Raw genomic sequence first — 71732 nt, forward strand, 5'->3', positions numbered from 1 at the left:
GATGCAGCTGAGGTGAGCAATGGACCAAGAAATGGGGCTGGAGCCAAGAGTGAGGTGTAGGGCTGCGCTGCTGCATGGTGAGGGGCCAAGCACAGGCTTTCAGAGCCCGTGTAGACAAATCCTATAAAGGTCTCAATATTAATAACCAGTCATTCCATAATTAACATTAAATATGATCATTTCCAGGACCAGTCCTGTGGAAACCTGGCAGCATATGAAAGAAAAGTGCAAAGAAGTGAGCTAAAATTTCTGCATGCTGCAAGCAATATGCTTTCTGTAGGCTTATGGAAGGGAGTGAGAGCTGGACTGAAATGATTGATCATGCTCTCCAACAGGCATGATGGAGTAGCTTACACTGGCATAGCCATCAGTTTAGTTACCAGTATAATGGCCAAGGAAATAATATATGTATAGAGTCAACCCTGACTCATGAATTTGTGGGCAGAAAAATCTAGAAGCAAGAGTGGCGAAACATCAAAGATGGTAAAAGGAGGGAGAGAGGATTAAACAAAGTAAGGAAAGGGACCTGGAGAATGAAGGGGGAAATTTTTCAGTTCCAGGGGAAATCAGACATTTTGATAGGCTTGAATGAAATGGTGTAGAGAGGTAAAACACTAAGACAAGGCTCTGTGGGAATACGGAGACAGATGTGTGCAAGAGACCTTCAGCTGAAGGAGGGGATGGGGCAGACCTGCAAGAGAAGGAATTAGTGGGTGGAGGAAGCAGGCAGGAGGCTTAGATATGGAATAGGTAAGGAAAAAAATTGTTTTAATTAAATTACTATTCTCTGCTTTTTCTTATAGGCAAAATTTGTTCAAAATGTATCTGCCTTCCTTAAAATGGTTGGCTTGGGTTGTGCTCCAGCTGCCTATCACCTTCTCAGACCAGGCTGCACCTTCCCAGTCCCAGTGGCCCAGAGGACATTTCCAAATACAACCTTAGAACCTAATCAACCCCCTCCAAATGCACACAGGTACTTTCTGTGTTTTGCACAAACCCAAAGGTTTTCCTTCCCCATCCCTGACTACAGGCACCTCTCCCTGGGCTGAGCTATTTGATATTGAGTCCAGTCCCTTGCAGTCTCCCTCGGAGGGCACGAGGCAGGGGCAGAAACTGCAGGCAGGTCACCGAGAGGTCTCTCTCCATTGCAGAGAGCAAGGAGACCCAAAGTGCAGAAGGGAGTGAGAAGAGAGGGTTCAGCAATGACATGTGGAAATGCATTTATCTGAGGAGAACTGAGCTGAAGATCTTTCACTAAAAGGTTTAACTTATCTGGATTTTTTTTTTTGCCATCTAAATCCCTGTGATGATTACTGCCCTGCTTTCCCCCAGTCTGAATGTGCAGCTGCTCACAGCAGATTGCAAAGGGCACTTAATTCTTGAACGCTACAGGAAAACTAGGTTTTAGAGAGATTGGAAGTCACAATCTCTGGTGGGTACCACTGTGTGACCATGGTGACTTCGGGACTGGTGAAGTGATCCCTGGAAACCCTGTCCCCTGGCTGTAAACCAGTGACTGTGATTGATAGGTGTGCTTTGGAGAGAAGACATTTTGGGAGACTATTGCAAAAGGTCACTGACACCTTGAGAGTGTCTAATAGGGGTGGCTTCTTGGAGGGATCATGCAGGCTGGCAGTCTGCGGTGCTGCCCCCACCTTGTCCCCAGCGGCTCGCTGCCTCAGCCCCTTCCGCATAGTCACAGCCACAGAGGGAGGAATGGGGGGGATTGGGATGGTGCCACAACATCCCAAAAGAGCCCCGCATGGAATGTGGCTCAGGCAGTCCTCTTCATCACTAAAGCTTTTCACTCACCCTTTAAGCAGGGTTTGCAGCAGGGGGTAGTCTCAACCTGTGTAAAGACAAGTGTAGATGTTCTGTGAGTCCCAGTACAAGTTGGGTAGGAACAGAATATCCTCTAATTTCACCTTGGAAACCCTAGTAAAGCTGCCTCTGACCCACATACCTGGAGCAGATGCCAGGATTAGGAGACAGAGGCACCTTTTTCAGTCCTTGGGAGCACCCGACAGGGTAAGTGACAACTAGCTGGGTCACTGCCAGTTTGTCGGGCCAAAGGCTCAAGCCCCACAGTCCTCTGAAAGGTACATCTACTTTTAAGGGTTCTGTTTATAAAATGGTGTGTGTTGGCCTCGGTAAACAACTTAGCAAAGCTGAGCTATGCAACACTTGATGTGCTGCCTGAGGTCTCAGGAATAATAGCTTAATGCTGCCCATGGCTCGTCAAAATGCTCCTTTAAGGCAAATGAAGGAAAAACATCATCTGGCACTGTACTGCCAGAATTTGGCCCAGCTAGTGAACTGTTCAAGGTTTTTCTATGATAGGACGATTCCTCCAAGTAATTTTTGCCTATATTGCACAGTGTATAATGAAACAAGGAGATCTGAGGGTTTAGACAGACTAAAGGAAGGCAGTGATCTCATGGAGCTGCCCATCTTTTTTGATGAACACAAACTTCTGTCACTTTGAGTTGGATCTGAGCTGTGCCTTAGATTTCAGCAGGCTCCTACCATAATTTCTGAAAGCTCAGCTTTTGTAGATTCACTTAAACATGAGAAGTTCTTGAAAAGTGCCATAATGAGCAATTTTACAGCAAAGCAGTTGGTTGCAACAGGTATTAATGTAATTAAGGGGGAGGAACACGTGCAGGAGCTGAAGATACACAATATAAATACTCAGGAACTGTAGATATGACAAGAAGAATGGACAGGCAGGAACAGGTTCATCACCTGGATTTCAGAGCCTGTCTTTCTGCTGGTTGAAGAAGCTAGTTGCTTTTTCAAATAGAAATCAAAAGGTTCTGCCTCTCACCGTTGTGAGATTCTGATCATCAAATGTCTCAACAACATGCAATCAAGTCATGCAACGCACAAGTAACCTTGTCCAACTGCTCTTGGAGCATCATGGAAAGAGATCTCAGCCTCCTCTTCTACAAGACCAAATGCCTCATGTGCATCTCGCAGTGTGAGTGTCCTTGCTGCCTCATTCTAAGTGGCTGTGGTTTTATTGTCATGGAAGGGTATAAAATGATTACTCATAGAAGTCTCGCATGATGTGCAGAGGCAGCGGGTAGGTACCTGTATTGCTGTGGAAGGGCTGCTGCAGTGGAAGAGCCTGCACCCTCCTCAGGATAGCCGTGGGAGATAGCCTAAGGGATTAGCCTCCAGGATAGTTTATGGGATAGCCTACAACATAGCCTAGGGAATAGCCTACAACATAGCCTACGGAATAGCCTACAGGATGGCTTAGAGATAGCCTAGGGGACAGCCTACAGGGTAGCTCTACAGTGGGAAGGGATCTCTCCTGGAAGACCTCACACGCATGCTCCAAGCTGGTAGGGGAAGGATGTGAAGCCAAGTCTTGCAGCTCTCGACAGAGTCACCTTGCTGCAGGCTCCAAGGGTATTGGGTGTAGTGTTGGCTTTGGTCCAAAAAGGCCAGCCTGGTTTCAGCTCCTGGATCGGCTCTAGGACCCACTCAGCCGAGTCAGCTCTTACAAATGCCCTTCACGCAGTGAATGAGCACTGCCTGCATGGAGCAGGGGGCAGCTGAGGCTGCACATCAGGCTGTAGCCCCGTGTGACCACATTTGCCTCCTCTGTGGGTCAGTTGTGTCTGACTCAAGTTGCAGCAAGGGGCTGGGGGTGGGCAAGGAAGGCAGCACCAACCCTGCCGCCACAATTAACGCTCTCAGACTGCAGCACTAAAAAGGCCAGGAAATATTTTTGCAGCTCCTCCTTCAGAAGCCTCAGAAAACACTGAGAAGTAACGCTCACAGAACGAACTGTTTCCAACCTCTGTGCAGGCTTGCAGCCCATCAGACAGCCTCTGCCCCTTGACAGCAGAGGAGATGCTGCCTCCAGAGCTCTCTCCCTTCCGTGACCAACCTACCACTGCTGCTTCAGCTCCCCACAAGCACCGCAGCACAGCACAGACACACAGCAGATGGCATGTGGCATCCACTCAGAGAACCAACCAACAGATGCTTTGCTCCCTCCTGGTGTTTGGCTGCGCCTTCCTATGGGAGATGCCTTTGCCAGGATGCTTCACATTCCCTTAAATAAATTCCTTCGCTCCGGGGGTGGCACAGAGGACTCTGGGTGAGAACATGGGCTTTACACTTTCTTCATGCTTCTGGAGGTTACAGGGGAAAAAAAAATGTTTCTGTGTTTTATTTCTGTTCTTATAACAAGAGGGAGGTGGAAATTTAGATACTGAGTTTGGACTGAGATGGTCTGAGCTCCAGTTGTGGTGGGTGTCAGAGAGGGCAATTCCAGCACACAGCACAGCTGGGAGCCTGTCACACCACTTGCAGGGTGTGGGAAACTTACAGGAAGGGTTGGCCCTAAATAATAATTACAGACTTATTTCACCTCTCACCACCCTGACAAAAGAAATTTCCCCCCCCCTCCCAGCCCCTCTGGGGTATAGGTGCAACTTGTTCTTGTGTGTAACAGCAGCTTGTCAGCCTCAGGGTCAGCTCTACAATGTGGATGCCCAGCAGCTCTCAGCCCTAAAGCCAAGAGGGGTTGTTGCTATGGGAATTGAGAGGGCACTTGCAGACAGCATCTGGAGGCTGTGTCTTTCCCTGTCTGAGGCAGCTGGATTAGGAGGGAAGTAAAACTAAAAGGAGGTGGCAGAGAGAGACAGAGGCACAGTAAAATGCATGCATGTTAGAGGAGGGACCTTCCCAGAATGAGAGTACAGTGGGATACAGAAGAGCGGGGACACCAAACTGTCAGGCAGCGGTGGCTCAGCTTGGTAGGATAAGCCTTATTTTCTGCTCTGTTTGACACTGGAAAAAAGGTCCAGTGAAAGCCCAACTATAGCAAGATGGGATCTGCCTCCTCAACTTACCGGCCCAAGTGTATTTATTTGGATATTGATGGACGAATTCAAAAGGTACTTTTGCTGTTTTTCGCAAAGTAGTGTCTCTGGACACAGCAGCGGCTGCGGGCTGTGTTTGCTGCGCGACCTATTTGTGTAACGTGAGTTTGACGTGTTTGCATTCAGTGCCATTACGGGCTTCAAATCTCTTTTTAAGGGGAGGGGGGGAGATTTTGAGTGGCTTCTGCTTTGTACATGGGTGTTTATTTAAAGGGAAAGGGGAGGCTGGCAGCGAGGGAGGGCTGGGCGCTGCTTGTGTGGGGATCGTAGGCTTAGCAGCCATGCAGCCTTCCTCTCCAGGAATAACGCTGCAATGTGTTTGCAAAGTTTTGCCTGTGGAGAGGTTTTCACCCAAGCAGCGGGAGCCAGAAAGCACCGGCGTGCCAAGTTATTGGGAGATTGCCTGCTGGGAGATTTTAGCCATGGGCATTTTCCTACCACCAAGCTGAATGGCAGGCAGGTGCCCGGCTGTCGAGCGATGGGCTGTGCCGCTGCATCGCCAGGACGCCGCGGGGTCCCCGTCACCTATGCCAAGTTGTTCATAAATGGCGATAAACATTAATTAAAACTTTCGCTTCCATTAGCTTGCCTCATCTGCTTAACCACGGTTCACAGCACAGGGAAAACTGCGGGGGAAATGTATTCTGGTTAAAAGGGAGAGCTCACACGCTGTCGAGCTGACAACCCACTGCTTTTAAACAGAAACAATGCTGCCACATTTTTATAAGTCATCTTTTTCTTCTTTTTGTCAGCAATTCTTTGGCCACAATCCAAGTGCCTATTTTGCAATGGAGTGAAAGCAGCCACAAGGCTCAAAAGCAAGTAAACTCTAATTTGCAAAATGCAAATCTCTCCCTCTAGTCTTGTTGCTCTAAATTTTTATTTCATCCAGCCTTGCCTTTTGTTCCTCTTTTAAAAAGAAACAGCAAATATGCCCTTTTCCTTCCCTCCCCTTTTCTGTATGAGTGACCACAGAAACAACAAAGGGAGGGTTAATACTCACAGTGCTGTCCCACCATGCCTGCCTCTGTTGCCCTGAGTCCCCTCTGCCACTGCCCTGGAGACCCACTGGGACTGTCAGAGTCCTGTCCTCAGGGCCAAGACCTTGGAGAATCCAAATGGGAGCAAACCCTGCAGCAGGTTAGTCCTCTTCATCCATCTCAGGGCTTAGACATGATGGTCCCTTTGCCACTGCAGGCTCCTCTGTACCAGCGGGCAGGAGAGTGTTGTCTCCGCTGAGCTGAAGGCACCACTTCTCTTTTGCCAGGGCTAACGAGCTGGTCGCCTGACAGCCCCCAGAAATGAGGGTTGACTGGAGCTCCCTGGCATCTTTACAGTTCAGTATGAAAATGTTTCAGTATTTTGAAAGGGTGGTGTTTCCATAGACGATGGTAAAGCACATCGTCTGTCGTCTACTGTTTTTTTTTAAAAATAGCATTTCTCATAACCAGTCTCTGAAGAGTAATTTTGACACTGAAAATGAAGAAGAGGCACAATCACATGAGCAAGCAAATGAATCTCAGGCAGAAATAAGGTGTTTTTTGCTCGATAAATGTTACGTTTCTTTTGTCAGATGTGAAATTCCATCTGTGCAATGTTTGGAAGGATGCCTGCAGTAAAAATGCCATGTAAATGGGGTTCACCCAGGGGTAAGCAGGGCATATCTCACATTCTCGTGCCTCCTCAGTAACAACATCATTAGAAGGAGGGGGGAAAAAAAAAAAAAGCAACCCTTAATCTTCCAAGGAATGCGGTATTGGATGCTTTCTAAAAAGAGCTCATTAAATCAATGCTAAGCTTCTCGTCAACCCAGTAATGAGGTATGAGCTTCATTATAACAGCGCTTGTTGAGTTTGAAAGGGCTTAGCTCCAGCTTGTGGCTGGCTTGCTGGACACTGCAGAATCAAGCAATAGATCTGGGCATCTCGCAATATTGCTAGCTGTGGTGGCAGTTATTCACAGGTAATTCCCTGTTTCTGTGGCTGCATACTGAAGTTCCACTGGTGCAGCCAAACAGCATGTGGGAGAAGTTGTTTCGCTTCAGCACTAGGGTAAATGAAGGGACACACCAGGCTCAGAAGGTCACATGCTGAATCTGTGACCTTCTGTGCAGTGCAGATAAGCGTTTGAAAGTGTTCTGCAACAGGAGTGCTAAGTTAAGCTAAGTAGGTTTGTGTGTCACCTGGTCCAGAGGGGCACAGTGGTGAGAGCAAAGGGACATTGAGATTGTTGGAGGAGGGGTTGCTGGCTTTAAAACCCTTCTCGGTAGCTGTTGAACTGAAAGAGGTACCACCAGCAGGGGCTGGACACAGGACTATTCTTGAGGCCAGCCTGTCCCAAAGGAAGGGCTGAGGTCTGTACCTCCCAGTGTCATGAACACCTGGGAGTCTAGTAGCTTCCTGCAGGAGGGTGGTGGGACATTGAGAGCACAGAGGAGCCCAGCCCGATGCTGCTGTGCATCACTGCAACATCACTCTGGGGAAGCCTAGCCCATTCCTCAGTAGTTTCCTTGGCCCCATCCTGCCTGCACCAACAAAGGCTCCCAGTCATGTCACAGGTTGATCAACTGACCTTTCAGAGGTGTAAGCAGGCAGAGAATAGTCTTCACCAAAGCTGATTGTAGGGACAGACTCCTCTCCAGTGGATAGAGTTGACTGAGCATCTCCTTACACTGGAACAACAAGGGCTTTTCTTTAGGAAGGACGTGAGATGACCCACTTCAGCCCAGCAGACACCAACCATGGGACCCCCTACACTACTCCAAGTTCCCCACAGGGTTGGCTTTTGTACCTATCAGGGAAAGGCTTTGGCCTGCTGGTAGCTGTGTCCTGGCCAAGACACGGGGTATGGAGATATCCTGCCGGCAGGGGAGTGACCTGTTGAGCTGGTGGAGGTACAGCACAAGGTGGAGGGGACAGCCATGCTAAGGCTTCCGTAGAAGGAAAATCAAAGACTTTGCAGCATTACAGACATGTGCTGAACCAGGGCTCTGTGCAAAGTGATTTCAAAGAGGTCACTTGTTTTTGGAGCTGATTGAAAAATGAAGTTACAGTGTAATGTGCTTCCTATCCAGTGCTTATGTAAAGTGGATACACGCCTGGGGGAAACAAGTGCTGCTTGGTTTATTTATTTTTAAAGATCCTCTCACTCAGAGACACCCAGCAGTTCATTACCCGCTTGCCTGGACACACACCTCCCTCTGCGCTTTGCCTGTGGGCTGAGGACATAGCACATGCGTGAAACACGCCTGTGTCCTACCCCTGCCACAGTCTTGTCTAATGCCAGGCAAAGGAAAATGTGGCTGGATTGGGGGGACCCATGGCCGTGTTCCACATACGATAAGGTGATCTTGCAGTACCACCATGGACAGGGATTTCTCCTTGTTCCTGGAATGCCATCAGATGGGGTCAAGCACCCAAACCCCCAACCTGCCAGCAGAGAAGGGAGTTTTGCTTTACCAGACTTCAGCCAGATCTGGAGCCTTAGTCTCCTTCATAATGCTATTAACCCTTCGGCTGCATTTTTAAGGAAAATTCCTATTGAGTCTGTTTCAAATTAAAAATCCACAAGCAAGAAAATGTTCCCTAGCCCATGCCCAATTTTTTATTTTCCATGAAGAAACTATGGGGGAACATTTTCTTTTGACCTTTGAGATTTAAATGGTAGCACAGCCCAAACAGCCAGTGGCTGCCACCCACATGGGAGGCTTCATAGCTCTCACTTTCAAATGTCACAGGTAGCAGTTTTGCTTACGGAGTTGTAAGGAGTTCCTCCAAGAAAAATGCTTAATTCAAGAGGATTTCTGTTTCCAGTGTCCTAATCAGCATCACATTTATAACAAGGATGGAAAGTCAGAGGGGCACAGAGCCTGAACTAACTGGAAAAAAAAAAAAAAAAGAACTGCTGCCTTTGTCAAGGATTCAAGGAAATCACTCATGGTGGTATTTTCTTCCTCTTCAAAAAGCAAGAAAAGAATTCTGGAGCCATTTTGCTGGTTGACTGAGTCATTCTGGATGCCAGACAGAGAAAAGCCTTTTTTTTTTCCCCATTGAAGAAATGTATTCAGTTCAGCCTTTCTGGGTGTCTACTGTACTGACCTGTGGAGCAGGACACTGACCCATCCACAGTTCCTCTTGGTCCAAGGTCCACAACAAATGGAACAATGCTAAGACTGCATTTTGGTGCTGTGGTTATCGCATTGAAATGTCAGCGCATAGGAATCATTTTTGTCATGCGAGCTGTTCTTTTTAATTAGAGCAGCAGCAACTGTGGTAGAAACGCCTAGACTCTAGCAAACCAAACAGATTTTTTCCAAAGCTTGCAGTGCTATTTTTAACATGCCAAACTAGATTCAGATTAAAAACAAAGTACAATAGAATAATAATGGTGTGATGATCAGTTCAAGGTGATAAAGTATTTTTGTATCCCCTTGACTCTCTTGGCACAGCAGGGCAAGCATGCTCTGCAGTGCCCATGGACCAAATTCCCTGACTGTTTGGACCAGAGGTTTAGGGCAATATCCTTTCAGCTGCTCACTGTTGAAGGGGTGCGCAGAGCAGGAGTTCACAGGTAGTTGCGACATGGACACATCCAGGGACCACTCTGCCTGGCCAGTGTTTACAGGTTCCTCCTGCACAAGGACAAGCCGATGCCAAAACCTTTTTTAGCATTGTGAGGCATAAGTATATTTTTGTGAGATCAAGGCCATTTTCTCAGTGCTGGCAGATGTCTGTGGGCCACGGAAGGTGCAATGTAGCACAGACTGAGTCTGGCCGGTCATCTTGGCTCACGTCAGCTGTCTGATTTTGCTCGCCTTGGAGAATTCAAGGTGGCTGCTGGATGTTTTTTTTTTAAAGCAAAAGAAATGAACAATGGGTTCCTAAAACTCCATCACACTACAGCACATCAACTATTTAAAGAATAAAAATGGCTTTAAAATAGGCTTTCAAAAAAGTAAGAGAAAATGTCATACCTGAGACCTCTCTCCCCCTTCTCTTTCCTCCCCAGCAAGGGCTCCTCAGAGCAATTAGAGATCCAAACTATAATCATAGCATAGCTCCATAATTCCAGCATAGCTCCATAATTCTTCTGTACCCATCACTCCGAAAGGCTTGTTTACTGCTGTTTATCTTTCTGAAGCCACATGCAGTCTATTATAGTTCATGCTCACATTAGCCAAGACAAAGTGTTGTTTTAATACTCTTCTGCCACACTTACCTATGGATTCACACAAGTCAAACACAGCAGCTTATGTTACTCACATACAAACTCTTTTGGTTTAATACAAATAAGACAAAACTATTTTGTTCTGTCACCTTTCCAGTGAACATCTATAGCTACAAACTGGCTTTTCACTGGCCTGTAACCATACCTTCTTTTCCTTATTCCATTAACTAACATTACCTTTCTGATAGATGTATATTATCAAGTGCATTGTAATGTCAGATGTTAGTCATGTGAGAAGTTTTGAAACCAGCAGCCTAGCTTCACTCACATTTAGTGAGGACATTTGGTGCTAAAGCATTCTGATTACCCAGTTTATAAAACATTTCAAGCCTAATGTGTTAATGTGCTACAGGGTTAATTGCACTTAGTATTCCATTAGCAGTAAATGTGTGCCCATTTTATGATAAGAACAAACAGGGTATAGGCACTTGTGTTATTTGTCAAAGGTTGAAATACTTTTACGTTTGCTGCAGAAAATAAGAAACTTTCAGCTCAGCCTCTCACAATCAGCCCTGTTGGTTCCTGGTTATATTATGCCATTAATCATTAATACTGAAAGACTGAGTGTTAGCAATATGTCCCTTAGTATTGCCAGTAGGTTGCATAAGGCTCTCTTTAATGTAATCTCGCCCCAATGACTCTAAGAAGTAGTAGTAATTCCCTGATGATAGTGACAGAGCCAACACCTGCTGTCCCTCTCAGTGAGAGAGATCCGAGACATTCAAGATTGCCCTGGGAGTCACACATCTGACTGCATTGTAGTAATTCCCTCTTTCCTGAAAAGAGAAAAATCTTTTTTTCCCATAGCTCTCTGTTCAGGGATGTTGTAGGAGTGGGAATTGTGACTTACCATATAGCCACGTGTCTCAGGATCCTGAAACATCGGCTTTGTCTGGTGGTTCCTTTTTCTTATTTTAGGGTAATGTATAAAATTAGGGATCTAACAGGATTCACCTCACCTAACCATTAACTGCAGCCATCCAAAAGTTAGTGATGACTGCTCCAAGATAGTCATGCATGTTCCCCCGTAGTCACTGGGGAGGCAGGTGGTACATCCAGAGGATGATTCATCCCATCTCAAACTGGATTTCGGAGACGATGTAGGCTGATTTACACTTTGGGAGTTGTCCTCCTTCTCTGCTGGAAAGGCAGGGATTCTAGCAGAGCAACATGCATGAGATGCCAAACTTGTAGATGATTAAAGTTACGTCAGACAAATCCCACCCATGCGTTTCACTTAGGTGTCATGTTGAAATGAATGTTGTCAAGCTGTGTCACTGCTTGAAGATAAGTGTGAATCAGCAGGACTGCAGAGCTCCAGCTGTTGGAAGTAAATCATATACCATGGTCCTCATCCTCTAACAGAAGCAGTGTTTGAAGAGCTCGGGGGAGATTTCATTTTTGCTCCATCTCCCAGCTGAGGGCTCTCATGTTTTCTTCCCCACACATGTACATGCACACACACATATTTTCTGTTCTCTTGGAGAGACTCCTACTGCATCAAACAGATGGCAAATCTGGCACACTATTTTTAATACTGCCTAACATTTGAAGCCCAGTTAAATGAAGTGGTTTTCTGAATATCAACTGTTAATTAGTACGAGAAATAAAAGATAGGCAGATAGTTTGGTTATAATTGGGCTCATGCTATGCTTGTGTATGAATTCAAAGAATGAGAAACCTTGAAGATGTTTAGATATGGGATTTTAGGTAAGGTTTCTACTGGATATTGGGAACTATGACTGATAGGTCATTTATCACTATTTTTTGAGGAAGACCTATTTGCCTACACGTTTAGAAATATGACATCCTTCCAATGATTCTGCAGAGTGATATCTAAAAGTTCTGGATCCTGTTTAATTTTCATAAGGACAACAACGACCACTAGAGAGATGGGGAGACTTGAAACAATAAAAAATTTCACATCAGCTTTCTGCCTTAGCAATTCAGAAATCCTCTGTGAAAGCTGCTCTTACAAAAGCAGCAAAATTTTTCACGGTCCCTGCAAGATATATAACTGAGTTTTATCAGACACTTTTATGACACACTCTCCTCCAATCTTATTAGTGAAAGATTATCAATTTGGATTGTTTCAACCCCACGCTTTCAGCCCAGACTCTGAACATTCCTTAGTGAGCTGCATGGAAGGAATCACCAAGTGCTGAAAGTCTTGAACACAGCAGGGTGAGACCAGCTAAGAGAAGTAGGACTGGAAACTGAGGGCACACTGGCTTAAAAAAATTAAAAAGTATTTCTGCATTATTTATTTAGGAATTTTACTGGAGTAAAAAAAAAAGAAAAAACAAGAAAAAAAAGCCAAACACAAATTGAATTCTTGGAAGAAAACCCAGTTTACAGTAAATCAGAACAGGATAACATTCTGGACAGGGTTTGCAGTTTACAGAGAGGATTAGCTGTTCTGAGGATCAAATATAGAACAGAAATTGGATTTGTAAGCTGTGTTTTTACCCATCCTCTCTGAAAACAAAATATAATGTGATTAGTTGTAAACTAGTAGGCTGCAGAGTGTGCGCACGATGGTCCCTTAACAGTGTTTCCAACACAGTCCTTAATATTCAACTGCTCCTCTGAGCGGAAAAGCCAGCCAGAGTACCAGGGCTCTTAATCCCTACTCTTTCTGAGAGGGATTTTAAAATCCTTGTCCTAGACCAAAGATGGATACTATGGATTAAGAGACAATGGCCTCTTATTTCAGCGAAAGATGTTTCAGAAAACACAGACTGTCTCCAAGACAGAAAGCAGTCCCACAGAAGTGAGCTCTGGCCAGGAACCGGGCATCCCCATCGAGTCGTGCTGTCCTACTTCACAGTCGCTGTGTGCTTCATCAAAATATTATTTCCACTCCAAAAAGCCTCAGCTATTATTCATTCTGCTTTTCTCCCCTTTGCTTCATGTTACTTTCCAAGGCAGGTAGACAGTGTTCCCCACTTAAATCAAATGGCTACTTCTTGCTCTTTGTGGAGAACTACTGAAATGACCAAGATGAGCATTCAAGGAAGACCACCACCCCTGCTATTTTTTTTCTACAAGTGTAGAAGTTTTGCTTACAGTAACAGGGACAGAAATATGAAGCAATGTTAACTCTCAAATAGGGGAAATTTACTATTTGCAGATGCTGTGTCATTTTTGAGGAATACAGTCTTTTTTCTCCTGGTGCAAATCTAAGGGAGATGCAATTAACAGGGTTTATACGTGGCTGACTTTCTATGTGGCATTTAATCATCAATCAGCAGGCTGAAGCAGAGGCCTGTTTCCCTTTCCCATGTAATATATTGCCTCTGTGACTGCTTACATGATTTCGGCTTGGTCTTTCCTTTCAGAAATGACCCTGGCAAATGAGTGTCTTGTGTGTTCCAGTCTTGCAGGAAACTGTCACGCTGCCAGGCAATACCGGAGTTCCTGTGTCCACTCGTTCTCAGAGGAGGTGTGTCAGGAGCTGTATCTAGCCATGACTGGCTTTTTTTGGCTGCTTACCTGCACGACTATGCACTTCCTTGAACCATGTTATGGGCAAACCTGTCTGTATATGCTCCATATATACATGATCTTAACCCACTTAACCACAGCTGTAGAAACTGCTGTGATCTCCTGCCCTAGCCCTCTGTTATGTTCCATAGCAAGGTCTCAGCTCTACTCTAAGGAGTGAATTCCATCCCTGGTCATTAATGCAGAGAGCGAGATGCTGTGAGGCACGTCACAGCAGTGGGCTGCTGATCAGAGATAGGAGCAGGGACCTCAGCAAGACCATGACTGAGGGTCAGAGCCAGCTGAGACAGGTCTAAGGGAGATGAAATCCTTCCCTGTTTACTGTGAGTCTGAAGTAGATGCACAAACAGTGCCAGTAAAGTATAATATCATCGTAGAGGCCTGGGCTGAATGGCTTCAGGACATTTTCACAGGGCTGGGTGAGATACTCATCTCTCCACTAAGTGCCAACAGGGCTGCCTGTCCTCAAAGCTGCGGGTCAATTATCTTCCCTGATCATGGGAGAAACCATGTGTCTCATCTGGCTGAAGTGTAGCTGCAAGCCAAATGTCACCGTATTGCCTTCATTTTGCTAATGCCCCTGCAATTGTAAAGGACTTCAGGCAGATAGAACTTCTATATTGTGCTGGAGCCATCAATAGTATGCAGTACTGTCCTCCTGCCTTTCCAAAATACATTCCAAATGTATTCCATCAGCACAACAGGCATCGACTTTGCTGGGAGCATAAACCAACAGGCAAGAACAGGAGCAACTGCATATTCCTGGGAAATGCCTGAATCTGGCCACTTTGTTTTAGATCAGAAGGAAGTTGGTCAGAAAAACTCAGCAGTTGGCAACAGAAGTAGAATTGAGTAGCATATGCTTTCTAGTTAAAAAAAATACAGCCAGCTGAGGACAACCATCCTGAGAAAAGTATCAGAGTGCAATGTATGATTCACAAATACACTTTTAGCAAATTTAAGCAGAAGATGCCAAGTATAGAAGGTTAAAAAGCCTGTATGTATGGCAATCGTTCATAATCTAGAAAATAGCATCGACAGTCATTGTTTGCTTCACAGTCTTTCACTATTACTTGGAGTAAAGAAAGCATTAAAATCCATCCTCAATGCATTGAAAGCTCCTGCTGCCTTCTTTGAGTCAGGCTGGCTTTCTTACCTTTAATGACCCTTAATAGTTTTTTTTTAATCTTTTCCTCTCTTATCTGTCCCTATCAGTAATAATCAATTTCCAGAATAAGAAATCTTGTTCCTGAAATAGCACTCCTGGCACATCACAAGCCTTTACCCTCTGTTCAGCCATAATTAACATCATTTCCTCAAATACGTGTACCAGTTGTTGTACCCTCTGATACTCTGTCAGCCAACTTTAGTAGCTGTCATGCCAGCAAGACGCTCTGTTCTGCTAGGAACAAGGTTCCAGCCCTCTCTAACTCAATTGACTATGTTTTATTGCTTTTATTGCTGTTGTATTTTAATAACCAAGGGTCAATCATGGGGCAAAATAGGCTTTTAAAGCGCACCCGGGAATTAATTCCATGGCAGGAATCAAGTGCCTTGATATTTTATACAGTAAAGATAATGCCCAGGGTAATCTCATCCATGTCAGAAAAAAAGGAAGGTGGGTGTGATATTTTGGTCGCAGCCAGCTCTTTGGGTGAGCGGTATCATTCTTTCCTCTGCCACAGAACTCCTGCCACTTTGCTCAGGAGTGGCAAGTCTCCTCACCACCAGTGAAAAATGAAGAATGAAGCTTGGCTTTAGCATCGACTTGAGTGTCAGTGCATAGCACCCATTGCACCCCAGGCACAACAGGGCTCAATGAGGCTGGCCAGATCTTGCGGTGCGGTCCCAGCTCTCCTGATCCTTCAGGCTCGTGATGTCCCAGGCTGTGAGCAGGCATTAGCAGCTCCTCATTGGCAGACCGTCCCATGGACTCTCCCATGGCTTCTTTATTACTATCAGCAGAGGTCTGGGTTGGCATCCTGTGACACCTCTGGGTAAGGGATTTCCCTTGGTGTCTGAAAGGCACCTTAGAAAAGGCAAATGGGAATCGTGTCCCTGAAATACTATTATGATTTTGAAATTAAAGCACCTAAAGGCCAAGGCTGATGAGTGAGGTTGCAGGCTTAATTAACTCCTGGCACCTACACCTTTTGGAATCTTTAATTAGATGATGACGTTATTTTTCCAGCATCATCCTCTTTTCACTGAACACGTGGAGCCTATTTGATGGGGGGAGGGCAGCAGTAGCTCCAGTGCCTGCAGCCGCTGCTGCCTGCATCCCCTAACTTCTCCTAGCATCACGAGGCAAGGCAGTGAAAACAAACCATTGGAAAGCCAAACCAGGAAACACGTTCCTCATTTTCTGGGTCACCAGCCTCAAGGCAGATCTGTGGCCATGCACACTGTCACTGCCAGTGGTGCACAGCAATAGAAACTGTGACCGTGAAGATGAGATGCTACGGATGGATTTTAAGGATAGGAAATAGTATTTCCAGCAAGGCACTCACAAGGACAGGAGATTTCCAACCTTGATCTCCCTGTGCCTAAGACCTCATCTGCAAAATATCACTTTATTTCTCCTCCTGAGTTTTGCCAGTAGACCTCCACAAGTCCCTTTGAGCTTCTCCACCCTGAATCCAGAGGTTCTGTGGCTGCTTTTTCTTGTGGGGGGTGCAAGGGAGGTGTGCTCCAGCACTGGCCAGGAAAGCCACTTGTCCCCACAGCACTGCCTCCCCTCACTCCCTGCAGGAAACTGAGCCCCAGCAGCCCTACTGCTCACTGTTGTTCCTGGCCTTGAGAAGATGAGCTGGATCTGACTGCAATGGGGCATTTGACTTCCATAGCAGATTCAAAGCTGAGTCAATCAAAAGGACACAGAGAGACTTTCTGCCCCCTTACTCCAGCTGCAGAATAGCTTCTCAGCAAGGGCGCACCATCACCCAGATGTCTTAATAGATGCAGGAGTCTTGGAGAAAATTGTGGCATGGAATTGTGCCATTGAAGGATGTATCACAATGGGATCAAGGGGATGTTGTGCTCCTAGATGTGCTGCTCAGTCTTCTCCACATAGGGTCTGCCTGGCATCTGTGGAATGGCAAGGGGATGAAGAGTTATTTGGGGACATGGGAAGGAAGCAGTGGCAAATTTTGTAATTCAAGACCTGAGCTCCAACCTAAGAGCAGGAATAATATACAGTCTGAGAGTCAGCTAGAAATTTGGTGCAACCCAGGGTGGGGAAACTATGTTCAGTTTAAAACTAGCTTAAGCTGGTGTAGTTTGTAGTCCAAAAAGCAATGCCCTTTTGTATTATCCAAGGACTTCCCCAGATCTGGGCTTGTTTCTTCCTATATCTGGGCCCTCATATCCTTAAATTTACAGTTCTTATCATCCTGCAGCAGTACTGCATTACAAAAATCCTTTCACTCTCAGTTCACATGTGTAGTGCTCTACTTCTGAACAAAGCAATTAGGTCTCCAGAGCTTGCTTGCTTTATCAAAAAAGACAGATATTAAGCAGGAGTAGAGAAATATTCCAGCTCACAAGTCAAATCAGATAATTGAAATGGTAGGATAAGCCTTAAAATAAGCCCAGCTCAGGCATGAATAGAGTTTGTAACTCCATGGGAACTGACTGTCCTTTTTCTTTTCTGTCTTCATCTTTTTCCCCCTGCTGCTGTTTGATTTGGAAGGTGATCTTTAGTAAATACTGCAACTCTAAAGATATCATGGACCTCTTCTGCATTGCAACAGGGTTACCAAGGTAGGTCTCTCTTCTCGTTTGTGACGTTCATTTCACTTTTGTTCCTTTACCTCTGGAGATAAGTTAAAGACAGGCCTCCAGTGACTCATTTACCTGCTATTCAGGCTTTTCTCTTGTTCCAGTCCACTGAAAGGAGAAAATGGGGCAATCCAGAGAGCACTAGCTGGAAAAGTGCATGAAGATCTGGCAGGTATTGAGCCACCTCAGCACCGTTTGTGCCTGAGGAACAGAATGGAATAGAGTAGAACAGAATAGAGTAGAACAGAAGAGATATAGTCTAGAAAAATAAAAGCAAGTGCAGAAGCTCAGCCCTCAGTGCACACGGGTTATGTGCACTTACCGGTTATACCTAAACAATACATTTTTGCCCATATCAAGGGCAATACAACCACGTATTTAAAACTTGGTTTTAGGGAAAAACTTAGGGCCAATGAGAAGCATTACCACTAGGTGATAAGCTTTCTATCTAGATACAGTATCATCTAATCCCAGGTCTGGATGGGAAAGTTAAACACAAAATACTTGAGCAAAACCATTTCATAGAGCATAAGAATATCCCCAAATCTATTGCCCAGGCCAAGTATTCCTTAATTTACACTGTCCTGCAAAGTCCATGCATCTCTCTTGCTGTAGGTCTTGTCTTACCTTCAACCTAGAGAGCAACAACTAACTTAAATCTCTTTTTTGAGAGGCATCTAGGATCAGGTGTAGGTGTGCGTTGAGATGGGATAGGCTGGTTCATGGTGGCCAAGGGCCACTTCTGCACTGCCTGTCCAGCATGGTGGTGCAAGGGGAGGGAAACCCCTTAGTCACATCTAGGAGAAGACATCTGCTGTCTGCATATAGGCCTTGAGCAGTGCAGGCCAGATGCAGAAAGCAGCATGCAATAAGCCAGTCTTTACCTTTGTATATTCAGGTTTACAATACAGAAAAGAAACAGGAAAAAATAAGCTAATCCTTTAATCATGAGTTTATTGCATGAATCCAGCTCTGGGGACTGAAAGATAAAATCGTCTATACTGACTCAGATTTTGCATAATTGCAGGACAGAATTAACATTCATGCTGTTTATCCTGGCTGTTTCCTCCCATTTGACATTGGAGTTAATAACTCTCATTTGCCTATGATGCCAAACACTTCCACACCACCGCTGAGGAAACTTTATTTAGCAGTTTCAGTCATTCATGAACAGGGTGTTCACTGTGTATTTGTCATTTTATTTTCATCAGAAAACTTCCAAAGAACTGTTCATTTCAACCTGGCTCCTGGAGCCAGACTAAACTTCAAGGGTTTATATCTCAGTCTATGAGAAAATACCTAGCACAGTATATAAAAAAGGCCCCGTATTCAGCAAGACATTTGTTTTGTTTGTTTTGGTGAAGGAGTAACTAGACAATGTCAAGACATTCACAGCAGTGGTAGTCACTTGTATAGCGTGAGTCAGTACATAATTGCTGAGTCAATATATCACAAAACATGGCTTTTTAATAGAAATTATTAGTTGATGAGTCAACAGAATGCATGAGTTAGCAGGGAGAAAAGCCTGTTCTGAGATCAAAGATGATCACACTTAACATTTTGCCAGAAATATCTCTGGTGATTGAAATAGGTGAAGCATCAAGCCTACCCTGTCCTGTTCTTTGACCCTTGCTACACCAAGGTAGAATGATTCTGAGACAGAGCCAGACCAGGCCAGGAGAGAAGATGGCTATGCACACCATGAAGCAATACTGAAGTTCAGCTAGCACTTCTAGGTCAAATAAACCTCCTTGAAATATGTTTTTTCAGGAATACAACGATCTCCCTTTTGACGGCAGACAATTGTATGGTATCCATTGATCCGACAATGCCTGCAAACTCAGAGAGGTAAGTCTTCATTGAACCTGCTCTTCAAAAGTAGGGTTAAGCCCCAGGGAAGGGTTGTTGGTTGCCTGCAGATGCCTTTTGCCTGCAGCGGGAGGTGAGCAGCTCCCTGGAGGGAGGGAGATGACAGTAAGAATTGCATGCTGGCTTATTACACTAATGCCTGCCGGTTTTAAAGATTTGTACTTGTTACTAAAGTAAAAGTAATTCTCTAAGGAAAAAATACAGCTTTCAAGTATTTAATGTAGAACATCTGTTCTACATTACCCATTTCACCCTATTTGCTGTCAAGGCTCTCGCCTCCTTTATTCCCCCACTCCTTTATTGCTCTGCTAGAACATAGCCATGACGTTACTTACAAAGCAAAGGCAAAGTCTTTGATGAGGTTGGGTCTCTTCCATGCTGGCTTTGGCCCTTCCTGCCTCCAAATCCCTTTCTCTTTTTCACCTTGGCTTCCTGTTTCTTGCTCAGCCTGGCTCTTTTAGTCTGACTGCTTGCAGTTACTCCTGCTTTTATTTAATTCATTGTGTATTTCATCATTACTTATCACTGACATTATTCTCACTGTTACGATATGGCAGAGCCCCAGCTCGGGGGGACCTACTGCTTAAGATGGTGCACAAAGACATAGTACAATGATGATCCTCACCACAAGACCTCCTTTCTGACCTATAAAATTTCCCCACCATTTCAATACACAGATTGTCTAGGCTTGCCAAAGTGGGGGCGTTTCTAACCATGTTCATTGTGTGACCATACAGCACAAGAAAGCTACCTTTGTCTCTAATTCAGTAGTAAACTGGAGAGCTGTATGTTTATGAAAAGTGTGTCTTGCATATTTAAACCGACAGGTTTTAAGAAAGTTTAGAATATATTCAGGTACTTCTTCCTAGCTGGGGAATGTAGAGGTGAAATACACGCTGCTTTCTGAGTATTGCTAACATCAACCTTCTCTGACTCTTCCAGGTCTCCATACAAAGTGATACCTGTTGCCTCTGGGCAGCTCTCAGGTAAAATGACCCTTTTGAACTAAATTTACTAAACTTGAATTTGTGAACATTTACACATGGAAATTAAGTGACTGTGGTGCAAGAAAGAAAGATGACACTGTTGTTGTTGTAGCTATGACAGAATAAGAAGTATCTGATCACAGTGTCCTGGAGGAAAGCTAAAAAAAAGCCCCCAAGTATCAAAATATTTGAGGTTGAAGTGGCATGGCTGAGGTCCAGGAGACTTTCACTATGCTCAGCTCTGGTCTGACTCAGCACAACTGATCTCCTGGGAAATGTCTCACAAGGAGCAGTGGTTTCTTTCAGGCGAGGCAGATGTTGTGCGAAAGCGAGTCCAGTACTGTTTTGGTAAACTTGTTTGTCTCCCAGCAAGGCCCTGCTGAAAGCTGAGCTCAACGTTTGGACTCCATTTTATTTCCAAATGGCTGAGGAGAGAGCATAATTTCTTTTGTAGGCATGGTAGCTCTAAGTGCAATAAATATTTAAGTACACCTGACGAGATTGAAGAAGGCCTGGATGAAAAAGCACATCTGGAATGCATTCCCCAGCACACAGTTCTGCTGTACTCCACAGGCAGGAGTGGCTCTTCTACTATTTCTCTTTGCCTGCCAGTGTCATGCTCAGGCCAGTAGCTCTGAGGCATTGGAACAGATCATTTGCTTGAGACAATTCCTGTAGAGTATCTATCTGGCTCATGGTTTCTCTTGTCTGTGCAACTGCAATATCTCCTGCCACTCACTCTAAGGTAGCCTGAGTAAAAGCCCTAGCCTGTCCACTGTGGAGCTATGGGGAGAGGCTGGCTGCTGAGGCAGGGGCTGCAGGAGGATAGGAGACAGCTAGGGACAGTTTGGAGCAGCAAAATAAGAAGATAAGAAAGGCATGGGGCAAGAAGCTAAGATTATCTTGGAAATGTAGACTACACAGAAAGAACAGGAGGGAGCCAGAAAGTCTGGGGCTGGAAAAAGTTGTTTGCAGTAATGAGGGAGGCTCTTGGATTAGGGGCAAGACAGTTTTGCTGGTCCCGGCTCGTCTTCTTGCTTAGGCTTCTTTGTTGTGCAAGAAAACATAATGTCTCACAGCACTGCCTTTTTCAGATGGAGAGGTGGAGGTAATGAAAGCTACGCTCTGAGGTACCCACATCCACTGTGGCAGAAACATCTGTGGGAAAGGGACACAGCAAGGCAGCGTAGGAGGATGGGATGGGGGACAGAGAGGCCACAGAGGGGAGTTTGTGCATGCAGAGAGCAAAGACAAGCAGAGAACAAAAGGAACAAAGAAGGTAGGAAACAGGGAAGAACTTTATCACAGGAAGATTCATTACAAGCCATAAACAGGTCCCGTATCAGTGATTGCCACTGTTGCCAGAAGGAGGTAGTCAAAGCCAAGGGACACACACGACTGCTGAGGGAAAAGAAGCTGTCTCCTGAACTATTCCCTTATTGTAACAAACTCTGCTGAAACAGCATCACTCTTCTATTCTAAGAGTACCCTATTTGCATTATCAGATCAGAAAAAGTGGAGTCTTAACTGGAGTAAGTGCTTCTGTGTACCAGCTGGTGTGGGTAACCAATAGCTTTTGTCTCCGAGTCAGACAATTAGCTGCGAATAGGCCAGAGAGGCTCCACCAGGGAATGCCACAACTGTGTTGTACCAGCTGGGAAGCTGGCCAAAGGGCTTTCTAAAAAATCTGCCTTTTCCCTCTTCTTTCCCCTTAACATCAAGCTAATCGTATATTTTTATAAGACCATGTATGACTTTTCGCACTCTCCCAGGGCCCTCATTTTTCACCCCAGCTGACAGCCCGTGGCTTTTTTTTTTTGTGCAGAGCACAGATCACTGTGTCAGCAAAGTCTCTGTTCCCTCCCTGCATTTTATAAAACAAGGATTTCCAAAGATCTAAGCAGAAAAGTGCAAGAAAAATTCTGAGGGTAGGTTGCCAAAGCATAAGACAGTCTGCTATGGAAAGAGGAGGAAAGTTGAACTGAGTGTGATGGAACTAATGTTCCTTGGTATCTGTTTCTCTTTCACATGAGTTGTCATTAATCTTGAGCATTCCTGACATTTTGCTGAGAGTAGGAAGAATAAACAGAGTGGGAAATTGTTCATCTTCATTAAAAGAAAAAAACCAGCTCTGTTCTAGTTCTCACTTCTTAAACAACTCTGCCTGTGTATTCTGCTTCTCAAAGCAACTCATCGAAATACATGCCAAAAAAAAGAGGTCACCCCAGTTTCCACAGTAGTGGAGGAGGTAATGCACCTCTTTTCAGCAGTGTCCCAGGCAGCTGGAAAAGAGTGACGCACGCTTCAGCGGAACAAGGATTGTAAAAGGTGGGACTGGAAAATACGATCCTTTGGGAGGAAAATATGAGCAGTGGCTTTCATCCAGCAGAGGAGATATCCACCAGAGTCCTGCTAAGAAACCGTTCTTCATTTCCTGGCCATAGTCAAGGGAGAGAATTGGAATTAAAAAATTATTATTCCAGTGAGCACCCGTTGGATGCAGCAGCAATCGCTGTATCACCATGGGGTCAGCTGTCTGCAAGCAAAGGCAGGGGCCCAGCTGGCAGGCTTGGAGCCTGGGGGACTGTTGCATCGTGTACCGTCCCTCCCTCCCGCGGCCCCGGACCAGAAGGTGTGTGGCTATGCGAGCAGAGCATCGCACCCAGTGCCAAACCTTTCCACCTCCCTGGCGTATTTAAACTCCCAAGCCTATCAAATGGGCATCTTCTCTCTCACAGCAGCAGAAAGGCTCTGATCGACATCCTCACAGTAGAATGTGCTCAGAACTCATGAAGCAATGGCTGTGTTGAGGCTGTAATTAGTGTGGTTCAGGCACTCTTCAATATTGCTGGAGATGCCAATTAAATGAACAAATTCTACTAGCAACATATTCTTGAAAAACAAAATTGAAATCTGTTACATTTCTGATAGTATAGAAGAAGGTGCTATTGTGGACGTCCAGTGAGCCTGATCCACCACAGTCCTAAACAGCAGGGAAATGTGTACAGGGGCTTTCCTACCCTTCCAAAGTTAGGGCAGCAAAGCACATAGTGGCTGAAAGAACCCAGGAGCTCACTAGGGATGTGACCTGAAAGAGCCTGACGCGTGCCAAACAGCCCTTGCTCTCTCTGCATCTCTGCCTCCAGCTTGTTGTGGTGGGTCTTTCAACATGCGCATCTCCTCGTCCCTGGGGAAACAGGTGACGAAACCCAAAGAAAGCAGTGTCCACTTGGTATGGAGGCCAGCACACAGGGAGAGCTTATCACCTGCCATTCCTTGTTCAGCAGCCTGAACTAGCAGGGAACAAGCTATCTAGCGCTTGCAGGGAGGAAAACCCATGGTCTCTCCCCAGGGATGCTGGCTTGCAGTTGAGGAGCTAGCTTGACCGAGACCTGTGCAGCTCTCTGCTAGAAAGCGCATGTCCAAATCAGTGCAAATCCCTTGCCTGCTGCTGAAGCCACCAACCATGTGTGCAGCTGCCTCAGAGGTCTGCGGAGACAGCTTCCCCCCCCCCCACCAAAGATTAAATACACAAGATCTTGTGCAGAATGCTACAGACAAAGCAACAGAAGCTTGTCACTGTGAATAAATCTTATTCTGGGATCTCTCTCTCCTCCTTTTGGAGGCATATTCACACTCATAGCTCAGTCAAGAGGGAAAAAGGCAGCGAACATCAGAGAAAAAAACCTCCTGCCTGCTGCTCCTTACATGTTTCACATGGATACAGGCATCAGGATGGGGGCAATTACTCAGCTGCTTCACAATTACTCACATAAGCAGGACTTGCATGCAGCAGCCCAAGTTAACCTGAGCTGTCAAGGGAATTTGGCGCTTGATATGACTTGATTCATGGATGTAGGATTGGGCTTGAAGCACATGCCTTCCTGAGGCTTTTGTCCACCTGGCTGTTTGTTTATTTAATTCCTCTGACTGCTCAGATCCAAACAAACCAACAAAGGGGAAATACAGATAGGAGTCCAAGCCAGAGGCACAGGCACATGTGAGAAAGAGACCGTGTGGCAGGAATTCACCAGGCTGATGCTGGCAAGGAAACGCAGACATCCATGTCCCCCCAGCCTTTCATGGCCATAGCAGAAAAGACAGAGGGAAACCAACTCACTCTCAGACCTCCCTACACACTCTGTTTGCAACCTGTTGAGGGTGCAAAAACTGTCGAGCCTGGCAGAGTGACAAAAGGAGTTGGGGAGGGTGGGAGAATGGAGGTGGCTCCCCAGCTGTGATCGTGGTGAGTAAGACAGGAGAGAAAGTCATCATCAAGCAGAGTGATGTGAAGCAGAGGGTGCACGCCTGTGGGTTATAAACTATCCATGTCAATCCACACATAATCTGAGCTGCCCAAGCATGTACCTAGTCCCTGTCTGGCAGGGAAGGTGCACCCTTGCTGCCAGCCCTCCTATTTGGCTGCAGCGGGAGTCGCAGGAAAAAATTGCTGCTGCGTATCCCGTGCCTGTTTTCTGCCCAGACCCGCTGGAGATAGGGCTGCCAGGAGGGAGGGCAAAATGTCTGTTTGCTCCGTGACGCCCTGGCCAAGCTCCCTGATGAGCTTGGCAGGGCCAGCAGCCAAGGAGCTGGAGTACCTGTGCCTGCAGCGAGCACAGGAATAAGCCAAGGGAAGCCGGGGGAGGCTTGAGCTGGCCTGTCCCCTTCCCAACATTGTGCTATTGCAGCATCTTCTGAAGTGAAGTGCTCTGATTTTCATCTGTCAGCTCTAAAATGCCCTGAATATTGTGCAAAAATCTGTCTTCCTAAACACCTGTGTTTGCAAATGTTGTGCATTCATGGTGCTGGTGGAGGGTGAGCTGAGAAGAGTGTTGTTGTTGGCTTTGGGGTTGCTGCAGGCAGGAGATGGAGACCCTTAGCAAGGTGCACAGATTGCAGCTGACCATTCTATGAGCAGTAGGATTTTCTTCTCACAGAGGGAATCACAGCAAAACAAATGAAGCAACTGAGGGAAAAGTTAAGCTGTGTACACCCGGGATAACAGCCCTGCCCAGACGTTTTTAAAAAAAGGAGACCAAGGGTAACCAAGGGAGCAAAAGGACACTTAGCCCTCTTGTTTTACAAAGGAGCAGACAAGTGAGACTAACTGATGTTGACATGCTATCTTATTTTCTCCAGAATCAGAGGCTAACAGAGGTCTTCCCCTCAGAAAGGAACAGGGCAAAGAAATGGATCTTTGTCTCTTTAAGATGAGATGAACTGCCACTCTTAGTCATATATCTTTACTGCACCCTAGGGTTATAAAAACATACATCTTCGTTTTGAAAGTCTTTTATTACATCTATAAACATCAGATTGCAGCTGACTGTTCCCTGGATGGGAATGTCCTAATATTCCAAGTGAGTTTTGACAGGGGGAGGGAGTGAAAGTAAGGTTGGTTTCTTTTTTTTTACTGGAACGGTGTTTATAGGGAACTTGTCAGTCTCTGGCACGCTACAGCCACTGTCAGAGTGCTCAGCAGAACCGAAGTGAGAGGACACGGGTTTCTCTGCTTATTTTCACTGTTGGACTCAGGTACCATCTCAGGTGCTGCATACGGTAAGCTTTTCTCCTGTCTTAAATAGGACACAGCATTTGCTTTGTTTCAGTGCTTGGGTTTTCAAAAGGGTTTTGTGAGAAAATCGAAAAATGGGTCTCTGTGAATAGAATTAATATTTTCATTTGCTTTGCTAGCCACTCCACTGGGAGTCGGATCACAGCAAATAAAGCTGAAGGAATTAAATCTGAGACTTTCAGAGTACCAAGCTCTTGCTCCAGTTTAGAGACACAGGGGTAACAGCCAAATTATTTTGACCAGCAAAGTGAATGCTCTTGACAAGTATTTCTGGCATCTCTAATAACTGAGAAGTTACAAATCCTTTCAAAAGGTACAAGAAATATTATTTAGAAATACAGTGTGGATGCTGGGCTCTATTTCTGCCTGATGTGTTTTGCCTGGGTGATTGCACTCGTGGGGCATCTTGCTTCCTCAAATAAATGCAAAAAGTAGTTTCAGAAATGCCATCAGGGTATTTCTGTGTAGGATACAAATGGGTATTGTTCAGTGATCTCTGAGAAAATTAATGTTTCCCATCCTTGAGCATGGGAAACCAAAAGCACATCCACATTGCAGACATGAGAACAACTACAGCAAAGTACAGTTTTAAATTAGCTGATAGAGGAAAGTGGGAGTAATCTCAAAACAGCAGATCATAGCTCAGCAAACTTGATTTATGCTTCCCCTATCTATGTGAATACAGTGCAGACAGACTGAAAGATGGGAAAACGTTGCTATCGTGTTTCTTCTTTCCTGAAGTCTCTTGAAATCTAGGGTCTTGTTTTAAGGATTCATTTGCTTTTCCCTGTGTTAGTTATTGCAGTCCTGTGATAGTCTCAGGAGGGGACTGGGGCTTCACTGGGCTGACTTTTCCGAGCCATCTGAGGTGCCAAAGTGCTGGAGTTGGCAGCAGGAGGCAAATTCTCCCAGTGTGGCCACTACTGCAGCAGCAGCTCAGGCAACAATGAGATCCGGATTGGAGCCCCGTGGCAGCTCTGTCTAAGTTATGTTGTCAAGGTGTGGGGAACTTCTTCTCTGCTGTATCCACCTCATGAACCAGGAAGGGTGGATCTCACTCTGCAAAGACAGTCACGTTGGCATCTCATGTTTGCCTGAAGTTTATGCATAGCAATATGAATTTGCGCAAAGAAAATTGATCTCCAGAATAATGTCCTGATGTAAATAGGAAAGGCAAGCTGGGTTCATGAGCTGTTACATTGTTCGTGAGCACACTGGCACAGTGTGCTGGTGGTTTAGAGGTGGTCCTTACGGGCCAGACCTTCCAAAAGCAGGCAGCAATCCTGGGTGTCCCACCCAAGAAATACAAAGGGGATCTTCTTTCCAGAGAGTGCTGCCCCAAAACAAACCATCTCTCAGAGAAGCAGCAAGCCCCCAAGAAACTTGCAAGAAACTGTGACTGTAATCTGCAGGCAAAGGAAGACAGGTGAGATGAGGAGTCATTCCCAAACACTGCCAATGTTTGAAGGACCAGAATGACTTTTTGGCTAAATGTCTTACCACCTGAGCTGGAAGTCTGGGGTCGCCACTTTGCAAGGAGTTTGAGAGCATCTTCTTTCCTCTTTAATTTTCTGTTACGATTCCCTCTTGTTTTTTTTCAGAGAAAGAAGAATTGTTCCAGAATTTACTTGGACAGATTGCTGAGCAGTTCTCAAGGCAAGAAGTGGAACATCATTATTAATTTTAAATGCTATTTCTTTTATCAGTCTCAAGTGAAATTTTCACAGGAGGCAGAAGGGCACGTAAGATCACTTTCAAATCTAACTCTTCCTGCCAAAGTTAGTATTTCCTGCTGATGGCAATACAGTAGATTAAACCAAAAGCAATTTTGGTGATTGTCTTTGATCTAGAAAGTAGATCAAGCCGTTAATATAAATATTCTTATTGTGCTCCTGCACTTTTAGGAAGGGAAAGAAATGTTTCTTCATTGATAGTCAAATCATCTGATTTGTTTAATTTTCCCTTTATCACACAAATACGTGTCTCCTCTGAGAGGCTTTCTCAACATCTATATAGCTGCTTATTTTATTTCAGCTGGTTTCACTAACACAGAGCAATCCCACCACAGCTCAGCAGCTCACCAGCATAAGTCAAAAGGAGGAGGTACTCAGAGTGTGCAGACACTGAGATGCTGCTGTTAGGCGAAGCATTATCAATTTAACTTTGCTTCCCTGGGGGGTACAATAACAAGTCACTGCTGACAGAGGGAGTGATGAAGTGTTGCAGAGCCGCAGTATGTTCCCAGGGCCATAACAAAATCATTTGTTGTTAAGTTTTTTCCTGAAAATTAACCCCCGGTGTTTCTTCTGCCCAAATTTTAGCATTTCCATGGAAAAGTTTTTTCCTTATGGCAACTGAAGTTGAACAGATCAATCCTCTGAAAAATACAGACATTTCTAGCAAAAGTCCTTTGTGCCTTGGGTAGATTAGGCATTAAATGTATAACATTAATACATGAGGGTTTTCTTTCCAGGGTTTTTAAAATCAATGAGCTGAAAACGGAAGTAGCTAATCACTTGGCAATGCTGGAGAAAAAGGTTGAATGTGAGTGTCCCTTTATTCCTATTGCAGTGGGAACCGGTGCCTCAAAACCCCCCTGTCTTGCTGCCCTCATGGTACCTCTCCTCTACCCCACTCCTCACAGCCTCTCCGCTTTTTCCAGTCACTTGTAATTTAGGCAGTCTTGGGCCTGAAAGGCCCTGGGCAGCCTGGGGTGAGGCACGGAGAAGGTGGGAGGCCGTGGTAGCACCCAACTCCAGGGACAGGCATCAAGTGTTGCAGGCACCCTGTCCACCTCCTGGCCTCCCCTTCAAGGGGCTGCTGAGCCCTCTGCCAGACTTTGCACCTGAAGCCACCTCCTCCTGCTGCAATGTCCCTGCGGCAAAGGGTCTCCACCGCCCACCTCCCTGTCCCCCACATCCAAGTCCCCCGACCTGCCCTCCCACATCCCCAACTCTCAGCCCTGTCCCCCCATCACCTGCCCTGCAACCCATGAAACCCCTACACCTCTGCACTGGCATGCCCTCCAAAGCCCTGCCCCTTAATTGAACATTCCGGGAGACTGCTGGATCTTTAAGGTCCCTTCCAACCCAAACTATTCTATGATTCTATGATTCTATGATTCTATGATTTTGTACTTAATGACGTGAGGGTAATGCAGCTGCAGCAGCTTCTACTTCATGTTGGATACTTGCAGGGGTCAAACATTTTGTCTTGCAGAGAAACTTCCTCTTTTCAGAAGTGTATTAGGCTGGACATTAGGAAAAAAATTTTCATACAAAGTGTCATTGGGCACTGGCAGAGGCTGCCCAGGGAGGTGGTTGAGTCATCTTCCGTGGAAGTGTTTAAGGGACAGGTGGACGAGGTGCTGAGGGGCATGGTTTAGCGTTTGATAGGAATGGTTGGACTTGATGATCCGGTGGGTGTTTTTCAACCTGGTGATTCTATGATTCTACGATTTGCTGCACATTAAACAGTCAGGGCAGTCCTCGCTGCCGATCAAGACCCAGCGCTGAGACCTGGCTGCATTTCTGCTCAGTGCACGCCTCCTCCTGCCCAGCATGGGACCAGGGCTTTCCCCATGGCACACGTGCACGCTACACGTGGAGCACAAATACAGCTCGAATGCCGAAGTGTCCATAAAGAGCAGTGCAGCACTTGCTTCAACGCAGCTGGAGGGAAATTCTTGTTGTCTTGCAAGGCTGTGAATCGTAGGCTGCAGACATGAGTATTCACCCCTCTAGGGCTCTATTACCTGACAGGCTGCTGGGCAACATCAATTTCCTTACTTGTTCAGTGTGTTAACAGTAACACACCTGTATTCAGTTACTGTGCAACAAATAAGTTAATTTCATCTGAGCAGAGATAATTTTCTGGGGTTTTTTTTGTCATTTTTTTTCCTCCATGCAGCGTGTGGCTTGTTTTTCAGTATGTTACGCAGAACACAAGTCCCAGAAAGGCAGGGAAGAGGGCTGAATAAGGCAGTCACCCAGCACCGTTTTGACACCAAAGGCCACATCCTCACTGACTTGCCACGTTTAGGCCAGGGGCGGTCAGGGTCTTCAGTGGTTCTACAGCTGCAGAAAGCACTTTCTCGCTAGACCTAGCTGGAAAAAAAAAGTTCTTGTTCATTGAAGACATTGTTTTGTTGAAATTTCCCCTGACTAGAAGCTACCTTGACCCTGCAGCTGCTTGGTGAGAGTGATGCCTTTGTCAACAGTGAGAAGGAAAAGATGTCGTTATTCAAAGAGCAGATGCGGGAGAACCTCTCCAGAGGCCACCTCAGCTGCAGAATCCCAGTACAGTGGGACTCTCCTGGCAATATCCACAGAGGGGGTGACCTGCAGTGTGCCTACCCCCAGCACACGTCTTTGCAAGGAGCCTGGGTAGCAAACTGTCCCTGTCTGCTTGGCTGCTGGTTTTCCCAAGGCTCTGCTGTTTTATACTTTTGTATAAAAGAAAAAAGAAAAGAAAAGAGAGAAAGGGAGAAAGTAAGAAAGGAAGATAGGAAGAAAGGAAGGAAGAAAGAAAGATTAGCTCAGTCACTCTGCATTTTCTGTGAAATTTCTGACCAGCTCCAGTTCTCAGGGCTAAGTGCCACGGACTAGAGCAAATGAGGCAAGTGTTCCTGTGGGTCTTCCTATCCTCTTGGGAGTCCACGCGAGCAACTATCCCAGCCAGCTAGGGATTGCTCTTGGCCTCTGGTTCCCCTGATGACTCCCTGGGGTCCACTGGCAGCACCCTGCGCACATGCTGCCTTTCATCACCACTGGCAGCCAGCAGCAGCAGAGGGAGATAACAAAGTTTTGCATGCTGCTGCTGGCAGGGAATAGTTGTGCTATAAAGTGCACTACCCAGCACTTTATCGCTGGTTTAGGGAAAGCAGCCTACCCAGAGCTGCCGTGCCATGTAGGTGAGCTGAATGCGCTGGTCCCTAGAGGAGGCTTCTTGCTGTAAGTGGGTCTTGTCACTGATGGAAACAGCAGCAGATGTAGAAAACCCATCTCTTGTGGGAAGGAGCTCCCTGGATTTCTTGTCTGCAAGTGCACCCATCTGCTGGAAATTTGACTTTGAGCATTTGCAACAGAGCCAAATCTGCAACATTTTGGAATAATCCTAGGCTTTCACATGTAGAAAGCTACACAGGGAGGGAAAGGGAGTGTCCAGCTTCCATGCTTGTGCAGGACTCCCAGGGGTTGCTTTAAGAGCCATGTTTCAGCGCTGGATTCAGCCCAAGGATTTCTTTAGACAGCACAGGGTCTTTTCAGAAGGTATTTCTTGCTGCAGAATAACATAATAGGCCCTTAATCAGTGCACATGACAAGGCCATTTATCATTTGCAAGCCAAATGTGAATTGTGCTTTTGTTTTGCCTTTTCTCCTGCCTCCTTCAGAGATTCTTTTTCCACCACTTTCACATGTGATATCCAAGATTTCTTCCCCAGAGGGGATGTGTGTGTGGGGATAAGTGCTCATGACAGCACTACATCTGCACCTCAAATAAAGCGTTCTCAGCTTCCTTCCCATTACTGTCTAGAGACTGCATCACAGACGTGTTTTCAAGGAGCCAAATCTTTTAACTGATTTTTAAATCCCATCTAAAGCTTGTGACTTCCCCTTGGAAAATGTGTCCACACGGGGCAAGCACAGGGAATGCATTGTCCCGTGGCTTGACTTACTCTGCTTGTGATCACACTGCAGCCCACACATGAACAAGGAAGCTGGCAAAAACCCTATACAATTTGTAAGCACCTCACATCTACTGTAAGAAAATCATTATGTAAATTCTCTGCTCCCCTGGAGAGGTTTTGGAAGAAAACTAAGGAGATGCAACACGAAAATATGCTCCAGGCTGCACTATAACTTTTCTTCTCTCTGCGGTTGCCTGCCCCACTACCTGGTCGGTCTGATAACTCTGCTTTGCACCTACTGCCTCAAATAGGCAGCGGCCAGCATTTAGACAGCTTGGCAAATGGGCTACCCCCAAACCTCTCCCAGATAAATGCACCGTGGTGGAACACAGCAGCTCAGGGCTTGCAGGTCAGCTGTGGCTGATCGCCAGCAGTTGAACCTAGTAATCCTGAAAATTGCAAACAGATATCCAGAATGAAGATACTGAATAAGCAGGACAGCATATCGCCTGTATTGTCACATTGTGATCACCTAAAGAAATTGCATGTAACAATGCTGGATGAAAGAATGTTAATCTGGAAATGGGATTTTTAAATGGAGGGTATCCCTGTTAATCAAGCACAAATGCAAACCCTTTCCCTTTCTTCTCCCAATACATGGCATTTTGGACTCGGTTCATATGCCTCTCTATTTTTCCCCTTTCCCAGTTCCAGTGGCAATCTTTGTTGTTATTAACATAAAGAAAACAAAACTGAGGTCTCTGCTTATCTACAGAGTTGTCCCCTTCCGAGGCAGCTTTTTATCACTTACATGCTACCTCCCAGATAAGTGTGATTTTAACTATTATTTTCTAAGAAAGTGATTGAATACTGATTGTACAATTGCACATTCCCTGGAGTTCCCTGAATCACAGCTTGTCCATGCAAATAATGAGTTCAGTAAACAAATGAGCTGTGAAATGATTGCGTATGAATGACATGTACTTAATAAATGGTGCTGTATTATGTCCTTGAGCACACTGATAGTTCAAGGAGGGGTAAAGAAAAGGGAAAATATTCTCATACTTGGGCTGTGCTAGGTTCTCACAGCTAGATGGAATGAATTGCACTACTGCATAAAGAGGCAATCAAACTTTTTGCCTTGTGGCTGTCATAATTACAAGCAGAAAGGGAATACAGGATTTTTTTTTGTGCTGCATGCAGAAATAACCTTTGATTACAAAATTGATTGGCAAAAAGAAGTGACAGATCTTCAATACCTAAAAAAAAACTTACCAATTGTTACAGCAAAACTTTTCAACATCTCTTTCTCTCTCTTGTGTTCTTGCTTTGGTGTCTCCGTATCTAGCAATGCCTCTCAGAGCTACTTAGTGCTCTGTGTGAACTTTCAAATTAAAACCTTTTATCTTAATGGGAATTCTAATCCTACTGGGACGTGCTTTCCTAGCCGTGCTTATCATCCCATCACGGGAGGGTTTTTTTGCTCAGGATTTCCTTTGATTCGTGTTCTACAGCAGAGGAGTGAAGGCACCAGAACGGCTGACTGCTGCTAACAGCCATGGAAAAGCTTAGATGTTATAGCTATTCTGCAAATTAAAATACTATAGCTATCATCAAAATTTGGCAGCAGAGATTTCCTATGGGTTGTCAAGGTATATCACTTTGGCAGCACCTGCGTATACAAGAAGTGGGGTAGAGTGTAAGAACTTGCTGGCTCACTAGATAACCACGCTGTAAAAACCCTTTGAAGTTTTACACAATTGTGGAATGAAATATTTCAACTTTTGCCATGGTAACACCGCTGTTGTTTTCCTTTGTTGACAGTGGAAGGCCTGAAAGTAGTGGAGATTGAGAAATGCAAGAGTGATATTAAAAAGATGAGGGAGGAAATGGCAGCAAGAAGCAGCAGGTAAGTTCTGGTTTGGACCTAACCAAGGAAATAAGCATCTGCTTTCAAACCCTAATGCAACATTCTCGCAGAATTGAGTTACCTTCTAGGCTTAGAGGTAAAGGAGCAAGCAAATCAATAAGCATTAAGGACAGTGGCTTTAATTTAACATTTGGAGAACTATAGCCACTCATCAGTTAAAACAGCTTGGGTCATGGGAATAGAGAAAAAGATGTTGCAACAGAGAGTTCTTTTCCACCATACAGAATGGGAATTCTTCATCCAGATTTACTGGGAGAGAAGGAATGGGAAAAGAACTTCTGCATAGTGTGGTGTTTGTTTGGAAATCAGCTAGCACTCAAATCAGCTCCAGTATATTGTGGGAAAATATCAAATAAATATGTAGCAGCTCTTCTAATTGTGATCTCATGCTATTATAAAACACCCATTTCAAATTCAACAAGAAATTAGGAATTTACTTTTTAATTCAAAGGCTCACTGTGATTGTGAAGCTTGGTTTCGCTGTAATTAAAACAAGAGCAGAAAAAAATGCATTTTGTACGGTATGTGGTCTCAGCTGGAAGGTCTGCTCCCTGTGTCGCTGAAACACGCCATTAGGACAAGCAAATCATCACCGTGAGATTATGAACACTTGTGGGATGGTTGCTGAAGAGCAATGTAACACATTGCTCAAAGTGTGGGTGAGGAGGATTTTTCTCAGCAAATGGAACTGTGCTATCTTGACAGCCTCTCTCTTTTTCTTCTTTTGGGGTCAAATTCTCTGACCTTTAATCAAAGCTGTTTCCTATTGAGGGCAATGGGAGATTTGCTAAAAGAATTAGGCTTTATAATCACTCGCTCTTATAATTTTTTTCTATCCACACATGTCGGAAGGCACGGTGTTAATACATTCCTGTTAAAGTCTAAGGCCAAATTCAGCTGACAGACTAGTGTAGGAGCATTATTAACCTCCAACCAGCTCCAGATTTATACCAGTAGGATGGATTGCAGTTTGCCCAGGGCTTGCTTCATTTCTTGTTGATGTGCGTAAGGAATTCTCATTAGAAAAATCAGAGCTCAGATTGGCAGCAAGTGCAAAAACACATATGCTGATTTGTGCCAGGTGTGATGTGAATAACGTGAGTGCCCATGCATGCGTCTCTGCTTTTATCTTGACTGTTGTGGAAGCTGGGAGAGCTGCATTTATGAGTGCAGTGATACACTGGCAGATAGGGAATTAAAATCAACAAAAGAAGTTACGGCAACTTCATGTTTGCCCAGTTGCCACGACACACATCAGGAAGTGCAAGACTGTCCTAGCAGCAGGGGTGACTCATACCTGGCCAAGAACTTGTCACCTTATGATCTATATTTTGTAGTTTGAACAGCAATCTGTTAACAAGAAAAATAGGAATGGGGAGTGCTGCGTCTGCTCAGTGCAGCCGGTTGCAGTTGAGGTGTAGCCTTTGCCTAGGGCTTCTGGTGGGATGTGACAGCTGCCAAAAAAACAGAGATCAGCATGGAGCACGATGCTGGGAAGCTATGGTAAAAACGGGTGTGGTGCTCTACAGCAGGTAGTGCTGGGCACTGACTCCCAGGCTTGCTCAGAGGTGGCACTGCACAGCTGCTTTAGCTGAAGCAGGAGCCTACCTCACTCAGCTCAGCATCACTTTTTGCTGTATGGGTGTGGCAGTTACCTGTCACAGTTCTTGATTGCCTGGAGCTGGGTCTTGCTCCCAGCTGCAAAAAAGCTCCTCCTGCTTGCACAAAATTCTGCCCATGATTATCCATACCCTAAGGGCTTAAGTCCCAAAGCACCAGCTAGATGTGGCCAGGTTCAGTGTGTAACCAGGGGTGGCTACAATCTCCTCTTTTTGCTACAACAGTGAAGAGAGGATGCTCTTTGGTAGCTGCCATTAAGAGAAGCCCCATCGGGAGCTGCTGAGGAATGAGCCACCTCAACAGGAGCCGTGCCACTGGCCCATTGTGATCCCAGCCTAGGGGTGCTTCATCCTAGAACAGCCAAGCAAGCTCTTGCCCATTGGTATGAGATATGTGTGTGCTGAGAGAGGGAAAGGGAGGCGACAGAGGCATCCCAGGGCAAATGGAGATGATTTTCCTTCTATTTAGACTTGTCACCCCTTGTGCAATGTCATTTGCTAGATACTGCATTACAGTTGCTATTAGAGATAACATCTAAATTTAATTAACATCTGTAACTCTGTGTGAGTGCATATATCCCTTCAGTAGTATCACAGTGTATGTAGCTTTATTCTTGTATGTTTACAATTTCTTACGTTTGCTGTTACATTACCAAAGAACAGAGTGGGGATGAACAGCTAGGTTTGTAAAACTCACCACACATGGGAAATTGTGCATCTCTCCTCTGCAGAAGAGCAAAGCAGCCCTATTTGCATACCCTCAAATTGTTTTCTTGCTAGTCTGCTTTTTGTGCTTACCGCTGGCAGATGCTAATAACATCATCTTATCATTTAAAATCATGATCATTTGCAGATACAGTTTTACATTTGTAAAGGTCTGATGCATGCTGGCTCTGGTGTGTCCCCCAGTGCGGTAGGATGAAGGCTTTTATGTCTTAGTACACAGCTGAGAATTGCAGATAGTTGGCTGACCCTCAGTTAACCCTGGCAGGCAGTTCCAATTAATGCAAAGAATGCCCCAGTCTCACTATTTTTATACTAATACCCCTTATAGTGGGGTTTTGAGGAAACAGCTTTAGAAACTATTAAGACAGCTTTTCACCAACTGAGAATCTTCCTAAACAGGGCAGGAAAAGGCAGCTGGTTGAAGCCAGCTGACCACCAAGAACTGTAAGGTGATGTAACTTTTGCAGATTCAGACATCACCATCAGAAATGATGGCAGACATCAGCGTTAAGAGAAGAAAAGAAGAGACCCAGACCAATTCCCAATAGAAAAGCACTACAAAGAGATGCAATACAGAACATGTAAAATTGTTAAGAAGGAAAAAAAAGACATAATTTTAGTGTAATAATTTGGCTGGCTTCTTTGGGAGGTTCCTTTTAGCTTCATGTGTTAGGAAGCTTTAAAACTGAGAAAGTATAATCAAAAATTTAGGATTACAGGGATAGATACAAGTTGTGAAAGTTTAAATTAAAGTCCACACAACCAGCTACCTGGGAAACACACGTTGAATTAAAGTCTTAATATTGCCATAGGTGACACCACAGAGCTCTTAGTTTTATTGTGCCTCCTGTGGCTGTAAGGTGCTGCACTTTGCTCCGGTAATGTACATGTTCTGCAAAGACTGTAAGGACAATGTGTACTTCCAGCCATCGTGGTCCTCTGCTTGGACAGGATAGCATCATCTTGGCTCTTCTGTGAAAAAATTTTTTCACAGAAAGGGTCATTGGGCACTGTCAGAGGCTGCCCAGGGAGGTGATTGAGTCACCTTCCCTGGAGGTGTTTAAAGGATGGGTGGATGAGTTGCTCAGGGACACGGGTTAGTGATTGATGGGAATGGTTGGACTCGATCCTGGGAGTCTTTTCCTACCTAGTGATTCTGTGATTCTGCACGCAGTAGAAGGAACAGTAGATAACTGGCAGTGAGTGTTGCTGTTAATAAGCAGGCAAGTGTTAATTCCCTGTAATTGTTGGCAGCAGCTCCCTTCCTACAGGACCAGGGAGCCAAGAAGATTGTGTCTGCTGAGCCTTGGTCCCTCACTGCTGCTGCCCCACCTGAAGGGCAGCAGGGAGGATGGTCATGCCGTCAAAATGGATGGTGTTACTTTCAAGGGTCCTGGCTGCAATAAGCCATAGCCTCGGTGGGTGCCTACACTAATAAATAAGCACAGGCATGCCAATGTCCATACTCACTGGCGTGGCCCCAGGCAAGGCTCTGCTGTCCTTGGATAACTTACATGCCTGCTGTGGATAGAAAGCTGCTTGCTGAAAGGGAGGCTGTTTGGTTTAAATAGAAGTGATTGGGTATCCATGGCTGCTTGTCTGAAGACAGATGCTCCTCATTTGAGTTTGAATAAATGGAGAATGGACAACAGGGGTACTGCACAAGAGGACAAAATCCTAAAGAAGATCAAACCTTTAAAGGATTTGCTCAACACCACATTAGAATAGAGGTTACATAGTGGGGTAATTCTTCAAGAAATGTCTACTGAAAGACAAGAGGACTACTGGCATTTTTTGAGACACTGCTGTTCTGTTCCCACAGTATTAAGAGCTGAATATTTCATTTCAGGACTAATTGTCCCTGCAAGTACAGCTTTTTGGATGAAAACAAGAGGCTGACTCCCCGGCGGGATGTACCATCCTACCCAAAGGTACCATGCAGTTCTTGCTCTTCCCAGAATCCTAACACATGCTTGCCATTTTGACAAGTGCTGGTGTACAATGCATGATTCCCTATCCACCTGCTTCCTACTTATTTCAGCCCAGTCCTGATCCAAAATCTCTGGAAGCTCATGGAAAAAGCTCTGGTGACTTGAAGTTGGATCCTCAGTAGACTTTCATACTTGAACACTCGTTAATGTTTGAAATGTTAATTGACATTTTGCATTCATCAACATTTAACTCTTTTATCCAATTATATTTGTTTATTCTCCATGCTCACAGCCAACAATCTAAAACAGCTCAGAATGTTGTACTCTAATTGAAAATAGTGCTGCTTCCTGTTTGCTCCTAATGGATTATTTTTTAATTTAAAAAATAGTTAAGTAGTTTATGGGGATGCTTCACCTAGGGAAGCAAAGAGAAAATGCAGTACCGGATTCTCTCCAGAATGATTCATTGTCTCCATGAAAACAAGCTAGTGTATTTGCTAGAGAAAAAAAGTAGTGCTTGAAGAAAAATGTCTACTGGGCAAGTACAAGTACGAATCCACAGTGCTGAATGAGGCTGAAACCATGGTCCTAGCACTGGCAGTCTTTGCCCACGGGAATTATTCAAAGCTACAAGGCTATGTCTGCTCACTGCCCAGTTCACACCTTGACAATACACATGTGCAGATCATAATTTAACAATGGGCATTTGCTTACACTCATCAAAGCTGACTTAGCCACTCTGAAGCTTGCATGGTCCCATGTGATGCATCTGTATGACACGGGTGTGCATCCTGGAATAATTGTCTGCAGGCCTTACAAAGCAAGGAATTACAAGTTCTGCTGTTTATTTTGCTCTGCCTAGCAAAAGTGACCTCTAGGTCTCTGAAGCAGACATCACGAGTCTTACATTTCTTTTAATTAACTTTTTCTTGTGCTCCTGACACTAACACATTGTCGTAAAACATTTCAGTTCTAAAGCAGATGTTTTTCCCTTGATAAGTATATATGTCAGGTCAAACTCTGATGTACTGCTATGGTACTAGGATCTTTAATTAACAAGTACTACAAAGTGTTGTACTGACTGACTTCAGAATAAACCACTAGTCTGTATTTCTGTATTATCTCTAGACAAAATCTCATAAGAGTTTTAGTTGCAGGAGTCTGGGTTTTGTTTGATAGAGTCACAAAATTTGTCGGTGCTGGACTTGTTCAATGTCAGTGAGGCTAGGAAGAGAGGATTACACTGAAAGGAGATATAATTACAGTACTGTTATCATATAACAAATCTGAACTGCTTATTTACAGATTTCTTGCAGAATCACATATAAAATGTGTATTATATATGCAAATGCAAAAAATTATTGCCTTCTCAAGAAGGAAAATTAATCTTCAGTGTTATTCTTCTTTGGATTAAGTGACAACAATCTGATGGCTCAGAAAACATCATTCACCCGCTCAGTACAGTAAGCTCGAACTAGCTAGAGACAGACATGGTAAATGAGCCAATTAAAGCTACAAAGTTTTTGTTTCCCAGAAAGACTCCAATCAATAAAGTCTCGAAAATGCAATTCATTAGCATCCAGATCTCCCCTGGTCTTTTAACCCCCGACATTCCTTTTTTCATTTTGTATACAAATTGTAACTGGCTGATGAGCTTGATTTTGTTTTAAACCTCTAAGCGTGACAATAAACAAATCACTTGAATCTTGCAGGCTGACAATCAATTTGAAAATGTGGATGTTGTTGAAAAAATACTCAAAATGACAGCATAAATCATCTGAAAGTAAATATATCATACCCAGCAGCTACTTTAAGACTATAAGTATAGACACTCCACACCATCCAGCCATGACTGGCTGCACTGAATGTCAGTGAAGCTCTGCAGGCAGCAGGACCTGTGCAGCCAGGGATGGATCTGTGCCCTCTGCTCCTTGCATTCCCTTTCTGAATCTACCCACAACCCCATCCATAACATCTACACTGTCCTCCTTTTTCTCCCAAACCATCTACCTCGCTGTGTAGTAAGGATCTCCACCGATCAGGGATCTGACAGCCAGTGCTGTGGCAGGCAGTGAGCTGCCTTGGAGCTTGCTGTCTGCCAGGCATGGGCATCCTGGCATGACCAGGAGCAGCCGGTGGGGAGGGAAAGAAGATCTGGGCAAGCAGAGGGTGAGATCAGTTGCTCTGTCCTTCAGAAATACATCTAAACCCCACACGAATGGGACCCCAGGAGTCCCGGGGGCATGTCAATGGCAGGTCCCATGTCAGGGCAAGGGACCCTCACTTACAGCAACTGCATTTTTATCTGCAGTACATGTTGTCCAAGGAGACCATAGAAGCTCTTCGGAAACCAACCTTTGATGTCTGGCTGTGGGAGCCCAATGAGGTAAGGATGCCATGTTAGCTGGATTAGCACCCTTTCTGAGAGCAAACAAAGCCAGAAAAGCCCTTTGAGATGGTCTGGAGGGTTTTTCCCCTTTTCTACTCCTTACTCTTTCTACTTTCGTGATTTTCTTATCACACCAGAATACGATACTTTTTCCCTACAGATGCCAGATAGATTATTATGATTATCATAACTTGATCCCTCTTTATTTTTTCTTTAGTCTCTTCCTCATAATGCCCCATAGTGCACTATCATTACTGTCACATGAGTTCTCTCGTGCTGTTTTATCTGAACAAATCGATCCCTAGCAAAGCGTATGCTTAAGCGCATCTTCAATAGCTCTGCTAAAATCAATGAAGCTGTGTGCCACTGTGTGAAGCCAAGCGGAGGTGCATACATTGATTCGTACCCTTTTAGACATGAGATTTTCTGTGATGCATTCTGAAGAGGTTGCAAAGCTACATGCATGGACGATTAGTATTTTCTTAGTGCCTCATTTTCTTATTTTCCTTATTGCTCCTAGTATTATTCTTTGTTACTTGTTCTGCAGAAGGTTCTGGAAAGCCCAAGTGTAAACCTCTGTACAAACACGAAGGAGAAGGATGTTTCTGTAATGACCATCTTGTAATATAACACAGAACTAGCAAATATGAGCAAATCACACCTGGGAAAAACGCAAAGGAGGGCAGGACTAAATTAGGTTTTTAGGGTTAGGTTGTTACCAAGGCAAGGACTGGGTGGTTCTAGCAGCACTCAAAGCAGCAATCACCTTAATTGCCTTCTCAATAAGAAGTTGTGCATACAAGACTTACTCTAGCTCAGCGCCCATAGATCAACATGACAGAGAAAAATACCCCATACTGCACCTACAGGAACAACTTATTCCCTTCAGGATATTTCACCAGGCTGGGAGCATAACAAGAGGACTCTCTTGTGGCTTTAGGTCCATCTTCTCTTTACAGAGGTTGGCAGAGGTTGCCTTGTGTGGTCAGTGCCAAGCTGAGGCTGCTGCTTTGCAGTTACTGCTCCCTCTCCAACCTATTTTCTCTGTACTACGGCCACACAACTGCTCAGGCACAATGGCTCACTCCCAGCTTTTGAATGCCTGTCAGGTTTTTTACAGCAAGACAGAATTACGACCTGCCAGGTGGACCATAACACTGTTGGCTCATTGTTGTTCTGACTATTAAGAAAGAATAAGGAGAAACAAAAACCATTATCCATGGATTCTTGTGTGCTGAGGCATAGTATTTTAGCGCACCAACACATGCAGAGTGCTCAGGAACAATCTACAGTGGCATGAACAAGGCTAACAAGAGACTGCAGAGATTGGACATGCCCTGCAAGGAGAAGTGTTGCTCAGAAATAAGATACAACACCAGCTCTGGTGAGCCAAGCACCATCTTGTTTTATCTCACCCATTTGGCTCTGGTTCCTGTTTACAAAGACTATTTCAGCTTTGTCAATGCTTGTTTAGCAATGAGCATTTGCCCACATGCCCAGTGTGGGGCAGGCAGGTTAAAAAGCACAGTCTGTAAGCAAATTAATAAAGTGTTCTGCAATATCTCAGTAGTCAGGGCTATTCAAGCAGCTCGTGTCATCTTTCTCAAATGTCCACTCACTTTCAAGCCTTAGAAGAATCCAATATTCAAGATTTTGCTGTTGGCCAAGAAAGCTCAAAATGGAAACTGAGATTCCCATGTGCTCAGGGGCAGGAGCTTTGGGACTCAGAGTCACCCTGTCACTCACCCAGAGCTCTCTTGGCAACAGCTGGCAGCTCTTCTGCATCAAGTTTACTGTCTTGGAAAGCCTTTTCTGAAACTATTACAAAACATATATTCCACCTCAGAGACTAGGAGCAAGATGAGGTGGCCTTCAGCAAAATGCTGTCTAGATGATCTGAGCACAATACAGCTTGTGACATTGTCCCTCAAGTCTTGTGGGAAAGTCTTTTTCTTCCTGTTCAGATGACTCAAAACCAGCCTTTTTGTTACTGCATGAACTACGTATATTCCCTAGACAAACACAACATTTTGTTAGATGGAATCATTTTTCTGAGAGTTTTTAAGAGCCTAAATGACAGAAACCTAACTAAAAATGTCTCCGAGGCCATATTTGTGACTTTACAGTCAGTATGTTAAAACCCCTGGATCAGTCTATAGTCTAGAAAGTACATCTGCTAATATAACAGCTACATTTAATCCCCTGCAGATTTTGCCTTCAGAAATGGGAATGCAGATACATAAACTCCTAAACCCCTGAAAATCTTTTTATTTCTGACTGGTGGCAGCTGTTAAATGCCCAGACACATCAGATTATCTGTACCTTTCTTTCACAATGTTTTCAAACTCAGAAGATAAACTGGGAGTAGTAGTGCTAAACTATCTGCATCCTCATCTTACCTTTGAGCAGACGCCTCTGCTTTTCACCTATTGGGATTCACAGTTACCATTTACAGGAATGGGTAATTACAAACCAGCTGCAATTTTGTAGTGTTGTAACAGGAGATCTTTTGTTAATTGAGAAATTTGAGTTAAGACAGGGGATTTAATAACTCATGAGAAGTCATAAAGGAGATATTGACACATATCTAGAACAATAATTTCTTTAGGGATCTTTTATTTTCTACTCTCATTTTCTATACAGTTAAAGCCTGATCCACTTCTGTACAGCTAGAGCCCTTAGAGTCAGTGGAAAAACTCCCACTGATTTCGTTAAGCATTGGGACATATCCCAGCTGAATTAGAAAAATGGACTTGCTTTTTTTGTGAGAAGGAATTGCTGTGATACACATGAATCACAACTAGTAAAGAGAGCTGGCGTGATTCAAAAAACCTGTGAAGTCAACAGCAGTCTTTCTACTTCAAAAAGCTTTCAGAATCTCTCTATGTCCCCTCTTGCACTGTCTTTAATCATGGAATCTTTGAACATTCTTCTTTCATCTTAACAAGGGGGGGTCTACAATTATCCAATGCTTGCAAGGAGGAAATTCCCTCTACAATGTGTTGTAAAGTGAAGTGATATTTACAAAGCAAATAACCTCTCTGTTCCTGGTTGCAGATGCTGAGTTGTTTGGAACATATGTACCATGATCTTGGCTTGGTAAAAGACTTCAACATCAATCCAATCACATTAAAGAGGTGGTTGGTAAGTATTACTAATTCCTGATATTTGCAATTTTTCAAATTAAAAAATCAATAAGCAAAACCTTTAGTCATGGGATTAACTTGATTTACATGAGTAATCCCACTGAAAGCAGTCAGTCTACACAAATTCTTAAAATTTAAGCACTTCAGCACATGTTTGCATTCTTGTGGTGGCTGATAACTTTTTTTTAACTGTTTTACATTTGTCTGCTGAGCTTTATATTCCTGAAAGCAGTTCACTTCTGGTGAATGCTCTTGGTACCTAATGCAAATGGAGACAAGTCGAGTGTCTTCAAATATGGCCCAAAATAGACAGTATGTGCAATAATCATTAGATATGCTAAATCACAGGGAATAAAAGAGCAAGGCAGGAAGGAAAAGGAGTTGCTGAGAAACTAAACAACTTTCTTTGGCTTAGTATTTAATGTTGTGAATGTTGCAGAAATTCAAGATGTGATAGAGATGAGATTATGCCAAAACTAAGATGTCTAAAGAAGAAACACCAAAATATTTAAAAATCAGTAAGTTTTCAGGCCCAAGGAAGCATTTACTAAAAATTTGAAGAGTATATCGGCTTTCTCAGAAAAACCTATCATGTCCCTAGAGAACTGTAGAACACTTAACATTTTTCCAATTGTTTAGAAAGGATTTAGAGACATTCTGAAGAACTGTATTTAGCAAAACTTACATCTCTACCTGCCGAATTGATTGAAACAATGGTGAAAAACATCATGATACAAAGTGCATCATATGTATGTTTCATATGATTCCTGTAGCAAAGATTTCTATTTCATTAATCTTTTCTAATTACCTGAAGAGTATGCACAGAATAGAGGGAATTGTTTTACGTGATTGCTGTAGATTCTCAGAAAGGCCCAAGCAAACTCCACAAATTCAGAGTTTGCTAGAAAACACAAAGCAAAACACTGAACTGGTTGTATCACAAAGTACTGCAAGAGCAAAAAGCATATGGGTACCGTGTACGCAGGGCAGTGACCATCACCACTTGGTGTGCTGCTGCAGGCTGAAGCTAATAAGTCGTTAGGCTGATGGGAGAATGGAATAAGGGATCAAATGGACCGATGTTACCATGTCACCACAGAAGACATAAGGCTTATCTGAAGTTTATACCTAACACTGTTTAAGTCTTTTTGGAAAAATAGTATAACTACATTAAAGGAGATGATACGAAAAATTATCAAGACCGAGGAAATCTCTCCTCAAAGAAGGCAGATGAAAAGCTCAATATTGTTGACCTTAGAAAGCAGCTGAACATAAGGGGTGAGATAAAAGCCAATACAATCAAGGCTAGCACAGAGCAGATAAAACAGAAAATTTCCTCCTCCTGTCTCACAGCCTGAAAACATGGGAAACAAGGTGATAAGTCAACACACATCAACATGCCACCCACACACATCACTGCAGGCAGCTTCCTGTTAGCTTGTACCTCCAAGTTATTTGTTAACATTAGCATTTAACACAGCCTTCTTCACAAGGGAGTTTATTAGGTAATTCCTACAAAGGTTAGACGGGGTGAAATTTCCTTTTTTAAGTACTAGCTTCACAAAACAGAAGATAATTTTAAAAAGCACAAAAGACTCTGCTTCAAACTATGATACTTCTCCAGGCACAGTATGGGCACCAGTTTAAACTTAAGTGGGTGAGAAAAAGCCACCTCATGCATACGCTTGCTTTTTTCTCCCACGTCCACTGGCTACAGAAATGTTCCAAAAAGAGGAAGAAAGGATGACTAATACAACCTAGTCACTCCAGACCTTCAGTACTCTGCATCAGGAGTCCCATGGGATGCTCTGGGCTCCACTGCTGGATGTACATGATACATCTGTGCGATATTGTACAGTGCCTGAGCACAACTGCAGTGTCTGTGTGGGGGCTGTGAGATACCACCCACCACCTGTTAGCCTGAATGTTGTGCTATTAGTTATTACTTTTAAAATAGAGTAATATATTTGTAAAGTTCATGCTGCAGAAGAATCTGAACAGCTTTTGCAATGAAGCCCTCAAACATTGAATAAGCATTGAAAACCCAGAGTTCTACTGACTTCATTCAGAGCTTTGAGGCTTCCTAGAAGTCAAATACCAGGATCCTGATGGGGCTTGAGATGGGGCTTCACACAACTAGCCCGACTGGCACTAGTGAGGACAGACGGAATGGCTAGCTTTAGCTTGCATTGGGGCAAATAGCTAGGATCTGTAGAAAGTTACAACACCAAAAATCAGTCCCATGTGCTTGTATGGCTAAATGTCCCATGCTGCCTAGCACAGGACATCCACACAGGTTTGCCAGTATACGTGTATTCACATCTTCACAAAGCAACACATCCCAAAGTGCCACCTCCTAGCATCTGCAAAGTACTTTTCATACCTGAAGATTTCAAAGCTGCAGTTCGCATTCAGAAAGAGAGAGGAACAGGAGTGCACTTTGGGTTCTTTACATCCCCCAAAGTTACCACTTAACCACTGCACAGTTTGAAATACAAAATACAGTATAAGAGCAGACTCCTGTATCAAGACTCAGATGCACTCGCAGCTGTGCTGGGATGTTTATCTGATTTACAGGGTGGTAGCTGGTATGAGAGAGAAGTTACTATGAGCTTTACTTGTTTACAAATTCTTGAAAGGCAGTAGTCTCTCACCTTCTCCCAGGAAGGTGGAGAGTGGAGAGGCCTTGTGCTGTCACTCTGCCCTAGCAGAAAATAAAGCTGGGCTCTACAGGACTCCTATAGGGACATATTGTGCTTTTGGGGAGACAGGGAAGTCTATGTAATTATGTTTTTATAAAGAAACAGCTCTCCTGTTTCTAACTGCTTCATTTTCTCTCCCTGCAGCTGTGTATTCATGACAATTACAGAAACAACCCCTTTCATAATTTCCGGCACTGCTTCTGTGTGACCCAGATGATGTACAGCATGATCTCGCTCTGCAGACTCCAGGTATGCCCCCCAGCTCAATAGCATCTTTCTAATCCCATCATGGAGTGCACATTTATCCACTGAGCACAACAACATCTGTGCTGCCTTTCTTGCAAAATGGGCCACCAGCTTGTTCACCAGTGATAAGGTTTGTGGTAGATGCACTTGCTCAGCCCCTGGGGAGATGGGGAGGTATGTTGTGTTTCTACCTCTGGCTGCCTACTTAGCTATCCCTGTCCCAAACCCCAGGCAGCTACACAACATTTGGAGGCTGCTAGGAAGCCACTTTTACCTTCTGGATAACCCCAACTTGTACATCAAAGCTCTTTTGGCACTAACATCGTGAAATTTCTGTCAATTGGATCCAAACACCTACTGAATTATGGTCTGTGGATGTGGTCTTCATCCATGACACAATATGTCCCACAAAAGGTTTTCTCCAAATACAAGCTACGGTAACTAATGCCTTGCATGCACAGTATATAAGATTTACATTCAACTTGTACTTTGTCCAAACCATAGACATAATATATTTCCTTTGACTGGATAACCTGTATTTATGTATTAATTTAATTTTGGTACAAACCAGATTTTATTCAGTTAAAAAACTCCTTTTTTCTCCATGCTTAAATATCTCGGTTACTTGCCTGAGTCTGTATTCTTGATGGAAAGGGTGTGAAGAAAAGCTTGTTTTAATGGAGCTGTTCAGAAGCTGCAGGAATGCAACACAATTTTTCTCACTCTTTCCGTAACTTTAGTTAATGCAGAATGCAACGGCATCTAAGCTATCTTACAGCCCTCCCCTAAATAATCAGGATGCTCAAATGACTTGTAAAAGACTTTGCTAATATCTCAGTGCTTTTATATGATCTCTGCAGTAACAGTAAGTTTCAAGCAAATTGCCTCCTCTGAGATGCTGTTTGTTAATGCAACAAAGACAAATCTGAGTCATTTTTGCTGGAAGGGAAGGCAGAATTCTCTTTCTTGACTGAGGTAAATTGATCTATGGAAAAATGCTTCATTTTGCTCAGATTTTCATTTCACTAAGAAGTAAATGTGGGTGGTTTTTTACTTGTTTTCATTTATGGGGATAGAAGAAGCAGAATTGCAACACTACATTAATGTTTCTTATTTTTCAGGAGAAATTTTCGCAAATTGACATCTTGATTCTCATGACTGCAGCAGTATGCCATGACTTGGACCATCCAGGCTATAATAATACGTGAGTCTGTCTCTTAATTCTCTTCCTTAAAATTTATTGGGAAGGTAATACCAGCTGGCGTTTTCAGTAGATCGGATTTTCCTTCTCACAGCTTGAGCTGGCTATGATCTTTCCCCAAGGCCCTGCTGTTCACTCACAAATGGGCCAAGGCTTCATGCAGAAATCTCAGGTCTGGATTGGGGTTGCCAGCTGTCCTTGGCTCTGTAAGGAAAATGTTTTTTTTCAGATTTTTATTCCAATGCCTTCCCCACTCCTGTGAAATTGAAATTAAATGTCTTACTGTGGGAGGGTGAGAGCATAAATTATTATAGCTTCATTAACTGAAGTGGAATAATTACAGTAAAATGCAAATGATTAACCTACACATTATTTCATAATTATAAGTCATGAAGTGCGCATTCATAGGAACATAGAATTATGGAATGGTTTGGGTTGATAGAGAGAGACCTTACAGATTGTCTAGTTCTGACCCCCCTGCCACTGGCAGGGACACCTTCCACTATATCAGGTTGCTTAAAGCCTCATCCAACCTGGCCTTGAACTCCTCTAGGGGTGGGACATGGTGTGAGGAAATTAGAATTGTTTACCCATGGACATTTTTGTATGCCTGAATGTTTGTATGGAAAAAAAAAAAAGAGAGAGAAAGAATCAAATTTATTTGTAGCTATTCGTTAAATAAGAGCAGAACCCAATACTGACTGGGATCAGTGAGAAACTATCTGTTAACATTAGTGGGGGTTGAATGAAGCCTAGACAGTTCCTTCTATGTTTGTTCTATGTCATTTTAAGTCACAGAGACTTGGTAAATTTTTTTTTCAAAAAAGCTACAGGGGAATAATGCCTGAGATGGTGTTAAAGTAATATCTATCTTCTCTAAAAAACTGATTTAGTATTAACAGTCAAAAAACAAACTGCAGCTAATTGAATAAGTACTGAAAAAAATGTAAATAAGAGTAAACAGCATGGTTTAGAGCAGCTGGTATGTGTCTGCAGGAGTTCTCATTGTTTTTTTTCATATCAGCTATCAGATAAATGCACGAACTGAGCTTGCAGTACGCTACAATGACATCTCCCCACTGGAGAACCACCACTGTGCTGTGGCTTTCCAGATCATTTCCCAGCCAGAATACAACATTTTCTCCAACGTCAACCAGGACCAATTCAAACAGATAAGACAGGTATAAATGCTGCTTCCATCTGTGTAATACAAACTGTGCCTGAAGATGAAAGGAAGCACAGACTTCCCTGCTGTACAATGCGAATGACTCATTCTCTCTGGAGAGCAGGACTAAAAAAGCCCCTCACACTGGAAGGATCCAAGAGGGATTCTTGGAGAATTTCCACAGCAGCACTCCCTGGAATGTCTTGCTGAGAAATAATGAATACATCCTGACTACTAAAGCCTACGGCTTTTTAGGGGTAGATATTTATATTGAAGGAGTCAATTAGCTCTGCCTGGGAAAGGATTAAGCTCCTATGGCAGAAGTTTATGCTTTAAGAGAACATTGTATTGATTTTAAGAGGGGCTTCAAAGTGGGATAAGATTTGCAACAGCAGAGCACTTGTACTGTTGGATGAGGCTCTGGTGGGCTGGGAGTCATCACAGTTGTCTCTGAGACAGCAAACAGTGTTACAATTCCCATTAGAGCACTGGGGGTCAAAATTAGGTCTTAGTTTTCCCGTTACACCTTCCTTACACACCAAATAAAAAACACAGACCAATGTAAGGGCTCAGATATTGGTCTGATTGGACTTGCTGATTCTGCCGGTACATGGGAAGTGGGCATGTGCCCCAAATGGATAGATCTGTATGAAAACCCACAAGTTAAAATGAACAATGTGTCTTCCCGTCATAAATGCGGCTCAGCAGGAGGATGCAGAGCTCCTAACACATTGGCTGCATCTGGGTATTTCAAAGCCCTTAATCCAGGGAGGATAAGAGCAGAGGACATCCACATCTACTGATTTTTGTTTCTTCTTAGGGCCAGTAAGAGTCAGCAGCAAAACCTATAGCATATTCCAAGAAGACGAAAGCGGATCTTGGCAAAGAGAGTGTGGCTTTTAACATCTTGTTGTGTACTTTGTTTTTCCACGATTAGTCAAGCAGAAAGAGGAAACCTCAATGCATCTAGAGTATCACACCACTGTTACAGATCAGCCCAGACACAATCTTTATATACTGTGAATTCCTTATAAGCCTCTTCCAATCTGCTTGGCAGTTTCAAGTCAGAAACTTCCCTTTACAGTGTTAACAATGTAATACACCTGAGGCTTAGTGTGCATAAGAAAGCCTCTGTTTCACTCTGCAATCATAGACTTTGTAAAGAATGTCAAGTTAATATGTGAACATATTTTCTTTACTAGGGGATAATTACATTAATCCTGGCTACAGACATGGCAAGACATGCAGAAATACTGGACTCTTTCAAGGAAAAAATGGAAAATTTTGATTACTCAAATGAAGAACACATGACCTGTGTAAGGATGTTTTGTAGATAGTTATTTTTCTGTGCATAGTGTGAAAGCTTGTGGATTAACATTTGTTTGTTTAAAAGGCAAGATTTAATATAGATTATCAAAAATTAATCCTTCCTTCATATTCTGCCCCAGCAAAAATAATTAAAATTTGGAATCACTCTACATAAACTAGATCATTCCAGCTTTAGAAATCTTAGAGTCACACCAAGAAATAAAAATATCTTTACTCTGTCAGGATACAAATTCTTATTGTCCATCACTGTGGGGCAAAAATTTTCCACAAGAGTACAAAATCTAATCTCCTCTACTTCCTAATCCAGTAGTCTTTGATGTTCAGGGAAGCCTCTCCCCAGCTGCCTCTGAGTGCTCCACAAGCAACTTCTCATTTGAGGCTGAATCTCTTCATGCAATAGAAAAATGCCTGTCACACTGTGACACATCCCAGTGCTACAGGCAGAGAAACTGAGGCAGAGAGGGGATACATGGTTTACAAAGGGTAACTGAGAGAGCGGAAAAGAATCCAGATCATTTAAGACTTAACTTTAAAGATCATTTAAGATTTAACCCTAAAACTGTTCTTTTGATTTGAAAATATTACCTCCCATTGCATTGTAAAGATAAAGGTTCTGGATAGAGGGGAAAAAGGCTGGCAATAGGATAGCAGTATTAAAGTATTATCCTCTTTCAGCTGAAGATGGTATTGATAAAATGTTGTGATATCTCCAACGAAGTCCGCCCGATGGAAGTAGCAGAGCCTTGGGTAGATTGCTTACTAGAGGAATATTTTATGCAGGTAAGAACAAGGGAGAGAGGCAGTTGCACAAATTGTTGCTCTTCCTGAATCCCACCTCAGATACATGTGTTCTCTAACACACCAAGCTAGCTCTAAGATGGAAAGGCTTCTTTTACAGAAAACTAGAGAAGGACGTCAGCACGAGAAACTGCTCAGAAAGCAAATGAATACAACTGATTGTAATTTGCAGATGAAAGACAATGGAAGCCTAGAAATCCTTATGCTAGCAGACTGAAGCTTATTATCTGTAAAGCAGCTGCATTGCAAGTTCATTTGATGTATAAATGATTTTTGAGCCAAAAGGGCAAGAGCACTGGCAAGAGAAAGTTGTCGAGTAAATTATATCAAATACCACTCAGGAACTAGTTAGGGTAATTTTCACTCCATTGTGAACATTCCCCTAAAGAGAAAGCAGAAGACTTGCTGAGAAGTGCAAAGTCAGAACTTAAGCTCCACAAACTATTGCTCCTCACGGGATTTTCAGCTGAACAAAGTTCTGATTGTTTTAATGATCCCCAGAAGAGAACCTTCAGCTGCCTCTGCTACCCGGGCTCCCAAGCCTTGTGTATGTGCTCCAGCAGTGAGATTGACAGAGAAGAGCGACAAAGCTGGTGAAGGGGCTGGAGAACAAGCCTTACGAGGAGCGACTGAGAGAGCTGGGGTTGTTTAGCCTGGAGAAGAGGAGGCTGAGGGGAGACCTCATTGCTCTCTACAACTACCTGAAGGGAGGTTGTGGAGAAGAGGGAGCTGGCCTCTTCTCCCAAGTGACAGGGGACAGGACAAGAGGGAATGGCCTCAAGCTCCACCAGGGGAGGTTCAGGCTTGAGATAAGGAAAAAATTCTTCACTGAAAGGGTCATTAGGCAATGGAATGGTCTGCCCAGGGAGGTGGTTGACTTGCCTTCCCTGGAGATGTTTAAGGTGCGGGTGGATGAGATACTGAGGGACATGGTTTAGAGATTGGTGGGAATGGTTGGACTCAATGATCCGGTGGGTCTCTTCCAACCTGGTGATTCTATGATCTCAAGCAACACACAATTGCAGTGCTCTGAGAAGGAGCAGATGCCAGTGCTTTCTTGTGTGTTTTTGTCTATACTTTATTAAGGTGCATGCCAAGGAAGGATTCTCACAAGAGACAAACATCCCAGATGATGTGCCAAAAATATTTCTAGCTCTATACATCTGTAGCTTTCTATTCAAAACTATGATATCTGTGTGCCTTACTGTTTTGGCCCTCCAGCAAGAGCATTACTTGCAAAAGACCTGATAATTGAGAGATCGTAGAGTCATAGAATCACCAGGTTGGAAAAGACCCATTGGATCATTGAGTCCAATCATTCCTGTCAAATACTAAATCATGCCTCTCAGCGCCTTGCCCACCTGTCCCTTAAACACCTCCAGGGAAGGTAACTCAACCACATCCCTGGGCAGCCTGTTCCAGTGCCCAATGACTGTTTCCGTGAAAAACTTTTTCCTAATGTTCAGCCTGATAAAGTCTGCTGTGGGGTATCTTTTTTGCATATACAGTCTGTGACTTCCTTGCACGTGAACATACATAGAAACAGGGAGTTATGTGGTCAAGTAGGTAGTTTGGTATACTCCTTGCAATCGGTGAAGCTATTCTGCATTGACCCAGCTAGCCAGAACTAATAATTAGTAAAGAAAGTTATATAATTTCTGGTTAAATACTTGAAAGTAATCACTTTCTGGAAAATGATGAGGAAATCAAAAACCTATTCCTTCTCTTCAAGAGTAGCAAGAGCCATTTCCACCTTTCTGAATGCTCAGAAATATTTTACCTCACAAGTCCCATGGGTTTGCAAAGGGAACCAGGTGGCCTCATTGTCCTATAAGCCTAGAGGTGAACACTTTTATACCAGTGCTGTGCAGAAGTAACTGAACAGAGTTCTCTTTATTCAGATGCTTGCTGTCATCAAAGTAGAATACATTGGTCCAAAGGAAGCATATTGCTATTCTGTGCTATCTTCAGACACCAGAGATCTGTATCTGAAGGCTACCACTCTTTAGCTAGTGATCTGCTTGGTACATTACTCTCCTGACAGGCTTCTAGCCAAGATTAGTATTTTTTAACTCTGATTTTGTTCCAGAGTGACCGAGAAAAATCTGAGGGACTTCCAGTGGCCCCATTCATGGACCGCGATAAAGTGACCAAGCCAACAGCACAGATCGGCTTCCTGAAGTTCGTTCTCATCCCCATGTTTGAAACAGTAACAAAGGTAGGACACTCAAGTCCAGAAGCGGAAGTGGGAGCATGAAGAGCTTCAGTGTTTGCTCTGACAGTTGTTTAATTAGCCAGGGAAATGGGAATGTGCAGTTCACACCTTGTCTTTCACCCCATTCCTAGCACCTACAAGTTAATGAATACAAAAGGAAATGTTGGTATTCTCTCTCTTGTTTTCACCTAGCTATTCCCAGAAGTGGAGGAGGTGATGCTGCAGCCCCTTTGGGAGTCCAGAGACCGCTATGAGGAATTAAAACAGATAGATGATGCTATGAAAGAGGTAAGCTTTAAATATCTCTTTGATAAAGCAAACATTTTGATTGAATAAGTCAAACATTATTGTTTAATAGCAGCTAAATTCCAAATGAGTGGGAATGCTTATGGCATAATTACAAACATTAAAAACACATTCATTATACGTGGCTGGAGAAAGGTGTGCACCATAAGCACTAAGAGTATGGCCTTGCAGAGCCGAGCAGGCATCACACAAGCACAGCTGCAGGGAGCTGCTTGCAGCAGAGGGACTTCAAGATAAAACCCAGAGATAACTGCCCGAGGGGATCATGTTAGCAAACATCTCTTCCTGGAAGGAGCTACCTTCCCCTGGGAAGGAGTTAGCCTGGGCTAAACTGCAGCAAAATGACCTGGGGTGGTTTAGGCTGGAGAAGAGGAGGCTGAGGGGAGACCTCATTGCTCTCTACAACTACCTGAAAGGAGGTTGTGGAGAGGAGGGTGCTGGCCTCTTCTCCCAAGTAACAGGGGACAGGACAAGAGGGAATGGCCTCAAGCTCCACCAGGGGAGGTTCAGGCTGGACATTAGGAAAAAGTGTTTCATGGAAAGGGTGATTGGGCACTGGAACAGGCTGCCCAGGGAGGGGGTTGAGTCACCTTCTCTGGAGGTGTTTAAGGGACAGGTGGAGGTGTTTAAGGGACAGGTGGAGTTGTTTAAGGCACTGAGGGGGATGGTTTAGTGTTTGATAGGAATGGTTGGACTCGATGATCCAGTGGGTCTTTTCCAACCTGGTGATTCTATGATTAAACACACTAATGAACCCATTTTGTGGCCCAGGCTGAGCGGGGACCTCCACTTACAGAGCATTTCTCATTTTGACATGTAAGGCTTAGGGGAAATAGGATAGACATTTCACAGTGTTCGCTTTCTCTGCATTGCTTGGCAGGGCAGAGACCGAGGCTGGGCCCTAGGAGGAGGTTCCCTGTGCACCCTGCAGCCCACAGTGCTGGGTCTGCACAGCTTCCTTGCACACCTCTTTGCTTCTTTGCTCTGCTAATGCAGACAATAAAACCAGCCCAAGTTGCATGGCTGTGTAGAGTTTTCCTGACATGAATGGATTTATCACTTAGACGGGATACTATCAGTCACTCTGTCATTTAGATAAATTGGGAAGTGTGCTGGAGCAGTGGTTGTGCTGCTATTGTTTGATACGTGGGAAATGAAGGTTCATTCACTTGATCACTCCCGGCTGGATGAGGGGAATAGTAGCTTTCTGATGTAGTCCCACTACCTCCCAAGTGCTTTGGAGGAAAAGCCCCTCAGCAGCACAAATGCTATGGCTGGTAAATCAAAGAGCACATGCTTTTAGGGCATTAAGTTATAAAGGAGAAGAAAGTCTTTTGGGCATTCTTCAATTTAGAGTGGAGCATTTCTCAAAGGAGGAGACAAGGACTCAAATGCAGTTGCCAGACTTTCTAAGTCCTAGTCATCTCTCCAGCTAAGCTGAGATTTTACTTCTGTGTTACAGAAGCTATCAAAAAAAATTATACAAAGTGATAGAGCATTAATTATGGTGTATTGGCATAAGAGGTCTTAGGAAAATACAAGATGCCTGGATTCAGAAATACCCTGAAACAAGAGGAGTTAGTTAATAATCTGAGAGCCTAGCACTGCAGATGATGAGATAGTGCTCTTTATTCAGGACATATATCCAAAGCTGTTTGGATGAAAAGGTCCCTGTGACACACCAAACTGCTGCCTGTTATTTCCTGAGAAATATTGCACATGCCTTGTGCAGGGATGAATGTTCGACTCACAGCAGTGGTGGAAAACAGTACTGTGTGAGTCAGGGATATTAATCCTGCTTTGCTCTTCATTTCAGCTGCAGAAAAAGAAAAGTGAAAGTTTGACCACCAGCAGTGCCGAAAAGTGAGACAAAATCATCTTGCACCAAAAACATAAACCCAAAGTTATTCTGGTTTTGAGAAAAGCTGTGTTTGCCAAACAGACGTGGTGGCTACATCAAAATCCAAGTGGGACCATGTACGCAGAGAGGTGGCAGGCACGGACGCCTTGCCTGACTGTCTGCCTGCCCAGGCATCTTGTCTACAGCCTGCAGCCTGCTCGCACAGGTGCTGCTGCCACCGGGCACCAAGGGCTCCCCTCACTCCAGCACGCCCACTGCAGCAGAGCAGAACTTGCCCTGCAGACATTCCACACGTTGCGGCACGGCTCAGATCTTCTGTAGATTCGCCTTTTTGATGACCACATTGACCACGCTCTGCAGAGACAAGGCAGAATTTAGCTGATCCTTTTCTGGAAAACGATCCACTGGGATCCAAAAACAAAAGGAAAAGTTGTTTTAGTTAAGAAACTATACATATGTGTACAGCAGTATGCTAATTACAGCATAGCCTAACAGATGCTTATATTCTGACGGGGGTCCTGGCATATATTTTTATTTGCCTAGTAGGCCCTATGACACATTTCTTTGTATTATTCTCTGAATTTTATAGTGTTCACAGTACATTCAGAAGCCCAGCATAGTGGATGCAGGTTTTTTGTTTGTTTGTTTTCTACACTAGAAGAAACCTTAGTGAGTGAGCTTGCAGGTTTGCTTTGTGGCTTCATGCAGCTAGATGTCACAGAACTCTTCAGCACGAGAAAAGAAGGGAGCACAAAGCTGAAACCACTGTGCAAGCATATTTTTATCCTTGTGGACGCAAAAAGCAACAACAAGAAAAACCTTCAAAGATGTACAGATTTTTTTTTTTTTACTTTTAAACTGATCTGCTAAATAATATATTCTTCTACAGAAGTGGGTGTCATACTTGCTTTTTTTTACATTTACATGAGAACTTTCTGTTTCTAAAGACAAATGCTTTCATAATGAATGAAAGGTAAAGGGCTGTAAAGGAGAGGGGAGGGTTGGTTCTCCTTAAGAGGAGCCTTTGACATGATCGTCTACAACATCCTTCTCTCTAAATTGGTGAAATATGGATTTAATGGGTGGACTGTTCAGTAATAAGAGACTGGTTGGATGGTTGTATTGGAAGAGTAGTGGTCAACAGCTTGATGTCCAGATGGAGATCCATGACAAGTGGTGTCCCTCAGGGGTCTGCTGTTTAATATCTTCATCATTTATACAGAGGGCAAGACTGAGTGCACCCTCAGCACGTTTGTGGATGACACCAAGCTGAGTGGTACAGTTGCCGCACTGGAAAGACGGGATGTCATCCAGAGGGACCTGGACAGGCTGGAGAAGTGGGCCTGTGAGAACCTCATGAGGTTCAATAAGGCCAAGTACAAGGTCCTACACCTGGGTCAGGGCAATCCCCGATTTCCGTATACGATAGAGGATGATGTCATTGAGAGCTGCCCTGCAGAGAAGGACTTGGGTGTGCTGGTTGATGAGAAGCTCAACATGAGCAGATAATGTGCACTCCATGTAGTGATAGGACCAGGGGGGATGACTATAAATTGGAGAGGGGCAGATTTAGACTAGACATAAGGAAGAATTTCTTCACCGTGAGGGTGGTGAGGCACCGGCACAGGTTGCCCAGGGAAGTTTGTGGCTGCCCCATCCCTGGAGGTGTTTAAGGCCAGGTTGCATGGGGCCTTGGGCAGCCTGGTCTACTGGAATGTGTCCCTGCCCATGGCAGGGGGGTTGGAACTGGATGATCTTTAAGGTCCCTTCCAACTCAGACTGTTTTATGATTCTACGATTTAGAAACATTTTTCGTGGTGTGCTCACATCCTAAGTGCAATGCTGAAGGAGCTTCACTTCCTTTGATGACTTTGTAAATGTTGGGAGCCAAGCTGGAGTTGTAGTCATGCAAACAGACTTCAGTGCACTGCCTTGCCCAAGGGGAGGCTGGAACAATTCCTCCTTCTTTGTGCCCCTGAGTGGAGAGCCTTGGCTTCCCTGCTCGCCTGCTCCTGGTTTCTCACACAAGGGACAGGTTGCCCTCCCTGGGAGTTTAAGAAGGCAGAATCAGCTCTTGTCATGGCACGGCTGTTGAGATCAGTGTTTTGCATGCTGGCACTCACCCCTCAACAGCCACAGGCATGCAGCCAGCAAAGCCTCATGCTCCTGTCCTCCTTGGCTCAGCTCCCTAGGCTGCCCTATCAGCTTTGCTAGGTGTGTTAGCAATAAGAGTAACACTTGTGCCATGCATCTGCAAAGTCCAAAGCTGCATGTGTTGTCTTAGCTTGTTTTTGAAAAAGAGATGAGCACCCGGGGGCCAGTCTTTTCCCCCATGATCTGGGAAACACCTTAGGAATCTCAGCCTCTCTAGCAGGTGTGTAGCACCATGCTCACCACTGAACAACAAACCCTCCCTCCTGCTCTGGAAATTCACATTTATTCTCCTGTTTCTGCATGTTAATTCCTAGTGTAACTCTTGTTTCTCTCTTGGTACCATTTCCCAAATTTAGTCTCCTTCTTTTGCAGAAAACTATTATTTCGGCTACTCTTCAATCTCTCAGGGAGATCAATACCTTAGAACATCCATTCTTCTACTCCATTCCTGCTGGCACATTTCCAGAGGCTCAGGACAGACTCACAGCTAGTTCTCTCTGCTGGTGTCTCTTTCTGCCCAAGCTGCCTTCTCCTTTAAAGAGCATTTTGTGTGTGTGGTTTTGGGCTTTCTGCTGCAAACTGGAAAAGGGTTTTATCCCTGGATTTGAACAGTCTTGGGGGACGCCAAGGGAGGTGGGAAGATCCAAGAACAGGATCAGCTCAAAGCTACACAGGCATCTTCATGAATGCATGAACTAAACCCTAGTTTTTATTAACCTCAATCTTCTAATACTTCAAAGTTGGATATGAATTATGCGGTTTGGGCCTTTTTTCTGTACTAAATCTTTTAATCCAAAGTACATTGTGACCCAGATTGCTCTGCTGTGGAATTCTTCACTTCTTTTTTCACAAGTAAATCAAATTTACCATCTCCATTCAAAAGGATTTCCGTCATAAATCAGCTCCCAGAGCAGATGTACTGCGCAGAAGCTGTAAACAATTGCTTGTGATATGCCAAGTCTGCACTGAACTAGTCACACTAGATGATAAAACCTGCTGCAGGAACTTGACTGCACCCTCTTTCCACTAAAAGAGTTTCCTTAAGCAGGAGTTAGATCCTGATAGGAAGTTTTACTTCATCTGGAAGGATTTTCTCTAGCCATAAAACCTAATCCGACGAGCATTTATGCATGTGCTTAACTCCCACAATCCTAGTCATGGGTCCTGGCATACAGTAGGTAATTGCATAGTGCAGGCTCCTTAGCTTTCTCTAGTTGAAGTGCAAAGGGATTTGAGAATGGATGGCCTTTGGTGCTTGTTTTGGCTCCATCATTTTTAAAGGAAAACCTGAAAAGTGTTTACTGGATACAGGTATCAGAAGACATTGGTGAAATCCCATTGACTTTATTGGAGCTACCCCAGAACTGTGGAGAAGGGAATGCAACTGCTCTGGTGGCTGTCATGATGTTGTAACAGCTACATGGCTTATCGAAGAACAGGCAGCATGCAGGCTGCTATTCATAGAAAGCTGTAAAAAAGACCACATGCGATCACAACCAGCTATTGGTATAAATGGGAATACCACGGCACTTTTTAGTCTCATCTACATTTGTAATATTAGATTTCTAATACACAGTCCTCCCAACGGATGCTTAACCATGCAATGCGCTCTTTCATAATTCTAGTTTCTTATACTTTTTCCATAATATTTGCCACTGTGATTCATGAGCAAATTAAGGGATTTGAGAATCTTGGCAATCAGCCAATTAAAGTGTCACACATTTTCAAGGTGACATTTCAAAAACTATACTTAGCATGAAATCGAAGGTTTTTTTGAGGCAGCTAGGCAGATGTCTCAAGTGGGATTTAATCTTTTCTCTCCCTAATCCAATGAATAAGAGCGAATATTGTATCTCAGTGTTGTTGTTTGAGTTTACAGCAGGCACCTTACAAAGAACTTTCTGTGATCTGTTGCACACATCTTTACAGCATCATGACAGTGCCACATGCATCCCAGCCTTACATTACCTACTCCTATACTTGCAATCAAAGATGAACATGAAACAGGTTATAACTATTCCATGCCATTTATCTTAGAAAACTAATGATGAGGCTTGGAATTTGCTACTTTTTTTTTTTTTTTTTAAATCATGAGATCCTGTAGCCCCATACTCACTTCATTTTTCAGTATGGCTTTCATAATTGGATCAAACTAAGGCTATACTAGAACTGCATATCTTGGGAAGGAAAGAGTTTTTTAAAAATGTGAATACCCCCCCAGCAGCCAATTTGCAATCAAAATTTAAATACATAGGTTTTATAATGCCAAAGAAGTATCTGTATGTGGAAACTGGTAATCTCAGTGCTGCCTCTGAGCAGCAATAGCAGCATCTGTTCCACATAGGAGTTAAACAGAGTGCTGGTACGGAGTATGAGCCCATCGTGAGAAGCCCTGTCAAACAGTATTCACTTCTCCTGTTCAAGCAGTGGGCTTTTACTGAAAACTCCCTCTTCTATCTGGCAACATCCAAAAAGCAAGTCTTAACTTTCTGTCTGATTTGCAGTATTAAAAGCACACACACAATTCTTATCCTCATAGCATATCATTCTGTTCTGTTTTGATGGTTTCTGTGAGAGAGCAGACACAGAGGGGTAAGTTACCTACGCTACCTACTAAGGTAGAAATCTCCCCATATTTAACTCTTTGCCTCACTACCATCTCCTTGACTTCCCTGTGACAAGGTGGAGTATAAACACAGCAACATTCCTGTTAGTGACAAGGAGCACTCAGCCCCAGCCTGCAGGAAGGATGTACATGAAAGGTCATCTCTTGTGCAGGGCAAGCCAGCTGCTGCTTTGACTCCCTGTATCAAAAAAGAAAAATTGCCTTCCAAGAGATTGCTCTGGAATCAGGCACACCCCAGCTCCAGGCTGTGATCCAGAGAACACCAGGCAGGTGCCACCCCTTTGTATGCAGAACCCTCTGCCACACAGCACCCTAGCAACTAAGACTGTTAGTGCAGGCAAAGTGAAGCAAAGACTTTCTAAAGTGCTTTTAAAACTGCTTGGATGCTGCTTTTCTAGGCAACATGGTCATGCAGTGGGCAATCTTTCCTTTATCTCAGCTCTCCAGGGGAGTGCCTAGGCAGAAGTAAAATTTGTATTCTGGAAAACTGGCACTGTGAAGTCCTGGTCCGTCTGTAGATGCTATGATAGCACAGGAAACCAGTAAATCTTAATAACAAACTTAGGTCTGCCACTGGCTTCAGATAACACCTGAGGCAAGTCACCAAGCCAGGGCTTCCCTCTCCTTTCAGAAATCCACCTGTGTAAAGCACCTTGCAGTATTTGGATGCAAAATGCTCCTCTCTGCAAGAACCGAGAAATACTATGTTAAGAAAATCCTACTTCTTAAAAACTTCTAGCCAAAAACCACTTATTAGATGTCCTCCTAAGTGAAGAAGCTGTAACTGACAAGTCTTTCTTTGTGATCATGTTGTAGTAGATCTGGCTCTCTGCTAGTGAGAAGCCAGATGTTTCACTATCTCACACACCCACCAAATAAAGCTTTCTGTCTATTTTGGCATGTAATCAGGAATTACAGGTGTACTCAGGCACATGTGCACACACACAGAATGCCCATCATCTACAGATATTTTTATAATAACTGATCTTGGCTCTGTTGTAAGACAGACTTAGAACCAGGAGGGTTTGGAAAGTGTAAACTGGTCTTCTCACAGCCAACAACTGCTATAATTTCTCTGAGGAAAAAAATCTCTGTTTTTCAAACTATATGGAAGCATGGTTACTGCCTGGCTGACAGGCCCAGCAGACCCTCTGCCCTCAAGGAAGCTCCAAGGTGACAGGGATTTGGAACAGCTCTATTTCTTTCTAGATGAAAAGAGCTTACTCTCAGCCCACTGACGGTGTTCTGGGCTCAGGACAGCTGAGGCGCGTTCCAGGCTGAAAAACACAACAAGAAAATTAACACAAAATCATTTAAATCCTCCTCAAATCTCTGTGCCCAAGCCATGATGAGTTAATAGTTCCCCTGGTTTGTCCCTGCAAGTCAGATTCAGCACTCGTGGCACCAGAGAGCTTCCAGGCTCTGCAGCCACGCCATAACACACAAACATGTTCTAAAGCATCCATAACTAATGGACTTTTGTACTGACAACTAAGCTATAAACCATTAGATACACATGCACCTCAGTGAAAAGGCAGATCCAGACCTGCTCGTGACCTAATCTAAAACAGGAGTGTGTGCCCAGTCAGAGGGATTGGAAACCACTTCCCTGCATGGTGTGGGGACATAGTATCCCCTTATAATTTTTAAGCCTCAGATATTATGGGGTTTCTTTCAGTCTTTCCCAGCCAGCTGTGCATGGCTTGCTCCTGGTGTGGTATCTGTGGCTGTTCGCGTGCTGCCTGACCTCCCCCGTTCCCCACATTTGTGAGGTGAAAATATCTCCCCACAAAGGACTGTTGGAGATGGACAAATTGGGCTCTGACCACCGTGGCTCTTGTGCCCAGCAACAACCACCCTCAGCAGCCAGCCCTGCAAAGGCTTTAAATGTAAATAAAAATTACTCGCAAAGTGAAGGCCACGCAAAGAGGGCTGCTAGAGAGAGTTCAGCAGAGGGCCACAAAGATGATTAGGGAACTAGAACATGTCTCAGGAGGAAAGGCTGAGGGACCTGGGTCTGTTTATCCTGGAGAGGAGAGGTCTGAGAGGGGATCTTATCAATGCTTATTAGTATCTAAAGGGTGGGTGTCAAGACTATGGGGTCGGACTCTTCTCAGTGGTGCCCAGTGACAGAACAAGGGCCAACGGGCGTGAATTGGAACACAAGAAATTCCACCTGAACATGAGGAAAAACTTCTTTACTGAGAGGGTGATGGAGTGCTGGAACAGGCTGCCCAGAGTGGTTGTGGAGTCTCCTTTGGAGATATTCAAAACCCAGTCGGACACTTTCCTGTGCAACCTGCTCCAGGTGAACCTGCTTTAGCAGGAGGTTGGACTAGATGGTCTCCAGACGTCCCTTCCAACCCCAACAATTCTATGATTCTGTGACTTCATGAAACACAGAAGCCAGGTTTGCACACTGCTGCAGACAGTGCCTGGGGATCAGCCAGGCTTTCTGTCACACAAAAAACACCTTGTAAGGCCTTCGCATTTGAGGCCACGTTAAACGGTGCTGGAGGCTGAGATCCTCTCTTGTAGTTCAATTATGAACATAGCCTACAAGTGGGTTCGTGGCTCTGGGAAGTGCGCGGTGCAGCAGAGCCAGTGCCCACGCCGTGCTGGGCAGTTCAGCAGCTCTTACCAATGGGACCAAACCCACTGGTACCCTCGCAGCTCCACACCAGGATGAAGTGGCAAGGAAAGAAGGAGCAGAACTCCTCTAGGTCTCCATGGGAGTTACTTGGCTGCTGGCATTCCTCCTCAGCCACATCTACCCCTGTAGCTATCTGCGTTCATAAATGAAGGTAAGGAGGGGAGCAGTGGGGAATAGGTTCAGACAGCCAGACAGCTTCAGGAATAAATGTTTCAGTAATAACAGATTTTCTGGTTTGATGAGCAAATTCCTCCCTTCCTCTTTCCTCCTCAAATTTTCTATGCTAACTTGAAAGCTTGAAATTTCATTTTCTTTGCTAAAAAATCCCCAGATAAATGAAATGAACATTCAGAGAAATGGTTGCATGTTCCTTCTTTCTTGAGCTATTACTTCCCTTTCAAAAAATGTTATTAATTTCAGGCAAAGTTACACCTGAAAGATACAAACCCACAATGTCCCTATTAGAAATGTTTTCTACCATGTTTCCTTGCCCTGCTTTGAAGCAACCTGCCCAATTTGACTTCAACACACAAGTGAAGCCACAGTGGCTGATGACCACGGCTAGAATCCCTCTTCCATTGCCCTGCAGAGAATGGCAGCGGGCAGAGGATGGGGAGCAGGCTGGGGAGCAGGCTGGGGGAGATGTGTGGGCAGCACAGATGTGTGCCTTGCACCTGAGAGAAAGCCAACACACCCCAGAAAGGGGACAAGAGCCCGGGATGGATGTTGGTGGCCCAAAACTCACTTGCACCAGGAGTTTGGTGCCTCCTTCCCCACTGGCAGCTGTTCCCCTGCTGTTTCCCAGCACTGTCCCAGGCATCCAGCCTCACACGGAGCAGCCAGGATTAGCCATTGGGTTCAGCTGCAGGGAGATAGCTGCTTATCTTGGGGAAGAGCTGAAAAAATATGTTCCTAAAGGTTATAGGATAACTACTATAAAACACTGTGTACTTCAGAAAGTTCACCAGGGTGATGTGCGTGTTGTAAATGACAATTTCTTTTTTTTCAGGCTGTATTTTTTTCTTTCCCCTCACTCGAGACTTTGATCCTCCTTGTCATGCTGGCTACCATGTGCATTGCCAAGGGCAGATCTCCAGCTGCAATGACTCATCCTAGTTCCTTTGCTTACAGAGGACACGCCACTCATTTTAGAGAAGGTGAGCCAAGGCTGCGTCATCCAGGGCTGGCAGAGACTTACCACACTCTGCCAGAGAAAGGCAGTGAGTTTTGTCTTCATTTGGATGGCAGCCTGTGTCCAGGGAGATCCTGGTTTTTATGACTTCAGTGGTCAAAAAGTACAGGAATCTCCTTTTTATTTAAAGTTTTTTATTTTATCTTACCAGACATTTTACTTATTCATCCCGTATGGTGCTCTAGTCATTGACCTGTTCTTCGTGTTGCATTTCCACCCATGCAGAAAGCATCAGCTGCTGTTCAATCTCTGCATGATCCTAAGCACCTTCATGAGAGACTGGGTTGTGATAGGTCATCCAGCTTCATCTGCTGGCAAATCCATTTGAAAAGCAGAAAGACTGCATCCCTATGCCTTCATCTTATTTTGTTTATGTATTTATTTAACTATTTTGACTAAGGGGAAAATTTTGAATGCTCAGATAGTGGCACCCACAGTTTTGAATTGCCCTAATTACAGGCACTCATATAGCTTCATTTAGGTGTTCCACAGAATCAAGGCTCAGCATGCACCTTTTCCATGAAAATACATAAAATGAAAAAGTTACCAGCTGGTTAATATAAAAAGTTTGCACTAGTTAGTATAGTAGAACTCTTTCTTTCAAACATCAGTTATGCAGGTTAACTCTGGAGGCTTACTTTATTCAAAACTGAAATTAAATCCATTGTTTCCAGTCTAATAACGTTATAACACCTCTGAAATTATGTCTAGGACAAAGGTCTTCTCTCATCCTGGTTATTAAAATTTAACTAGGGAACCAATAATTATCTTGAAAGACACATTGTACACAGAGGGGGATTTGGTGGTGTGCAAGTGGAACTCAAAGTCTGCAGAGTAAGAACAATGTTTACAGACTGTAAAAGAGAATAATGACCTCTGGGACACTCGTTCAAAAAACAGGTGAATCCTGTACTGTGCTGCAGGGCAGAATTTGCTCTCTGTACAGTAGAGTAAAAGTCAAAGCCTCTTTCCTAGATGAGTGTTGCTTGATTATTAATTTTCTTGAGCCCCGCTTTGTTTACAACTCAGAAAAAGGTAAGTTTCACCACCGTAAGTTGTATCAGGAATGCACATTTATACAGTGTAGTCTTCCTGAAGCTCCAGGCAAGTGCCTCCAACTAGTTGCTTAGAAAATTAACTTCTTTTAAAGCAAGCTGGATAATCAAGAGCAGATAAAAGTGCCAGGATTAGCCCTAGGTATGTGAGCACATGCTGCCCTTACCCTACTATCCAACTGCTGCTGTATTTTTATCACCAGGTAACAAGCAGCATAGCCACGGATGCTCTGTACTGTAGGGCTCCCCATTCCTTCCTTGCCCAGAGGAGGAAGAGATATCATGGTGGGCATTAGGTGTTCAGCAGCCAAACTCTTTTGTTTCCCTCAGAGAACAGCAGGAGCATTTTGGTCTGCAAGAAGATGAGCTCATGCTCCAATCTGCTCTCCCAGCAAGGCCACCGCCCCTTAAAGCACCATGGTAGCACAACTCATCCTTTTCTGAGTGGTAGATGTGGCAATGACCAAGGCATGATGCTCATAAGGATGAGAGCACCACTGTCACCTTGCCATTGACACTAACACATGGGGAAGCTGGCAGCTGCCAGGGCAGGGTTAGATCCCACAGCAGGGAAGCAGTACAAAAAAAGAACAAACTTGGAACCCTCAAAACTAGCATCCCATGGCCCCAGCTTCACTCCCCAGTGTTCCTGGAGGTGGCAGGGGTCCCTGGTTTGAAGCTGCACACATCTGCTCTGCCACTGCTACTGAAGCCCTCGGGGCGTATCAGGCTTGGGAAAGGCAGTGGAACCCCTGCTGAGGACCTTCTGCTGCATGGAATCCACACAACATGCATGTCCCACTGTGGTGGAGGGAAGAGCTAGCACTGCAAAGGTGGAAGAAGATAGGACATTGGCAACCCTTACCTGGGCTTTGCATGTAAAGACTAAAACTGAGGACTGTGCTGGCCGTAACCACAGAGCAAAGTGCTGGACACTATCGCTGAGCAACCAATGCAGAAAACAAGGAACACTGGTCACCTGGACACAGGAGTTAACCTCCTTCATGCCATCAGTGTGTTTTTCAAGTTGCAATACAGCATTTAACAACGTGGGTTTGTCAGTTAGATTTGCATACAAACTTGCATACTGGCCTCATTAGACAAAGTTTCAAGTAAGTGTTTGATGCAAGCAAGCACGGCAGATGTCCCGGCCCAGCCGCTGTACCATTTTATGCTACGTGATGGCTGTAGTGTTTAAATCAGACACGATTATAACCTCTTCTGCCCCAAAATTGAATTCATTAGCTTGCATTGGCTCTATCCATTTCCCACATTCTCAAATCTGAAACCTTTTATCTTCTCCAGTTTCTCATTTTTTAGAATTATATTATTATCTACTTTACTCCTTTTAGAAACTCCCTTTTAGCCCATCTGAATGTATTCTCATGTACATAAAAGCAGCATAATAACAAGGAAACATATAGGAGCCTGACATTTATTTTCATGCTGGTACTAACAGCACAAAATATTAATGATGCCTGCCTTTTCACAGGTGAAGGGCACTAATCATTTGAAAAGATTCTTCATCTTTGGAAGGTACTGCACCAAGCAGGCCTTTTCATCATTCTTTCACAATACACATTGAAAGCCCTTGGATAACACCCACATAAGTCTCTTCTCTCTTTAACAACCAATGTGTTAAAGAACTGAAAGGAGAATAGAGAATAAAATCAGGCAAAATTTTTACATTTTCTGATTCTTAAGGAGTTAGCAGGGTGGGGATGGTAATAACCGTGATTCTCAGTGATTACATGGTGCTGGTGATAAACAAATTTTGTAACTATCATATGTCTGTAAAAGTCCCTGATCACTTTAAACATCTCTGCCAAGATTATGATTCAGTAAGTAATGTGCATCAACCACCCATAGGGTCCAGCTTCCAGGACAAGCAAGCTGCGCAGCCACTCAAACCACAACAGCTGAGATGTATATGAATTCAAATAGTAAGAGGAAGGAACAAAACTTTTTACAATACACACCCTGGGATGACTGAGCAGATGATAGCAGTGCTCTGATGATGCTGAATGTTCTGCAGCAACAGCAGATTCCTCCTCCCACCCTTGTTCCTCATGTAGGTCCTACCCATTAACCCCTGTGTGTAAACACAGCACTGGTGCCATCTTTGGTTACCAAGAGGTCTGAGAGAAAAGTCAGGAAAGTCGTAGGGATGGAGAACTCAGTTACTAAAACACTAATTACATTTCTCTGAAATGAGGTTGCCAGAACAAACCCATTTGCATTTTTTTCAGCTGAAGTTTCTTGCTTGGTTTGTGGCAGTGACGGTCACAGCCTGTTTCTCCTGCCATAGCTCAGGGAAGAGTTGCTGATTGCACCAATCCAACGCATGACAGCACATGCAGAGGCTGATGCAGCTCCTTTACACCCAGAAAGAAGCCTGCTAGGTAACTCTGTACAGAGGCAATCGCTTCTCAGGAGCATGGCTGAAAGCTTGAATCCAGAAAGACTTTCCCTTCGTCCCCTAGATCTTGGTAGGCCTTGTGTTACTCATGCATGTTCAGCTTATCTGCTGATTCTAAATCAAGATAATTTAGATAAGCTTTCCTCCTGAATTACATAATTTTATTGTAAGTGGATGAGCTGAGTTGGGAACACTGTGCTCAGCTCAGCTAAGTGCAAAGAGCCCATTAAACTCATGGGGACAAAAACCAAAGCACAGTGGGGCAAAAACCAGGGTGCCTTTACCCTCCCCAGGAAAGACTTTTCTGGAAAATAGGGATGTACTTGCCTAACTGCAGGTGTGTAGTAGTCCGTGACTACTACTGCCCCAGGCGGAGGGCAAAAATGTCACGGCAGGGTCACGCTTACAGACTGCGCCACCTCCTGAGTGAGTAGGGGCTCATTAAAGTACCAGCCACCCGGGCGGTGGTGCAGCTGTGCCTCTTCCAAAAGGAACACCCTTTCTTCCTGACAAGATGAAAAAGAAGTAGTCAGTGTTCACTACAACTAAGCTCCCTTTGGTTTGGGGCCCTGAGAGACCTCATCCAGCCAGAGCAGATGGGGCTGAGTCTGTGAGATACGCTGCAGGGAGACAGGAGGTTGCTCTGTCCCAACGTTAACTCCAGCTGGAGGCCAGTTACAAGTGGGGGTCCCCAGGCCTCAGTGCTGGGTCCAGCCCTGTTCAATGTCTTTATCAATGACCTGGACGAAGGCATCGAGTGCACCCTTAGCAAGTTTGCGGACGACACTAAGCTAGGTGGAAGTGTCGATCTGCTGGAGGGTAGGGAGGCTCTGCAAAGGGATCTGAACAGGCTGGACTGCTGGGCAGAGTCCAATGGCATGAGGTTTAACAAGGCCAAGTGCCGGGTCCTGCACTTGGGGCACAACAACCCCATGCAGTGCTACAGACTAGGAGAAGTCTGTCTAGAAAGCTGCCTGGAGGAGAGGGACCTGGGGGTGTTGGTTGACAGCGACTGAACATGAGCCAGCAGTGTGCCCAGGTGGCCAAGAAGGCCAATGGCATCTTGGCTTGTATCAGAAACGGCGTGACCAGCAGGTCCAGGGAGGTTATTCTCCCTCTGTACTCGGCACTGGTGAGACCGCTCCTCGAATCCTGTGTTCAGTTCTGGGCCCCTCACCACAACAAGGATGTTGAGGCTCTGGAGCGAGTCCAGAGAAGAGCAACAAAGCTGGTGAGGGGTTGGAGAACAGGCCTTATGAGGAGCGGCTGAGAGAGCTGGAGTTGTTTAGCCTGGAGAAGAGGAGGCTGAGGGGAGACCTCATTGCTCTCTACAACTACCTGAAAGGAGGGAGCTGGCCTCTTCTCCCAAGTGACAGAGGACAGGACAAGAGGGAATGGCCTCAAGCTCTGCCAGGGGAGCTTCAGGCTTGACATCAGGAATAAATGTTTCACGCTTGACATCAGGAATAAATGTTTCACAGAAAGGGTCATTGGGCACTGGCAGAGGCTGCCCAGGGAGGTGGTTGAGTCACCTTCCCTGGAGATGTTTAAAAGACGGGTAGATGAGGTGCTCAGGGACATAGTTTAGTGATTGATAGGAATAGTTGGACTCGATGACCCAGTGGGTCCTTTCCAACCTAGTGATTCTATGGTTCTATGTCATCTATTTTAAAAAATAGCTTCATTTATTTTTTGAAAACTGACTAATAGGCTTTGCGCATGTTAATTGTTCTCAGGCAAGTAAGATCAACTGCATCCCCAGTGACAGTTACAGAAAGAGCTGAGATAAACACAGCGTATGCAAGCCTGACCATGCCCGTGGAAGAAAGATATGGCATCTCTCTACAAACCATCAGGGATGAGTGTAGGAATGGGGAGGCAACTATCCTTCCCAGAGAATCCTAAAAGGAAAGTGAACTCTCTCTGTCTCTCATTACTCAACTGTTTGGTGCAACTGCATACATTGCTCAGTGGGTTATATTATGCCAGTAACATCTGCAGGGAGACCCTGATACCTGCCATTTCTGTTAGCTTCACATGAGATGTCAGAACCCAGACCAGAGCAGAAGGGTCGGGGGGGCTATACTAAAGCACAAGTGGCAAGTGTGAAGGGGAATTAAGCAGAAAAGAAGGCGCATGAGGTCAAAGCAAGAGCTGGAAATAAGGCTCCAACAGCTTACGTAGTCCCGCATCCCACAGCGGGCACATGAGTCTTCTACCCACACACAGCAGGCAAAAAGTAGCTCTCTCTGTGCCACATGTTCCCAGAAGGGGATGTGGCAGGAGGATCAGAAATAGATTGGGTGCCCCAACTTTGCCGTCTCTGTACCAGCATGGGGCAAGATAAGTGCCAGGGCAGGGAGGCACAGAGCAGGCAAGAAGCAAAACAGTACATGGCCTGCATGGTGCCAGCAAAGCCCCACGCTGAGGTCATAGGGCAGTGAGTGAATTGGGAACCTCCTAAGAGGTAATTATTACAGTAATTATTACTAATTCATATGTGGACTTCCCCTATGCTATCTAGATAATGCTGCAGTGTTGGGCTTCCAGGCAAGCATAAAAAAAAGGAGATAAGGTGGTAAAGCCTCTTGCATTTTTATCAAGCTCATTTTCCATGCCTTCCTAAATACACCCATTGCTTATTAACAGGAAGCAAAAATGCAGCAGCGGCAGCTTTTCTGTGCCGACAAATGCTGATGCATCCAATGGAGCTGCTCTACCCAACTGCCGCCCAAGCTGCAGCATCCAATCAACAAACGCTTTGAGTTTTAACCTATTAACCTTTTATGCAGAGGACTCTCTATGGTAGCAAAGGTGAAACAGTCAGCAAGATTTTTCTTCTTTTTATTTCTCTTTTTTGTACCTCCTGTCTGTGCTGAATTACAAATCTAAACCAACCCCCTAAGATGGCTAAAATTTACTCCTGGCTGTACCATGGAATGTAGAGAAAGGACAAAACCCGATTTGATAGGAGTGGTTTTGACAAGCAATTTGAAATCTCATATTGCTGGGTTTGCACTCAGGAAGGGGTGGCTCACTGGGGTCTTCTGTCCTAATTTGGTTATGGGGTTCATTTTTTTTTTCCCATTTCTACTTTCTGGGGTTGGAAGGGTTTTTTAGTTTTTTAATGAAGGCAGTGGCAAGTGTGGGAAAAGGCTGAAAACAGCCTTATGACATAATGGCAGACATTCCTACGTCTTTGTATTAAAACAAGCAGGTAGGAACTATCCTATTCTCTAAAGAAACTCTTCTACGAAATTTCAGGAAAACAGAACTACTGGTCGATTTTAATTGTTCATCCTGGAAGTTGCACAATGCAAAACAATTCCACCTTGTTTACGAAACAGGGTTTCTTGGTAAAGTATTCTCGAAATGCAGGACATGCAAATCTTAAGACAGTGACTAATTATTACAATTATTATTTTCTCGAAGATAAGAAGCCTTCACTTTCTAATGACTAGTTTATTTGCTGAATACTTTTGGCCTTAGATACCATGATGAATTATTATTTCAGATAAACCTAAATACTACCCAGATAACATGAATTCTTGCACAGACCAGGAAACAGGAAAAAAGTCAGACCAACATTTTGTTATTTACATAGATTGTAGAATACTTTGTGTTGGAAGGGACCTTAAAGATCATCCAGTTCCACCTCCCTGCCATGGGCAGGGACACCTCCCTCCAGCCCAGGCTGCCCAAGGCCCCATCCAACCTGGCCCTGAACCAGGGATGGGGCAGCCACAGCTTCCCTGGACAACCTGTGCCATTCCCTCACCACTCTCATGGTGAAGAAATTCTTCCTCATGCCTAGCCTAAATCTGCCCCTCTCCAGTTTATACTCATTACCCCTCATCCTATCACTACAAGCCTTTGGGAACAGTCTTACCTGCTAGATGATCCTACCTTTCTTGAGCTTTGCAATGTTAGAGAGCAAAGGAAGCACTGCAATGTGAAATACTGCGATTATAAAGGTCAGTGGAGAAATCCAAAACAACAGCATTGTGGAAAGCTAACTAAAATTTATATCAGATGCCACCATCTTGACAACTTGCTGATGAGAAAATACAGTAACAGAGTTCTTATTTAAAAGCACAAAACCCTGGTGGGTTACAACACAACTGAAAAGGCAGTTAATCAAGCTATGCATCTAAAAACTTGCACAGATGGAATGCTGAAATGGATGTTTTAATTGGTGTTTTTCACATTGAATACTGTTTTCCATAACCGCCTTTCCCCAACAGCCACTTCAGAAAGGATTAACAGCAACAGCTACTTGCTTACACCGTACTCTTTTCTTTAGCATAAGGCATAGAGAACTCAACAATACCAGCATATACTGCTCCCTGTCTATCACACAGGATTTAGTCTACCCCCTTCTACCCTCATGACAACCAAGAAGGCCTCAATCTGTTTAACGGGTGTTGTTCCCCTCCCACGTACAAATGAAATTTAAGCCAAAGGATGACTTGTGAGAACTTGCCACCGGCACGTGCATACAGGTCTGCCCTCAGACACAACTTTCACAAGCAGGTCCCTGCCTTCTGCAGGAATATTTCATCTCCTTGCCACCCTCTGTTTATTCCCCAGCTGCTC

The 71732-nt window shown here is 44.3% G+C and overlaps 1 protein-coding gene across 2 annotated transcripts; it reads left to right on the forward strand.

Moving 5' to 3' along the window:
* Nucleotides 1-4681: 4681 nt before the first annotated feature.
* On the forward strand, nt 4682-56123 carry PDE9A (phosphodiesterase 9A). 2 transcript variants are annotated; one of them, XM_069872363.1, is made up of 18 exons: nt 4682-4916; nt 17326-17396; nt 19185-19262; nt 20226-20269; nt 27446-27500; nt 28318-28388; nt 33298-33382; nt 37598-37679; nt 39991-40065; nt 43126-43212; nt 46061-46165; nt 47284-47366; nt 48388-48544; nt 49731-49844; nt 50533-50637; nt 52745-52873; nt 53063-53158; nt 54993-56123. In XM_069872363.1, exons 1-18 carry the CDS (start codon nt 4848-4850, stop codon nt 55041-55043), a joined length of 1557 nt encoding a protein of 518 aa, XP_069728464.1. In that variant the 5' UTR covers nt 4682-4847; the 3' UTR covers nt 55044-56123. The 2 variants fall into 2 exon arrangements, with proteins under 2 accessions (XP_069728464.1, XP_069728455.1); XM_069872354.1 differs by lacking the exons at nt 4682-4916; nt 17326-17396; nt 19185-19262; ... (1 more) ...; nt 27446-27500; nt 28318-28388 and adding an exon at nt 32763-33125.
* Nucleotides 56124-71732: the final 15609 nt, after the last annotated feature.

This window comes from Phaenicophaeus curvirostris, chromosome 1 (genome assembly GCF_032191515.1).
Source record: "Phaenicophaeus curvirostris isolate KB17595 chromosome 1, BPBGC_Pcur_1.0, whole genome shotgun sequence".
In the NCBI taxonomy this organism is placed as follows: Eukaryota; Metazoa; Chordata; class Aves; order Cuculiformes; family Cuculidae; genus Phaenicophaeus; species Phaenicophaeus curvirostris.

Coding starts and splice junctions, on each gene's coding strand:
- PDE9A (XM_069872363.1), top strand. CDS start 4,848: ATGGGATCTGCCTCCTCAACTTACCGGCCCAAGTGTATTTATTTGGAT. Junction 27,501..28,317: donor ATTGCTGAGCAGTTCTCAAG/GCAAGAAGTGGA, acceptor TTTTCTTTCCAG/GGTTTTTAAAATCAATGAGC. Junction 50,638..52,744: donor TAGAGGAATATTTTATGCAG/GTAAGAACAAGG, acceptor ATTTTGTTCCAG/AGTGACCGAGAAAAATCTGA.